The 72,089-nt window shown below is 42.9% G+C and overlaps 2 protein-coding genes across 3 annotated transcripts; both read right to left on the reverse strand.

Annotated features, from left to right (window-relative positions):
- Positions 1-10,962: 10,962 nt before the first annotated feature.
- On the reverse strand, positions 10,963-19,479 carry LOC117553738 (palmitoyltransferase ZDHHC18-like). 2 transcript variants are annotated; one of them, XM_034227804.1, is made up of 10 exons: positions 18,827-19,479; positions 18,466-18,626; positions 18,084-18,233; positions 16,929-17,066; positions 16,763-16,814; positions 15,768-15,870; positions 15,561-15,673; positions 14,979-15,084; positions 13,739-13,809; positions 12,826-13,109 (listed from the first exon to the last, which is right to left on the reverse strand). In XM_034227804.1, exons 1-9 carry the CDS (start codon positions 19,060-19,062, stop codon positions 13,768-13,770), a joined length of 1,101 nt encoding a protein of 366 aa, XP_034083695.1. In that variant the 5' UTR covers positions 19,063-19,479; the 3' UTR covers positions 12,826-13,109; positions 13,739-13,767. The 2 variants fall into 2 exon arrangements, with proteins under 2 accessions (XP_034083693.1, XP_034083695.1); XM_034227802.1 differs by lacking the exon at positions 13,739-13,809 and having other exon boundaries at positions 10,963-13,109.
- Positions 19,480-20,113: 634 nt separating this feature from the next.
- LOC117553734 (GPI mannosyltransferase 2-like) lies at positions 20,114-23,427 on the reverse strand. The gene is made up of 3 exons (XM_034227799.1): positions 22,459-23,427; positions 21,035-22,195; positions 20,114-20,937 (listed from the first exon to the last, which is right to left on the reverse strand). The coding sequence occupies exons 1-3, from the start codon at positions 22,525-22,527 to the stop codon at positions 20,650-20,652; spliced, it is 1,518 nt and encodes a 505-aa protein (XP_034083690.1). The 5' UTR covers positions 22,528-23,427; the 3' UTR covers positions 20,114-20,649.
- Positions 23,428-72,089: the final 48,662 nt, after the last annotated feature.

Consider the following 72,089-nt stretch of genomic DNA (forward strand, 5'->3'; position numbering starts at 1 on the left):
CTTGAGGCAGTCTTGAATTTTATTTAGATTATTGGTTTCATCAGGCTTGATGGATAGATATAGTTGAGTATCATCCGCATAACAATGAAAATGTACAGAGTGATTCCTTATAATATTGCCTAACGGAAGCATATATAATGTGAACAAAATAGGTCCGAGCACTGAGCCCTGTGGCACTCCATGGCTAACTTTGGTTTGCATGGAAGATTCATCTTTGACACACACAAACTGAGAGCGTTCAGATAGATATGACCTAAACCAGCATAAAGCAGTTCCCTTTATGCCAACTAAGTGCTCTAGTCTTTGCAATAAGATGTCATGGTCGATAGTATCAAATGCAGCACTGAGGTCGAGCAAGACAAGAATAGAGACAAGTCCTTTGTCTGAGGCTATTAGAAGGTCATTTGTGACTTTAACCAAAGCTGTCTCTGTGCTATGATGTGTTCCAAAGCCAGACTGCTTTCTCAAGAATTTTTGAGAGGAACGGAAGATTAGAAATAGGTCTACGTGTACTAACCAGAGTTAGGAAAAGGGACCACATTACTCCTGTTCTGGCTGCCTTACACTGGCTCCCTATAGAACACAGGATATAATTTAAAATTCTTCTTCTCACCTACAAAGCCCTTAATGGGCAGGCGCCATCTTACCTTAAAGAACTCATTATACCCTACTGTCCTATTAGGGCATTGCGTTCCAAGAATGCAGGGTTGTTGGTTGTTCCTAGAGTCTCTAAAAGTACAATGGGAGCCAGAGCCTTTTCTTATCAAGCTCCACATTTGTGGAATCAGCTTCCAGTAAGGCAAGGCAAGGCAAGGCAAGGCAAGGCAAGGCAAGGCAAATTTATTTATATAGCACTTTTCAACACAAGGCAATTCAAAGTGCTTAAGACCTTCCTTTTTGATAAAGCTTATAGTTAAGGCTGATTAGATTCAGCCCCTAGTTTTGCTGATATAGGCTTAGTTTCTTACTTCTTCCTTCTCTCTGTCTATACCTGTGTACTCTCATGTTCCGATTAACCCAGCTTACCCAAATGTCTTTCTTTTTGGTGTCTATATACGCCGGGATCCGGAGACATGGATGATCCTGCGGTCCTGTGTCCTGCATCGCGAGCCCTGGATCTTGAGTCGTGGCTGTGGTCCTGGATCATAGGTCCTGGATGGATATCCTCGTGGATTCATCTTCCTATTATACACACATGCATTTCCAAACATTTGGACTACCTATGTTGCAAATGTATTATCTTTTCAATTTACACACGGCATCTATTGCACGTCTGTCCGTCCTGGGAGAGGGATCCCTCCTCTGTTGCTCTCCCTGAGGTTTCTCCCATTTTTCCCTTTAAACTGTGGGTTTTCTCCGGAAATTTTTCCTTATACGATGTGAGGGTCTAAGGACAGAAGGTGTCGTATTGTCATACTGATATTCTGTACACACTGTGAAGACCACTGAGACAAATGTAACATTTGTGATATTGGGCTATATAAATAAACATTGATTGATTGATTGATTGATTGATTGATTGATTGATGGTCTATAGTTGGCTAAAACCTCTGGATCGAGGTTGTGCTTTTTAAGAAGCGGTTTTATTACGCTACTTTGAAAGATTGTGGAACATAGCCTGATAATAAAGACATATTCATAATATTTAATAAACAAGTGCTAATTAATGGAAAAACTTCCTTTAACAGCTTAGTTGGAATCGGGTCTAAGATACACGTTGATGGTTTAGAAGAAAGAATCATTGAATTCAATTGTTCAAGGTTTTTCTCTTATGATTGTGCAGGGGTTTATGAAAAGGCTATGATAACCTATGATGCCCTTAAAGCTTTCCATGTACGATTTCACTGCAATTTGTTTCCACTCTGCCTTCTTATCTGTGGTGCACACTGCTCTTTATTTGTTTAAGTGCAGATACAAAGAAATTCCTCTGGATGAATAGAACATGTACAACTTTGTATGCCTAAAACTGCAATGTGTCATCTGAGGCATAACAAAATAATATGTTCTGAGGAGGCCTGAGGTTTATAATACAACATGTTTTATTAAGCTGCTGTCAGATGTATCCAGTTTATTTAATCTCTGTATTTTCCTAATCTCTCTTTTCTCTGCATCAACAGGAAGGGACTGTGATCACATCGTCACTGTCTTCATAACTCATCCGGTCCTGCTTGCAAATTATTAAGTGCTTAACTGCACTAAATATCTTGTAATGAAGGACCTGGCACAATGGTAGACATTACTCACAATAGCAGACGTGACTCTCAGCGGTGAGAAGAGTCTGGCACCATGTCATCTGCCAGTTAAAAACAATACAGGTGTTGACTTGAGTAATTTCCTCTTTTAAAATGACCCAAATATAATTTATCAAATCCATAACAACTCATAAATGTCCACACAGCATGTTAGTGCACCTGTAAAACATTTACAAGAGAGTAAAGTTCATTTCATGATTGATCTGTGTGGGGTTTTTAGTGATGCATCAATAAAACACAGACAGGTGGAAACACACTCTTACGCACTCTGGCGCGCTACGCACATCATCTTCCCGTGTTGTCCTGTGTGTGTGTGTGTGTGTGTGTGTGTGTGTGTGTGTGTGTGTGTGTGTGTGTGTGTGTGTGTGTGTGTGTGTGTGTGTGCGTGCGTGCGTGCGTGTGTGTGTGTGCGTGTGTGTGTGTGTGTGTGTGTGTGTGTGGGTTGTGTGTGTGTGTGTGTGTGTGTGTGTGTGTGTGTGTGTGTGTGTGTGTGTGTGTGTGTGTGTGTGTGTGTGTGTGTGTGTGACTACTTCACATCTGGAAGTTGACAGTGGATCACAAGCCTCCGAGAGGTCGGGGTCCTGGGCGTACAGTGGAATTGGTCTCCATGGAAGATCACTTCAAATCCTATGATGTCAACATAATCCTGTTTCCTTGGCAACAGCATCCGCTTGTCGGCAGCTGGGCAGAAGCGTCTCCAGCTGAGGGTCCTGCCAGGTGCCGATGCGAGATGTCTGCGTCATACGACTATAAATAACCCTCCATTCGGCAGCTGTGCATCCTGGGAGCAGAACCAGCATTTACCTGAATGTGAAACACTTGGGAACGAGGGAACAATGACGGGAGATAAATGTCAGGCCACTTGACATTCTTGGGTTCCCTCACAGCCCCATATCAGAGTGAATGAGTCCAATGTGAAAGCAATTCATTCAGGCAATGGAACAAAAACAACGTACACAACATTAAAACACTCCTTCAATGTGTTCATTGCTTTTATACTTTATTTCCCTATGTGTTAATTCACGTCATGGTCCACTAAGTCCTCTGTTTATCCTGGGTTGACATCCTGCTGAAGCCATGACAACTGAAACTGTGAGTCTAGTAGGCGCGGTGAGATAGGCTGTATTTAAACACACCTTTAACAAATGTATGATGCATTAGACCGCCGGGTGTATCAGTCCTAACCATAGCTCAACTGGTAGTCTTGCGTACATAAAACTAAAGACAATTAATGAAGGTCTATTAAAGACATTACTTCCTCTGTGTTTGTGCTCAAAGGTAAATAAAAGAGATCAGACCATTTTTATTTTTTTGTCGAATATGTCTTTCTGTCTTTGCCTCATGGGATGTGACAGCAAGAGGAACAATATAGGAGAACGGGCTTTTCCCTCAAGTGCAGGGACATGATTGGACGTCACAGTGTGTTGTAAAAGGCTGTCTGGAAATCGATGACGCCAAACAACAAGCAGCAAAGTGTCAGGAAGATCAGTTTTCTTACCACTCTGTCAGGGCACACTACAATCTAAGTGAATGATTTCCTCAAGAAGATTTCTCTCGTCTGTCACTGAGGACATGTTATACTAGAAGACTAAGTATTTGCTATTATTAGAGCGTGCATCATGTGTAACTGTGCGCCGTGTTGTCAGCTAAAATAGTGATGCAGCTGCTGCATGGCTGACATTATACTGCATGTTTAATTAAAAAATTCTACTTTTGTGAATTAAAAAAAGGTTTGATTCTGTCAGAGTGACTCTTCTCAGTCTACCATGACATCCTGCAGGTTGAGTTGACCAGTCAGGCTGGACCCAAGGGGCCTATACCTCTGATAGAGAGTGTGTGATAAGAAAGGTTAGTTGACTTTTCCGGATTGCTCCAGAAGACAAATCTATGGGACAGTGGAGTGAGGTTACGCAAGCAGCAGCGCTTCTGACGTCAGACTGCCTACGTTGCCTGCTTGATTTATTACAGTAGTGCTTGGTAGAGCGCACCAGTGTGCTGCTGGTAACAACACACCAAAACACACTAATGAAGTGGCATTCAAGTGGCACTGGCTCTCTGCTCTTCCTGCACACTGAAATAGAAAAATAGTCTTTAAAATAAATTACAAACTACTTGATCTGTTGTAACCTTTGTTCCTATTGCTGAACAGAAATCAATCATTACTTGTGTTTCCTTGTTGGTATAAAGAGCCTGTGCTGAAATCAACCTATATTTACCCAAGTACTGTATCTAAATACATTTTTGAGTTATCAGTTCTTTACTCGAGTATTGATATTTTACAATACTTAATCTCAGACGTCAATAATGTAATTGTTTTAATATAATACATGTATTGTTTGCCTACTGCACTATTACATTTCAGATTACAATTTTGCAGAGAAAGCAATATGAAAAGTTTACAAAATATAATACTGTGTTATAGGTTTAACTAAATGGTGGGTCAAATGCTTAGACTGTGGTAAATTCCAATAATATGATAAAACAAATACTTTTATTCTAAAACATAAAGTACAGTTTGCTGTAAATAGTTGAATACAGTACTTTCAATAGACTATTCCTACAAAGCAGTATTGCTACTTTTGCTTAGGTACAAGATATGAGTACTTCTTCGACCACTAATCCTTTTTAGACAATCACTGACACTTGAGAGGCTGGTGCTTAGTTAAAAAGCTCTGAAGCTCAACGATCAAATATTGTTTTAGAACATGTAAGTTTATGTTATGTAAGGGTTGGTTTTATAAAAGAGTAAAAAGGAAAGAAGAAAAGTTTGAGTCTGAAGTTTTGAGAGATGTCAAATACAAAACAGAAAGAGAAAGAACGTAGGTCAATATTGGCTGGTCGTTAAGAATCATGAATCTATACAGAGGTGCAAATCAAGGAAAGATAAGAAATTCCTTCATAGGGTGCAATTCAAGCTTTATTTCCCTTATCAATTCTCAGCTTAGTAGAACTGAGAAATGTTGTCCTGCATCTATAGTGAATATATTTACTTTTCTTTTCCTCAAACTCTCAGATAAGCACATGGATCTATCACATGTGACTCATTTCTGCTTATAGAAGAGCACATGTAGAAGAGAGAGAGGTATGGCCCTGGTAATAAAATACGCTCACCTCCTTATGTATGTCTGGAACGTCCTAACTTGGATAGGCTTCCTTAACTGTAGCTTATAACATGTTGTGCAACATCCCCACACCCTCTGTAACAGGAAATGTAGGGTCCCTGTTGCATATTACAATGTTGATTCCACAAAAAGAAAATTAAACCTCCAGTTTACTTCACCGCTCAGCATTGGTGATATTAGACAAATGATTCCCAGTGGATTCTCACTCTGCTAGGATTCTGCTACCAACTACACTGCAGGGACGTAGGAACAAGTTGACAGCTGCCTACAATGTGCAGATACCGCTGAGTTAACAAAATGTGACCATAAAAGCTTATAAAATAAACATGTTCTGTAATTTTCTCAACACATGGTGTGGACATGGAGTATTAAAAGCTACCAGAGAAGAACCGGCTCTCTAAAGCATTTACCAGAAGTGAGAGGGAACCCCTATTTAGCAGTGAGCTCTGATTTCATTCCCAGAAATCCTGCTCCTCGCTCCCCCATCCAGTAGCTGAGAGAAATCAGGCCGAGGGGCGATAAAGAGTGTAACAGGTCTGGAAACTGTATACATTCACTGGAAGCCTTTGTTGTTAAGCACAGCAGAGATATGGAGAAGCTCCCTCAGAGACGTGTCAGTTAAGGTCAAGATGGTACCAGCACAGCTTGAGTCGCGTAATTGATACTGCTCCGAAAACAGTCAGGTTAAAACCTCTGAGCCACTAATAAAAACATGTCTGCAGCACGTTTCTCTGATCATCTTCCAGATTTTTTAAACCCTCCTACAAGGATTATGGGATCGGTCAAAAGTGTATCCCAACGTGTAGCCGCGAGTCAGAAAGAGCCAGCATGATGTTCCAAGAGCTACAAAAAAAGCTTTATAATATCAAAAAGAACAAAGTGCACTTATTAGATGAATAGATTCATAATCAGATTTACAGGCAAATTCATGACAGGTGTTTGTGGATGTTTATAACAAAACAAGCTGTCAAACTAAATCAAATGTGGTTTGTTTTCCATAGTTTCGAAAAATTCACGCAAGGCTTTTTGTTGAAGGGTCGAGATGTATGCAGTGCTGCTGTAACTGAAAGCAGGCACGAGGCAGGCATGTTGCACACATGGCCAAAAGCTTCTCTCAGTTACATACTGTGTAGAGTTATTGGTAACAACAAGGCCTCAGGCCAGTCCACAGTCTCAAACATTTGACTCTACAGTTACAAATCTAAACTAAAACTCACCCCTCTGTGTGTCTGTTCTACCTTTCTCCCCTTTACTTAACTTCCTTTTGAGTAACTTAGGTAAACACGATAAGCAATGTGGAGAAAATGAACCCGTTCTGTACTCGAAAAGACCTTTGCTATAAGTCTAACATGCTGGGAATATGTCTGGTCTTGCCCTTTCAGTGACTCAGCATCTATCTCTCTGTCACCACCTCTTTTCCCCCCTCACTTTATTGTCGTATCTTCATAAACCTGGGCTATAACCAAGCGCACGACGTTCAGAGCACAACTCTAGGTCATTGCACAACTCTCATCACCACTCATCTGAACATAACCACATTCCTACAATGTTTGCATTTTCACAGTATGGCTGCCTAATACACTTATATGTAAAGATATGTAAGAAAAGTAAAGACTGAAAAATAGCTGCAGTAGAGCTCATTTAGAAATATTTGTATACTTTTAGGTTTTATTTACCAAATAGCAATGCAATGTGCTTAGTGAAGATTTTTTAAATCATCTGCAAAGTAACAACTACACATTTATGCATTTTGATTAAAAAAGTTCTCACTTTCCTCTGATTCTTGTAATGATTGTTCCTTAACCCTACAGTTCTCAAATACAGCATGAATTCATCCAATATAATACAATCTGCTGACTGTGTTTCCTTCCAGAAACTGCCATGATTAGAGTGATAGATCTACCTGGTTAATATTCATCCATCCATCCATCTTCTCCCGCTTATCCGTGGTCGGGTCGCGGGGGTAGCAGTTCCAGCAGAGAGCCCCAAACTTTCTTTTCACTGGTTAATATTATATTTTAATAAAGATGTGCACATTCCCGTCTGCTGCAAAAACCAACACATGTTTCTCTTTTGTTCTGCCGTGGCGTTGATGTTTGTGGGCATGAAAAACAATCATCCAAATGTTATTCTGGCGTCGAACCACTGTTGCTCAAAAAACAGTGCTGGTTTATCTGTTGGCAGTCGAGACTATTATTATAACAAATAATCTGTCGGCAACCAAAGAATTTTCTCGCGGATTGATTAAGGCCTTATCAAACAATGTGCATGATAATGGCTGCAGTGATAAGGTCTGACCCTGTGGTACATGTACACTAATCCAGCTCCATGGCACATATTCAGGTTTCCATGGGGAGCTCTTTCCACCTCGCCGTGCACAATCATTGTTTTTCCACTGCAAACTTACGTCTATATCTCACGTCTTTTTATTTATTTACTTATCTAATCTGCATGCTTAAAAAAGTGAAAAACGAAATGTTGCACATAGGTATCTTGAAAAAGCGGAAATTGTTTTATGATTATTTAGGAGATATAAAGACCTACTGCATAGCAACAGTAACAGTTGCATAAAATGATCGTGTGCATAGTCAGCTTTACAGTCAGATCTGTAACCGTGCACTTCTAATCTTTCAACAAACTGGATGGGTCAACAAACCCTAATCCACAAACCAAACACTCAACTAATCTATCATTAGCTTTATGTGCTAAAAGGCTTTCAGGGCTTTTTACTGGAGGTGTTCACACAAACATGTTGCCACCCAGTGACGTCCCTGGAAAAGCAGTCCACAAATATATGGATAAGTACTGACCAAACTCAACAGCCAGGCGTGCTCGTGTTGCCATGGATATTCTTTGAGGAAAAATATGTATTGCATTTAAATTCAGCTACTATATATGAATGAGTTGCAAACTGTGAATGTGTGCAGGACTTTTGATGTTAAGTGGTGTAAGAAGCATTTTTTTGTTGTTGGGAAAAATGGCATTACTGCAGTCAAATACTGCATTAAAAAAAACAATTATTATGCACAATCGACCTATTTCACTTTTTTATACTACTGAATTACAATTATAGATGCATTCATGTGTTTAACCTCTTTAATGTGACCGATGTTTTTGTCATTTTACCATATATACTGCAGGGTATAGCTTTAGTATTTAACCATAGGAGCATTAAAGTAAATACAGTAAAATACACAATAAATAATTTTTTGATTATATTTTGTATTTCAAAACCGATTATAAAACTTCAAAGTAACCCGGTCTTCAAAAAGTTAAAAGCACAGTATGTATTTGTTGTATAGTGAAAGTAGAGTCCTAAATTGCAGAAAAAAAATACTCAAGTAAACAATTAACTCCAAATTGTAGGTACAGTAATTAAGTAAATGTACTAATCTACTGTCCACCACTGGTTGTGTCAAATTCAACATCCAGGACTGAGAGATCCTCACCGCCACATGCACGCTGCCCACAGGATTCACTTGTTTCATGTTTCACTGGTAACAAACTCTGGCAGCTGGCTCTCCTGCTCAGTAAAGGCGGGGCTAATTATATCCAGCTTCACTGCCCAGCACACAGCACACTTTTAGCTCTCCAAAATCACAGCAGCAAGTGATGTTGACAGCAGGCCTGACTGTGAGTCACCTGCTGTGCTCACAGAGGTGCTTCACTTCTGCTCTGGGCACACCAGCGAGCGATGAGGAGAAGACTTGTGAGAGTGTGACACACAGCTGTACGCATGACAGCAGGGCCAAACATGGCTCGCTTAAGAGGAACGAGCACAATGAGTCACATAGAGGATGATGGCCGTGGGGGAAATTGGTAGTAGATATTTCTTAGAAGAGCTGGAATCTATTAGTTTTAAGTGAAAGAAGTGGCTTTCCTGGATGTTCAGTTACTGTGCGTTTGAAAAAAGAAGTGTCACATTGGACAATGGAGCCTGGGCTGAATCTATATAATGACCACGTATCTACTGAGGAGACAAAGCTTAGCCGTCATACATGCAATCCATTATTAATAAGAATCTGTGTCATCAATATCCTTTTGTAAAGTAAAATAAAGTCATATTTTTGAATAAAATACACCCTCTTATTTTCAAAACCCAGCAGTAAAGCTGGCCACTCATTGGGTGGCCTCTCTGTCCCTGTGCCACACCAGTTGGGGTTAAAGAGCAGGTTACACTCAAGCGAGACTAAGTAAAATCCTCATGTAAACACTGCTGACAAATAAACTTGTTGCACACTGATGACTTACTATGCTGTAATTTTAACTCATCTTCAGATTGCTCTTCTGCAAACAATTGTAGTGGTTGTGGTCAAAATGCAACACAGCTGCCGAGAGGCCAATGCTTTGGCTTTTTCTTCCTGCGAGACGCCGAGCCTGAAGTCTGACCATCTGTTTTATGTCAACTTAAGATACACAGGTTGATATACTCTCATGCCTTAGCAGGGAGTCTTTTGAAGTCAAATTATGTAATAGATTCATAAATATCTTGAGAAATCCATTAAGGATATTATATTTCACTACAAATGTTGTTCTGTTTTGCAAGGTCTGTGCCTTGCAACAATGACATCCTGTGTCTGAATCCAGACACAGCTTAAGCACGAGTGTATGCCTTACTCATCTTTTTATCCCTGAATGTATTTACAACTTTTCTCTTTTGAACAGCCCTAAAAAGGTCCAATTCACCATTTTTTTACATTTTTTAAAGTATTTTAAAGAAAAACTGAAATTGCATTCAAACCAATTACATTTTTGTGTCAATGTAAGTTAATTTGGCATTAAGAAGCTACAACCTTCAATTGCCAATTAATAATCACACTTTTGGAAAAGTGAATAACTTCAAACAGGAGACACCAGCTGCCACATGCAGACCTCTTAGAAAAACCTTTCGGCCACATTCACGATTTTATGAGACCAGAAGAGCTGAGTGCAGACGGAGACCTCAGCTGCCAAGGTCCATCCGTTGCGATCACTGGCTTTTAGGCTATTTTCTCCAGTTTTCAATTTGAATAATTACAGAGAACGGCGTCCTAAAAAGTATAACCCTGGGCAGAGAATAAAGTCCACCGCACTGTGATGATGACATTCACATTTTATGCGGCTATTTCCAGTCATATCCCATCTTATACAGTGGGAGAGCATCTCTGGAGAGATACTATATCTGTAAAACGTCTTTGAGCACTTGTAAAAGCGCTAATAAAATCTATTATTGTTATTATATGTTTGAACACACTCTGTATTATTGCCTCCTTGATTCTGTGAACTTGCAGTTTTGTTACCTTGTTGCACCACATTTTTTATCCACAAAAATATATATTCCTATCCTCTCCTCCAGGTCTGTGTCCACTTGTGTCCACACTGCAGATGCTTTTCATTGCTGGATCTTTGTCCAGATGAACACATGGTCAACATGTATGTCTTTATGGTTTCCAGCTGTCAGAATGAAAAAGCCAAATATCAGTGATTGTTCCATGTTCATTGGCGTCGGTTTGAAGTGTAGTTCAAACAAGGTGAACACAAGGTGTTGCTATTACTAAGCTGTTGCATGCAAAGCTCTTTTAGTGTAGATTTTACAACAAAACACAGAATCAACAAATGTGATGTTTTTTATTGACAAAATGTTACATCCTACAAAATACAAACAAGTTGTCCATACAAGCACTGCTTGTAAATGTCTACACAACATAAGGGTCTTGATGCCGAAATGAACGACCCACTCACTATGGCGATGCGTTTCCAAACTATCTCCAGCTTCAACACTCCACTACAAAAAATAACATCAGAAGGCCTTGGTTGTCATGTCACTAAAGTGTCCTCTGAGTCTCTGACTGGGCTGCAATCACATGCTGCCCTCTAGTGGCACAAACTAACTCCTGCGGTTTAACGTCACACTCCATCTCAGACAGAGCGTCATACTGTAAAAAAGCAACACAGACATGTAAAGAGACCTCTTCAACATTCCTGTGACAATAATTTGCTTGTATACGCTCCATACGTTGAGCCTGTGCTGTAACCACCAAACAGCATGACAGGCAACATAAGTCTGTGGCCTGAGGCAAAGAAAAAACAGATGCACACTCGCACTGAATGAATCCCATTGAATCACTTTAACAGGAAACAGTGTGTGGAGACAAATACTGCAAACCGAGCCCTGGGGGTGTAGCAGCAACATTCATTTGGATTTAAATGAAATACTGGTTTTAACATCCACAAAATCTGATCAAACAAAGTGGCAATTAAAAAACGTAATTTTTCATGGAGTTTCCAGTCAGAACAAATTCACTCGGTTTAAAAATTCCTTTCAATAATAGTCTCCTAAAGGGATTCACCCCAACAAAACAAAAAATATATCAACCACTTATCTTCATAGCCTCTGATATACAACATATGCAGAACTGATGACCAAATACAGCAAAGACCCTGATGTGGAAATAATAAAATAAAGAACCAACTGCCCTTCTTCAAACTCTGAGTCCTCATTCATCTTAACTCTGTCAACATAGATCACGCTGGAACGATTTAGCTCTACATGACAGGAAATGATGTGACGTGAAATAAGGCCAACTTTAGAATTGATTATCCGGAAATGGCTCAATCCTCAGTGAAAGCCAGTTTAGAAAATCAAAGCTTCTGTTTCTGTACATCCTCACTCAAACTGGAAGTACTCATTGTGTCTGTATTCTCAGATGTAAAAACCTGTTTGCATAATATATTAGCAGGAACTCAAACACTGCAGTGCTGATGTATGGATTGAGGTTATGTGGAAGTTGTGGAAAGGTGTTGCAAAAATATTTCTACATTGTGCTTCCAAGTATAACTAAGATGTAACTTCGTCCGCAAGGACACGTATAGTGGAGTAGGACACAGATAAACCTCACAGAACATAAAGTGAGTAAAGGAACAGTTCACCCAAACATTTTTAAATAAATGTACATTTACCTATACACGTACCTGTTGTGCTTTGGACCAACCTCCAGTGTTTCGGTGTGAGTTGCATCTCAAGCAGTCACAGCCTCATGAGTTGTAGTCATGAGTAACTGGGTCATGCATTCCAGAAATAGATATTGCGGTTGTATTTTTCTGTAATTTTTTGGAGCTTTCAGCTACTTAAGCCGAGTGCCATACATTTTAGTTTTATTTTAGAGAAGGCCGATTTGTCTATATCTCCAACTCTGTGCAGCTCACACCAAAACGATCTAGATTGATGAATAGCACTACAGTTAAGAGAATAAATATGTATTTTAGATTTTGGGGTGAGCTGTCCCTTTAATCAACTCATCAGAATGTCATCTTCACTTAACGGCGACACATAGAATGACAACCACTATAAAAAGTTTCTTTGTAGCCATACACTCGGATCCCTTTTTTCATCTCTTTTGGTTTCTGGGAGTACTCAGGGCAGGGGGATAAAGCCATTGTCAGGGGCATCTCCCAGAATAAAGGTGGTGCGGCTCAGCGATGGAGAGGGTGAGGCCAGGCGGAAGGCTGGGTTGATGGAGTGCAGCGAGTCTCTCCTCTTGTTGCTTCTGCTGAACGGGGGGCAAGGGGGGGCCACAGGCTGGCGAGCGTCCTGCGGCAAGCACCCAGCGGAGAGAGAAGGCTCAGAGGAAGCTGCTGCCGGGCCAGAAACCTCCAGGTCCAGAGGGGTGGTCTTTGGGGTTGCTGGGGGGCACAGCCCATGAACATCGTACGAGTGGAACATCCTCTCCAGCACGTCCTTGGTGCTCTGAGTGCACTGTGTGGAGAGGGAAGAAATAAAGGAATAAGACACATCATCCGTTGGTGTTATAAAAGGCAGAGCTGTATCAACAGTAACAACATATATAGACAATTCTGCAACATGATTAAAAGGATTGGATTATCAAACACAGTGAAAGCGGTGATAGCACTGATGGCAGAGGGAGACTCAAATGGAGAGACATGGAAGAAGTGAGTTAGATGCAGACAATGAAACAGGTTAAGAGGGAAATGCGTGGAGAAGCTGCTTCCTCTTGTTTTTCTTCTGGCTCTGATAAAAGTAGAAACAGAGATACAGTTTATGCAGACTTGTATTTCTCCATGCATGCACAATAAAGCCTGTGATACATAAGAAAAACCTCTCATCTAATTACAGAGGACAAGCGTAAGATCAGCAGCTTCAAACATGAGTGATTTAGAGCGATTGTTAATGAGACGGGAGTGAATGATAGTGAAGCATGCACACTCACAGGTGAGGCTGTGAACCCATCCCAAGCATAGACAAATACAAAAATAAGTAAAAATGCAATAACTTAGAAAATAAAAGATGACAGCAGTTTCAAACCCAAACGGCAAATGATAAGTGAAGACATGTTGCGATGCTTTATTGTTGAACCCTACTCTTACCATCGACCGTCTACATGCAGCAGTGCCCTTCAGGCTGTGCAGGACAAAGCAAAATCCTGACAGTTCTCCTCCTAGCAGGGTGGATACAGTACAACACTGAGTGTCAGATCTAGCAATGACGTAACAGGCATAGGAAACAAATGTTTATAACAAATAAACCCGTATGTTCATTAATTATGCCTACAGAAATAAATATAATTACCTTAGAAAATACAACTGTTCCAAAACATCTTAAAATCCCAAGTCAGGCACATCAAGACTTGAAAAAATGAAGAGGCAAAGTAAATTCAAAACAGAGGCCAGATCTCAAAATACAAAAGTTATGTTTATTTAACACTTTTAAAGAACACTTTTTAGGTGAATAAAATAGGTACGTAAAAAAGAAAGCAAAAGTGTAGTTAAGAAAATAAAGCAATATAGCTTTTGATAATAGGTCTTAGACATGATATGCTGACCATATTGAATGACCAATGTATTGGACACATGTGGCAAATGATCTGTGATAAAGTGCTGTTAAGTCAAACACATAATATGATATTAAACATTTGCATGTTCTAGAAAAAAAGCAGTTATTAAGACCTTTGTGTGCATACACATTCACAAAAAACATCCAAGCAAACCCTGCAGTACAGTAACAAGGAGGTAGATACAGCAACATGTTGGATAGAAAGAGTGAGCAAACATAAACACAAGTCAAATATCAAAAGGTGCAACAACGAACGTGTTCAATGTCCCACAGCACAAATAATATATCTGCTGCATGGGGACTCAGCAACTCACCATCACATGAACAAATGGTTCACTTCTGACTGTAACAACACTTTCTCGCATTTGTACCTGCTCAATGGTGCCAAACATTGTTTCAGGAGGCTCCCAAGACATTTTGTTTTTAAAGTTTAAACAAGAGGCACAGCAGTATTGTTTTAGCATGATGACACCCTTCAGTAGATGTTATAAAGCCTTTCTACTGTGGATGTCTGGCGTTCTAAGCCATCGCAAACTCAGATGTCCAGTCTAGTTAGAGACTACCTGTCACGACATTCACAACGTTTTTACAAACAATATAGAATGGGCACATATTCAACTCTACTTTAGGGACTGAAACTGAAGTCTGGAGGATGGAGGAGTGGACACACAGAGTGGAGAAGGCACGGGGTGGGAGGGGCAGCCTAACAACAACAACAACGCAGGAGCTAAGGGAGTCGGGACTCAGGAGGGGCCACATGCTGCTTCATCCTACCATGTGTGCGTCGCTCTTGACCGTGAAGGGAGGCAGCTCTATCTCCGAGGCCGACACAGCAGGGATCGCCTCGTCGAGAGACAGGAAGCCTCTTCTGTCAATCAGACTACAGATCACAGGGTTATGAGAGGGTGCACTTACAACCATACAAATAAATAATACAAGCAGACTGACACAAATGTCCCACACTATGATTAATAACATACAGTTAATATGCAATACAAAAGAACTGCGGAATCTTGACTGAGAGAGAAACCAATATGTTTCACAAAGGGTGAACATATACCCCTCTGCTTTTAGACTTTTTGGGGGAGATTTAAATGTATATCATGCATAAATTCAGTTGTGCTGATTTTGAACTGATGGTTTGATTCCAGACTTTTGTCTAAACCTTAATAAACTTGAAATAGTACATAAAACAGGTACGTATTCATTTTAAATGACACATTTGACTAATTTCTACTCCAACGTTGATTGTACATGTCATGCCATCTTTAATAAAATGTTCATGAAGCATTCCATTCCTGATACTAAATATGTGTAAAAAGTCTCAGCTTATGGGACGGGGACATATTCACTCACCTGGGGGGCATGGGGCCACATAAGGTCGCACAGCAGTTTGTTATAATACTGTTGTAACTGTACGGGTTCCCAGACTCCTCTGCACACCTTTTACTTGACCAGGAGCCTTTAATCTGCAGAGTGAGTACGGTAAATCAAGTAAGCTGTCAGTTAATGGATAAAGTCTCAAATATCATGGTTGTATCATTAAGGTGCATGAATACTTACGTCTTCATTTGTTGTGAGGTTTGAGGCGATTAGGTATGTATGGAAGCCTGAGAGGCCCAATATAGACCAGATGGAGAAGAAACAAATCACCAACTCCACCACAGTGCACCAGGATCAGTCAAGGAATGGAAATATCAACATTAACAATAATTATTTAAGGCAGATGGCGATAAAAGAAACGCATAAAAGGCAAGTGAGCCAACTGCAAATTAAACAAAACCTTCTCAGATAATGGCGGACCATTTTTCAATATTAAAATACTAGATGTAAAAGAAATGGAATTACATAAGAAAAGAAAAGTTCCTCTAAATTATACCGGCGCAACACTGTTAGTTATTACAAAGAAACTACCAACTTGTGACCCAGATGTAAACAATGGGGTCTCCCTGCTAACATTTAGTTGCTTCTGAGAATCATTCATGCTAAGTTTAGACAGTATCTTGTTGGCTTACATTTGTTTTGAGATATATTTATCCGTAATCATGGACACGTTGTTCCAAATTACATGTGATATTTATACTGGCTAAAAGACGCATTACAGCGTTAAAGTCTCAAACGCTACAGAAATAAATCAGAGCTTTGGCTCTATGAGATAACAAGTACGGACAATGTAAGTATTCGTTCTGAATTCATGAAAATGACATTGAGCGCATATCATGCGTTCAATGTAGAAATGAACCCACACCCTGACTGTGAATAACAAATCTCTGTAGTTCTCTGTAGTTCTGCCGGCTATATTTGCCTCTAACTTAATCTCACGAGAACATGAGGCAGCAAACCCTCTTCTGCAAAGCCATCTGCCTAAAAGCATTGCTCTGCTGGATGCTAACTCTCTGATCCTATTAGGCGTGGGCTTAGACTGAGACGCAGCAGGAAATGCCTTGTCAACAGCGTGACTTGTGTTATTTCTCGACATAAACAAGAAGCAAATATATAAAAGATCTCATCTATTTCATTAACAGATTATGTGAGTGCTGGTATCTACAAAAGGATATCTGGCAGGGCTCTCTTGGATGGACTGGACGAGGCTTTTACCATCTTGAGAACCTGGAGAGAAAAAAGACAAATAGGAAATAAAGTTATCTTAAAGTGATTTTTGATAACATGACAGAAACATCATACAGAGTGCTTTATGCTTTAATACTTTGTGAGGATACTTACGCAGGGTAATGTGCGTTATGACACAGCCAAATATGAAAGATGTCAGAAAAGACAGAGAGATGATAAAGCTGTAGAAAAAGCGGTAGTTGCGTTTGCCCACGCAGTTTCCCACCCAGGGACAGTGGTGATCAAACCGTTCTGAGGGGGGGAAACAGGATATATAGAGATAAGAGGCAAGTTTATAGTAGTTGTAAAGTTTCTAAGCACGGCTTGATGCCAAATGTGTTGTACATTAAACAATAATAAAACACTACCCTGGTACTATAAGGGCCTTTTCATCAAATTATGATTTTCCTGGTTCAGTAAAAGGATAGATCCAAAACATTTTAAGACCGTAATCAGGTGTCTATGAGATTACTGAAACTGCTGTAATCCTTCCTCCTGTTCATTTGGGGCGCAAAAAGAGATCCCTTCCTAATTTGATGTAAATTATTCGAAAGACAATCCTTGATCTGTGCCCAAATGTATTGCAAAGTTTATCTTATAATGTGAGGCTGCAAGAGTTAGACTTATCCAAACGGCCTCTTTTAAAACAAGACATTCTTTAGTCTAAAATCCCCTCTTTATGCTTTTCTCATTCCAACACAGGCAAACGAGTAAACACTGTAAGGAGAACACACAGAGGGGATGTTTTGCTTAAACTACTGTAACGTTGTATGAAACCCACATGATTTGATTAACTCTGAATGCAGGAGCATCACACTCGCTTCAGTTAAACATTCTAGCACTGAACGAGGTTTGTAAGATGTGTCGCCCATTCGTTTCATGGGAAGCATGCGAAGGGGAGATCATTTAGCTGTCAGCATAAAGAGGAGGAATGACTAGAGCAAAAATGGATCCTCACATGTACATACATACATGTGAGGAATGTCTTAATACAGACATGGGAAAATGTGAGCAGGACAGACTTTCCAGCCAGGCTAATGCTTTTAAGGCCACCCACTTTATGTCTAAGGTAAGAGTATGTTGGTTTGTGGTTCTATGTAACTGTTTTGATTGGTACATTTCACTATAGTAGGAAGGTGCGCTCCACGTAGCAAACAAGTGGAAACCTAGCAGCTAAACAGTCTGCATGGTATGTTCCCCATGGCACTGATATTAAGTTGTTAAGTTTAATTAATGCAGTTAAGTGGTGACTTCCCACCACATCCTTACCCACACAGTTGTCACACAGGCTGCAGTGGGAGGTCCGAGGAGGGCGGAACATTTTACATGTGAAGCAGTATTTGAGCTTTACCACCTGCTGGTTGATGAGGATCTCCTTGGTTCGAGGAGGGGGGCGATACGTAGAGGATCCTGAGGTATCTTAAAATAGAGAAGGGGACAGAAGGGACGTGCACATTTGATTTTACCCATTAAGCACACAAATGATATGTCTGGCTGTTGCGGTCTTCATACATGGTAGAGAGTAAGCTGCTTAGGTCTTGGTAGGCAGTTCAACCACAAACACTCAGAGAACACAGAGATCCCCCATATGGCAAAGCTCCCTTACCCCATCTGCCCCACAGTGATTTTGCAACTCCATGTTGTGCCTTACCTATCTGCTTCTCTATGTCTGCTGCTTCATCTGGGGTAGCCCTAGGTAAGATGCCTGGGTCTGTAAAGCTGGTTCTCAGCAGGGAGAAGACCACAAACACAAAAAGGGCCCCACCAATCACAGGTATAAAGACGGTCAGATGTTTCACCAGGAATGGGCAACTGGAAAAGATATACGTTTGTTAGTGTCTGCCTGCACTAGTCAAAACCACATTTAATCCCTTAGTATGTTGCCACGAAACTCTGCGATGAAAGTATGAAGCAGGAAGATTGTTCAACTTCCACATGAGTAAAATACATGACATGTTGCATTCATGGTTCACTTGAAACAGTCATACAAAAGGAAATGTCTAGTTACTCACTCGAATGCAAAGAAAAGGCCACACGTGACAACAATAAGGCCTAGTGTCAGAGGAAGGACACCGCTCTGACTGGGCAGGATGATCCGTCCATCGCAGAAAAACCTGTTCTTCCCCGGGAATACTTCCCATTTCCTCCGCGACCGTTGCACCGTCTTCTCGGTGTTGTTCTGTGCGGACTGAGGCAACACCGACAGCGCCCTCGGGTCGATCTGCTGGTACTCGCAGTTTTTCATCATGTAAACAGTATCGACACGGCTCGAAGGTAACTATAAGGCACACACAAAACTCTCCCTTCTCGCCACGTTTTCGAGAGACTGTTGTCTCCAGATTAAGTCATTGTAGTTTGGTATTTTGCCTGTTCGGTTAGCGTTCAGTTGTCCATTCTGAAAGCTAACGAAAGCTAGCTAGCGAACCAGCAGAGGCATTCTTCTCCGTAGCAGACTTTAACAATATGAATCAGTTCCCGGGATGACTCAAGGCTAACTACCATGTTTAGTAGTTAAAATAAAGGCTGTCATAAAATAAAGTACTCATTTTGTTAAATTAAATTGTCTTTTTCATAAAATCCAACACCAACTGACGGTTTTTACTGGAGCTTCTTGCAGCAGTTCACATTTCCTTTTTCCTTTTTTTGTTGTCAGGATGTGGACGTTTGACGTAAGCACGTAAGTTGCTGACTTGTAATTACGCAATCACGTAATGTTTGCACGGTGGTTATTTGTAGATCATTGAACATCCTATGGTGAAAACACGGAATCTTTAGAGAACTAATTAAATTAAATCCCCCATGGAAAATATTAAAAAATAATTGCAAACAAGCAAAACTGATTATAATAATATAGGTGCATTATTATAATAATACCCATTTGAACCAAAGGGAGGTAGTTCCAAGAGGTTTGGACACCACAACGTTCTCACTGGGACAATAAAGTATCATGTTATATTATAGTAATATTGTAGACAGGTACATACATCCAAAATGGGACTATACAATTACAAATGTTTTTTTCATAAATGTTATTAAATTAAAATGTGCCGCAGCCGCACATCCTTCATGCAGCAAATGAGGGCATTATTCAGCCTTTGGCCCATTATTCAATACAAACATTATTTCATAGAAGCCACTGATTAGACTGATACAAATGTGTTTTTTAGATGTATGCAGATTCATTTCAAGGGGTAAACATGGTATTGCATGTCCTTTACAACTTAACACAATATAGCAATTTTACATTAATGCCTTGAGAAAAAGGATTATCTTCACAATCAAATAAAACTAGGTGAGGATTATTTACAGCAGCAAAATCTTTATTTTTTCATTCACATCCGATAATCCCAAAGTATAACTTGGGATAATTCTTCCAAACATGCAGTGCAATATTAAATTAAAGAGCAAGATATCAGCACGAAATACAAATATTTATTTTTAAAGTAAAACCATAGTTTTCCCAATATGTACAATTAAACAGTGTTGAATAAAGGAATATTTTTGCATTTGTTCGGTTACAAACAGTTGACTATTGCATGAATAAATTGGCTTCAAAAATGTGTTCATGTTCATAGGCTCTATGTAGGACTGGGTGACATAATTATAATAAGAATTTGAAAAAACTACATTTAAGTTAGTGATTTCAGTTTTGTTTTTTTATAAATGAGACATTGACATAATGTTGCATTCATGTATACAATACAATGATGTTCTTTGTGAAAAAGGAGTATTGATGATGTACTGTAAAACACTGGTGATCATATGATTTATAATATAGTTTAAGCCCAGTCCTACATAGAAATGTTGCATTTAAAGCTCAGAGTACCGTCTTTGGTCATGTCCATGGCAAGAAGTTACAATGCAGTGCCAGGCCCAGGACCCAGTAAGAGAGGAAGTATCCCAGGATGCCCTGTGTTGTAGAGGAACAGCTTTTGAAGTATGGCAGCAGTGCAATGATGGGGTTTTGAGGAGTGTGCTGGCATCCATTGCTGGAATGAGTGTGTAGCTGTACATTAGGATTTGATGTTTTCCTTCGATGAAGAAGTGGCTCATTGAGGAGGAGCAGGTGAGCACTTATCCAGAAGGGCACAGGAGTCGAGGAGGCCATGAATCTGGTTAGAACCTACAAATGCAGATTAAAAATAGGAATAGATGAAAATCAAAAAATGTCATACAACCAGACAGATAAAAACATGAAGATGATTATATCCTTTACTCACCTGCACGTGCATGCACAATGTTCCGAACACCAGAAGTACCGTTGAATGTACGATGTACACAAACACTCTGGGGTTAAACATTCCAGGTGTGGGCTTGTCAAAATGTGCACCTGTGTCCCAAAGACCGAGTCTAAGACACAGTTCTGGATTAGCTAGAAAATAAGCATAAGCTGCCATAATGCCGAGGGTGGCCATAGGTAGAGCCAGAATGAAGTTCGGTATCTGCCTCAGCTCAAAGTAGCGGAGGAAGCCCACATCCCAATACACATCCTGGATATGAGAATACAGCAGAGGCAGAGGTCTCATGCACCATAGAGGCGGTGGACCATTTTCATCTGGAACCCGGTAGCCCTTTAGTTCAGCCAGAGACACAAGAGCAGGGGGGATCTGTTCCAAGGAGACAGAAGGAGTGCAAAACGTCCTATACCCATAGTATTGGAAAGCACAGAAGGGAAGAGCAATAATTGCAGTTCCCAGGAGGGATGTAAGCAGGAGACGGATGATGGCCCAAATGTAGTGGAAGACTTTACTGTGGCCTTTTGTCGTTGTTCGATAAACACGAATCTGGGTAATAGCATGCAGTGATGGAAGATACAGTAGAAATCCTATGTTAACAAGTCCATTAGATCGTGCTGCAGTGGCTATACTTAGAGCCAGGCAGGCTCGGAAGGTGAATCCTTTCTCCAGCAGGAACAGACCGCCAAATGTGAGTGCAGCAAACAGGCTTTCTGAGTATCCAGCGGTCATAAAAACGTTGGCAGGTGTGATGCAGTAGAGCAGGCTGGAGAGCAGAGCAAGTCGTCTGTCCTGAAGAACCGTCCTACTGAGTGCATACAGGGCGACCACGCTCAACAGGAAGAGGGCAGTGTTCCCCAGAGCCACGGCCACCAGCAGACGCCCCCGCACACTCAGCCAGCTGCTCAGGGGCCACAGCAGCGTCTCTGCCAGGCCCCGGAGGATGATGGGGAAGAGGGGGAAGAAAGCAAAGTTGTGCTCATAAAGGTATCCTCTCTCAGCGATGAAGAGGAAATGCTCAGCATCCCAGTGAGACAGGCCTCCCAACAACCACTCCACTGAAGAGTCCAAGTACAGAGGCTCCTCGGTCCGTGGGGGCCTGAATGCATCAGCATCATGGTCAGGGATGACAGCATTGAAGACAGCCTGAGGAGAAATATTAAACACCATTAGAGTAAATACTGCCATCATAAGCAATTTTGCTGTACAGATAAACCCAGCTGCAGTCACTCTGTCTCTGACCTACTTATCACATACAGTATGTATTCCCCTGAGCACTATCCATTACACACAGACATATCATTGCCAATGTGACTTAAACGTCAGGGGAAATCATGGTTAATAACAAACATTGCAGGTGTAAACCGGATTAGCCTATTCCTAACCATCCAACTTGGGCTCAAATTTACCTGCAACAACAGGGACAATCCCCTGGTAGCTGTGGCAAACTCCAGCACTGCTCGGACGTCCATAGTCATTGATGTGACGAAGAAAATGTGAAAAAGCCGGTTCTGAAAGGCTGGAGCATTGTCGCTGCTACGAGACAGTCACCTCATACTGACTATAAAACATAACTAGCGAGGAAAAAACACTCAGCGAATGATATTATGGAAGTTTCGTGTTTTCATTGGTTAGACAAATTTAAGACAGGGTAAACACTGATGTTATTAGTTAGCCACCCGTCGTTATTAATCGTTTGTTTTCGCATAGGTGCAATCTTTGTCCTCACATCCTCATCATCCTGCAGCAGCAGCTTCGTTTCGAATAGCGCTTTTTACTTCCGGTGCAACTGAAGTCTTTTCAAAACAAAAGCTCATGAGGCGAGTTTAGGAGAAGCCTTTTGTAGTTTCTTGTAAGTAAAAATGCTTTCATTTTTATTTATTCGAGGAATGGGGGAAGCGAAATATAATCAGTATATTTTTTTATTCAATTGTGTAATCTTAAATCAGATAGGCTATGTCGTGTCTTAGATTTGTGACGGAATCAATGCTGTTTCTTTCCAGCAGACGGAGCTCCAAACTGTTTTATGTACTGGTGTTTCAAGTGGTGCAAGTATGTTCTTCATGAAAGGACATCGTGTTGCCTGTCTTTTCAGTCTTTTAAATGTTATTTGTTTGGATTAAAGATGAATATTGTAACACGTCTTCGATGTACCCACTCATGTTAAATATATATAATTTCTAAAGTCTGCACAGCTTTCATGTTAAAGGTCCCATGTCATGCTTTTCCCGTTATTACCCGTCCCCTTGTGTGTTATGAAGGTTTTTATGCATGTAAATGGTCTGCAAAGTCACAAACCCTCAAAGTACACCCTGTAGCGAGTAAAACTCTAACCTGTCTGCGTCTATCGTTATTCCAACCCAGTTTAGATTTTGCTTCCGCATTACGCAAGAACGTAGCTCTACGCGATAGCGTCATAGCCTTCTTCTTCGGCTGTTATAGCGGTCGCGGTAAAGCAGGATGAATAGTTGTTTTTTGTCTTTCCAAAGGATTTGTTGACTGAAAGTAAACGATCCTGTTTGTTTGTTGACTGAAAGTAAACGATCCTGTAATCAAAGCCATATCGAAGATTCCTGAGATTGTATTACTGGTGTTTTATCATCTATAAATAGCCTGTGTGTATTCTCAAATGTCGTTTTCAGGACAAACAAAAGACGTTTTAAATATCTTATCTTATTAGCAGAATATTGAATATAACCTTGACTATTACTGTGCACTTCATTTATTTGACAGCATTATTTAATGATACTATTATATATATATATATTTAATGATACTATTTTATATATACATTTATTCATATACACACACACACTTATATGTACTCACACATGTATTTATTCATAAATATACACAGATGTATTCATTCATTTATACACACACAGCATTATTTAATGATACTGTTTTATATATATATACACACATTTATTCATTTATAAACATATAAACACACACTTATATGTACTCACACATGTATACACACAGATGTATTCATTCATTTATACACACACTCACATACACTTTATATTAATTCAATTGTACACACGCATACATATATATATATATATATATATATATATATATATATATAAACAACACAATATAATAAAAGTATTGAGTATTTCTACACTCTGGTACTTGTACCTTTACTCAAGTACAGTACAAGATCTTATCACTTCTTACACCTCTGGAAAGCACTTTTATGTAAAGGAATACATTTTTATAAATGTCCCAACATTTCATTTTTATATTTTACAAACGTTTATATGTTATTAATGTCAAATGTTATATGTTGTATTATATAACAAAATAGACATTAAATAAAATATTAAATAGATACCTTTACATCCTAAACAGAAGGTCAAAACGTTAATATGTTACATGACAAACAAAAAAACGAAACATTATATAGGCTATATACAGATGTTTGCTAATGTAGCCTATCCCTCTTATATCCATCAGGAATTAATATTAAATGATTAATTAACATTACCTCAGCACTGCATAAGTGTGGTCGTCAGTCATATTGACAAAGAAGCACTATTTTATTATTATAATTATAATTATAATCATGGGCGTCGCCTGGGGTAGGCATCCGGGGCTTAAGCCCCGGATGTTTTTTCTTTAGCCCCGGACAAATTATCCCTCAATAATATAATACATTAACCGTACTTTACCTAGAGGATGGCAGAAATGTAATTTCCCGTGTTCAGTGAATGCAACAGAGGCAACCACCAGAACAATCCGAGAGTTGCATGGAAATAAACGTGTTTTATTGGCTGACCTCTCCTCTGTGACAGTGTTTAAACTTTAAACTTTCAGCCGCGGGCGCGGAGTTTCTGAAGATGGACATTAGACATTTTTTAAATAAAAAATACGGCAATTCTCAAGTGGTGGCTCACACAACAACCCCAGAGCCACCACCTGAGCCAGGTGAACAAGGTATGTAAATGTCAGTAAACTTACAAGTTATGTCAACATGTAAGCAAAGCATACATTATAGCTACGTCGACGTTACTTTGAATCGCGGGGGTAAGCTAAACCGTTAGCAAGTAGCTATAGCTAGCCAGATATATTAAATAAACACTTTGTCATAAAATCTAAATGTTGTGTTTTTTAGCGTTACCTGGTGATTTCAAAGAAAGCTCTCTGGGAAATGTTGACTTACTGTCAGTGTTCGACATGAAGCTAGAAGCTACCTTACATTACACAGTTGATCCGGAGTCCTGTCAGTTAAAGTGTTTCATAGTTAGCTTAGCTAAGCATCAACCTAGCACTGAAATATATGGATGTTATGTGACGGTATTTCTGAGGAAAAGTCAGCTGAAATGGTGGCATAGTTGCCACTGCTTTACGTGTCAACAGCATGTTTGAACGTATTTGCAGCAGTAAATGTGGCTGTTTGGCCACTGACGTTGCCATAACAACACCTGAATTTAAATGTGCAACCTCTTTTTGTGACAGATTTTTGCATGAAATTATAATTCTTCTGATTGATATTCCTATTGACAGCTAGTTTCTATGTGTACATTATGAGATGGACAGCCAGCTAACAAGCTTTCAGATCAAAGCTAATCCAGTGGGGCTCCTGAAAGGGGGCAAGGGACACTATGCTCCCAAATATTAAGCCTTGACCCCCATCTTAAAATTGATATGATCACAAAATGATCTGCATTGTCGGAGGCCTTTTTTCCTCATTATCATGTCAAATTGTACAGCTTTCCTTAGTGTTGAATGCAGAAAGATGACTATATTAGAGTATTAAGTGAAAATGACTATATTAAAGTATGAAGTGAATATATTAAGTGAATTACTCAAACTGCATTTGTATAGGAATGATTATGTCCTATTGGCAGATAACTACTCTAACAGTGATATCTACAAGAGATGTACATTTAACTATTTTCAATTGGTTAGTATTACATTTTGTGACAGTGTGGTGACACTCATTTTAATGAAGACAAATTTGTGTATCTTGAAATTCATTTATTTGACAGAGCTGGAAACTGATTGACTTACATACTTGTTTGTGTTTACCTACACAGTCATCACAGATGAGCCAAACAGAGTAGAGGATGAAGAAAGGAGAACAGGAGAAAGGGACACACAAGAAGGAGAAACAACAGACAAGAACGACAATGGAGACAACAATGAACAGGAACACCAGAACAGACAAGAGTCAATGGGTAACATGACTGATTTAGGGACAGCAGATAGAGGGCCAAGGCAAGTGAGACATCACTGCTTTCCATCCAGCATGTTTGGCCAGCAAAAGAGATCATTTCAACCGCAAACAGCAAGTGATGAGGGATTATTATTTCCTCCTTCCATCCCTTTTTTCTGTTTAATCTGATTACTAACAACTTCTAATAATTTGACATAGTTTATGATTTAATTGGAAAATAAAGTGTTTTTAAATAATAAACCTGTTTCTGATTCTGATTCTTTGATTTTTGTTGACATATGGGTGTTGAGAGATGTATCCATATCTCTTAATGTTGCTCTCAAAGTGCACAAGATTGATGCTTTTAACTTCAACATTTAAAAAAATTCTTCCTGGGGGACCCCAGAGGAGGTAAGTTCCCTCAAAATAGCACTTTATCTCTGCTTATGTAACTCCGGTGTAGTGTTCCCTCGGCAACAGATCACTCAGAGCTGGTGATTACTTTCCTGCATTTCAATGGACAGCATAAAAGGACACGTGAGCTGGGTTCTGGTGCTCAGATTAGCTATTGATGATCACGTTGATAAATCATATAAAACCAATCACACAAAAACATGTTGCTGTGACTGTGAGCATTAAACAATTAACATTAAACTAAACAAACACAACAGTACGTTATTGTCCTTATAAAATAAAAACATACATTTTGTCCACCGAGATAATACAGGCACCTTACGGCCCGTACACACAGCAGCTTTTGGCGATTTGTCCACCGCTTCCAGCACGTCTCCGCCCATTGACTTTGAATGGGGATGACGTCACTTTCCCTCGCTTGTCGCTGAACTGCATTGTGGGGGGGCGAGGCGAAGATTTCCAGGATTTTCAGGATGTTCAGGATTCCAAAGTTGAACAATGTTCAACTTTTGAGGCTGAGCTGGAAGCGACAGCCAATCAGATCCGTTTATGCAAATCTGACAGTTCAAGCGCTAGCCAATCAAACCGCGTGCAAGCTGGGAGAACCAGACCCGCAGTTCATTTCTATATTCCACAAAAATGGAGGAGAAGTTAGTTATTGCGGTAGCAAATCACCCGGTTCTTTATGACCAGTCCCTATTTACTTACCGGGATACAAACCGGAGGAACCAGGCATGGAGGGAGGTGGCAGAGACAGTGGGTGAAACTGGTAGGTTTTCGCTTGTTTGGGGATTTTATATCCAGTTTACTTCGTTGCTAGTTTACTTCGTTGCTAGCAAGCATAGACAGTATCATTAGCCAGCATGGAATGTAGCATAAAATAGCACCATAAACATTAATCTCATAAATGTTCAAAATGTTAAAAAAATAAATGTTCATCATAGCCCTTCCTATTTGACAATAGTGTAGAATAACCGGGTTTTTTTGCTTTGTATGTCGGGGGCGGGATATTCATGTGATATTCATGTGATTGGTTGTTGGTCGCGAAATCCCCAAGCTGTCAGACACGCCCAGCTCCAGGATTTTCAAGATTTGGTCAAAGCTGCTGTGTGGACACATCGTTACCCTCAAGAAATCCTCACGTGCTATGAGAATCTCCCACAATCCATTGCCGTAACAAAGCTAATGCAGACACACGTTTGTGACACCAGATGGCGCAATTGTGTATGTGCGTGTGGGGAGTCTTGCAGTAGAAAATTTGACTGTAGCGCCGCCACTGTGGGCTAAGCCCCGAATGTTTCCAGGTCCAGGCAACGCCCCTGATTATAATTATGGGCGTTTAAAAGGACGGTATTTCGCTTGTCAGATTCATATTTGCCGCCCATAGAGATGTAACGCCAGGTTGCTATAACAGCCGAAGAAGAAGGCTATGACGCTATCGCGTAGAGCTACGTTCTTGCGTAATGCGGAAGCAAAATCTAAACTGGGTTGGAATAACGATAGACGCAACCTGTCTATGCTGCCTCAGAACGCCTCGTTGGAGATTTCTCTTTTTCTTCCTGGGTACAGTGATGTGCCCATACCCCAAATGGACCAATCCGTGGAGCCGTTACGTTACGTCCGCGGAGCCGTCAGGTTAAGTTCCTCACACTCAATCTTTTCTCAGCTGCAGCTCAGCCGATTTCTCCTCCCTAGACCGCGGGACGCGGCGAGGCTGTGAGTCGGTGTGTGAGCACCATAGGTGAGCACACACACAAACTCCCAGCCAGGCTGCGGGTGTGTGTCGGATGTATAATAAGAACTGGATACAGCGTGGGAGGCGGGGCCTCAGGCGCATGAAGATAAAAATGGGCCAACTTTTGCATGGGAGCCTGCCTGCAGGCAGCAGTCTCTCAGGACACCTTCAGGCCCAATCCCAAACCACTCCCTCGACCCTACCACTCGCAGCTCAACGAGGCTCCCTCCTGTCAGATGGAGGGAGTAAATACAGCGGCAAGCTTTGGGACGGCCTCCCCTCTCTCCAGCAGAAACAGGAAATGCCGTAACTGTATGTAACAACGGTTTCAAATCAGCATCTCTTAGACAAAAAATGTAAATTAATAACTCAAATAAAACTCCAAACATCTTTCATTGTGTTACTTTTTTGTAAAGCTATTTTAGTTTTAAACCTGATGTTTATAAGCTTCTTAGTTTTTGCAACAGTCTGTAAATATACACAACTTTATAATAAAATGCACACATTTACCTTTTTCTAATCTAGACTAAACACAGGTATGATCCTAAGTTAAACACATGTGAGGTTATCATGAGGTTGTTAACATCGCAGTTTATCAGTGGATGTTTGCTGGAACTACTTGTTATTGAGACCGGTCAGGTAGAGACCGGTCTCAAGTCAGCACCGTTGCAGACCATGGATGTATAATAAGAACTGGATACAGCGTGGGAGGCGGGGCCTCATTAATTCCTATGAGAGTTGCTCATTAGCGCATGATGATAAAATGGCCCAACTTTTGAGAGAGTGAAACGTCACAGATTACCCGGCATGCCTGAGAAGTACCCGTATGTGCGCTCATAGCGCATGCGCAACTTTAACCAAAATGCTCGTTCACATCAAGCACGTCAATTTGCGTACACGTAACAGCACCGCACGTTCATGACAGCATGGTAATGGATTGTTCTATTTCGTATATGGCTTCACCCTCTAAGGCTATCGCTATTGGGTAATCCCCCTGCGCCCCCGCGCAGCACTGAAACACTTGTAGTCCACGCCCACCCGCAAGGTGGGCCCCACCCTCGGACTCCCTTCCGGTATAAATAGGAAGCACAGAAGCACTGAACGAAATTCATCATCATGAGCAACAACTGCGTCCGAGATTGTCCCTCATGTGGCTCAGGATATATCATGAGCTATGACCAGCACGCAATGTGCGAATCCTGCCTGGGGCCAGAACATGCGGACACGTCTCTCAGCCAGCAGGTCGCTTGCTCACATTGTGCCCGTCTCCCATCAGCCGACAGGAAGCGAAGAGCAGATGCTCTAGCTGCGGCCGAGGAGGACGATTGGCCCGTCCAGGAGCAGGTGGACGGCAGCATGTCCCTGGAGCCAAGTGCCGGGCAGGAGTCGGACGACTCCTACCCCGTGTCCCTCCATCATGGTTCACCGTGCGGTTCTCCCCTCCCTCCTCTCCCCCGGACGGGTGAGACTGAGGCGGAGCGGGGTACTGGTTTGGCGGCCGAGCATGCGGTCCCCTTCTCCGTTGCCACGGCGCTGCCGGCGTTAGGTGGCATCATGGTGGAGCTGCCGGAGATCATCTGCAGGGCGGCCGCCTGCAGATGATCTCCCCGTTCCCCTAGGTCGGGAGAGGGTGGCTCTGGACGACATGGCCGGAGTTTTTTCCCGGGTTCAGACAGGGAAGGAGTGATCCGGTCTGGCCGCGCTTCCCCGCCATTAGGAGGTACCAAGAGGGGGCGGCGGCGAACCCGAGGACCCTGAGGGCTCCGGTGTCCACCTTTGTTCCCTTCACTAAGGTGGAGGGATTCACGGAGGATGGTTTCCCAACCACCCCCTCTCTGGAGCCGAGCCTGACGGCGTTCTTTGGGGTTAGGCAGGCCAACTTGATCGACAGACGGCGCCCTACGTTGGCCTCCCCCAAGGACCAGTATGTCGCCCGCCAGGCTGACCGGGCGCATCAGTGTGCGTTTCAGGCCGCCGCGGCGGCAGACAACATCGCGTTGCTGTCCAACTCGGTGGTGACGCTGGTGGAGCGATCCGCCACCTTGGCATCAGAGGAGGCGGAGGAGATCGGTAAGGCGGCCAGCAAGGCGCTCACGCTGTGCGCGTCCGTTGCGGTCTCCCAGGCGAGTATCGCTGCGTGGATGACGCAGATCCAGCGCCACCTCTGGCTGCAGCAGGCGGCTGTCACAGAGCCAGCCAGAAAGGTTTTGCTGGACGCTCCGATCAGCCCGGACGGGCTGTTCGGACCCCAGTTCCTAGCCATGGTGGAATCCATGAAGGCGGCGGCGGAGCAGACGGACGACATCCGCCAGCACGTTGGCTGGCTCCAGCCTGCGGCGAGGTCACAGCGGCACCAGCGCCCGCAGCAGCAGCCAACCCGGGCCACAGCGGCAGGCGGAGAGACGCCCACAGCAGCCGAGGCGTCAGACCAACCCAGTCTCATAAAAAAACGTGTAATAACTACGTTGGTCCACAACGTAGGACGTAGTATTTCTACAAAAACGCCTCTGAAATTGTAAGATCCCTACGTTTTTTTTCACCATGCATTGGCTGGCGTCTATGTCACGTGATCTTCAAATTTCTCCCTGCAGAAAAAAAAAACATGGCCGAACTTCGTTTTATTCTCGGTGTAAAATGCCTATTTTAAAGTTATTTTGGCCATTAAAATGCGTTTTGATGTCATTTGATGCGAGAAATATGAGTTGTTATTTCAGATTATGTGTGCAGTGGATGTACATGATCTTTAGTTTGCTAGTTATTACGAAGATTACTTCAGGAAATGGTGTCTATACAACGTTTTCATTGTCACCAAGGTGGTTGCTAGGGATGCTGCTATCGATATTATTTCTGTTATGTTGTGTAACTGTTTAATGGTGTTATCTTTATTGCTACCCCCTTCCCCGTCAATGTATAGTGTTGGTCCACAGCGCGAACGTATTAGTTTAACAAAATCCGCAACACAAGTTGGAGTCCGTCAGGACCGAGGGTCGGAGCAGCTCATTTGCTTTACAGAATATTACACCCGGAAGTAAGTATTCTCTCCGCTTCGCTTGACAAACCCCGTGATAGTCCTCAAGCTCTGTGATTGGAGAGTGTGCCGAGTGTCGAACAGCACGTGAAATGGGATGGAACCACGGCAGACTGTCCAAAACTGGATTTGAACGGGTCCACCCCGTCCCCCCCTCCCCCACCCCGTCCCCAGAACTACACATGCTGTCTATTGTGTTTCGCAACATGTTCTATGGCACGTCTCTACTGGGAGTTGTAGTTTTAAAAGACGTTTTTGTATTTCCCATAATAAGAAGTTGCCGGTATTAAACTGTGTACATCCCTGGAGGTTTAGGGGATAGGAAACACTCAAATGTAAAACATATAATTAATAAATGGGTGAAAATTGCTTGTGCCCATAATGGGCAGCATTAATATATACCCACATGCCAGCTAAGGTCAGAAGAGCTTTATTTAACAGCGGGTCTTATGTTTGTGACCCCTCCTGTTGTTAATTGATAATGCCTGAAACATGCACTTGTCAAGGTTCAGAGGCACATTTTGCAAATATGGCAGTATTGCCATCGATCATCTTAAGATAAGATATACTTTATTGATCCCAAGTTGGAAACATTTGCGTTACATCAGCATGTGTAACAGTTGTAAATATGCAGTGGTATTTATTTGTAAATCATTTAAGTTGGAAACATTTGCGTTACATCATCATGTGTAACAGTTGTAAATATGCAGTGGTGTTTATTTGTAAATCATTTAGTATAATCACACAAATTCTGTGTTTTATATTTAATAATTCTGTGTTCTTTATTTATTGATTGTTCAATACCTGACAAGGCCGGAGATGAAACACTTTGGTCGCAGGTTCCTCAACAGTGCATTACAAGACATCTATCAATATGTGTGTATACCTCCACCATTAAACTGTCGTATTCTGCACATTTCTTATACTATCTACATACATCTTATATAAGAGTATAATACATATGTATAATATCCGTTAAAATAAGTGCTTCAACATAGTTAACATTGCTGGAGGTATACACAAAGTGTTTCATTCATTGCATAACTACACCGTTTGTGTATATGATATGTCAATAAACCTTAGAAAATCTTGAAAGGGATGTGCAAAATAGTCATTATATACAGTCTTTAATTAACTATTAGTAGAGAATAACGAGTAATGAATATACTTTATATGGATCCTATTAATATCTAATAATAAAAATAATGAAATTCAATAACATGCTTTAACCACTAGGTGTCCCTTTATATCAGCTGTGCACCTTTATGGTGTAAGTACAGCCTATCTACCAATTGGATCAAATGTAACAGTCAGCCGAATTAGTGTTGATACTGCAAGGAGACGTATTGTGTGAAAATAAATGTAAGATGTTGTTTAATGGCTGATATATTTATGATCCATGTCACGTTTTCAGTGTTGGCGGCAGTTCCTCATGTTTGTCGAGAAGTCTTCTCATCAGGGCTCTATAAATAGAGAACTACGGCATATATGTAATATTTAATGCAGCCGAATCGTGTATTACAATGCCGTTATGGGATGACTTTCAAAGAGAAAAGCAAGCACACCCGGAATAAAGTATTTTCGGTCTGTTTCCGGTATTTGTTTATAACGATGTGCTGTGAGATGTGAGACTGGAATTGCACAGGGGAAAATAACATATGCCACAATTTTAGATGCGGATTTTGTTAAACTAATACGTTTACACTATACATTGACGAGGAAGGGGGTAGCAATAAAGATTACACCATTAAACTGTTACACAACATAACAGAAATAATATCGATAGCAGCGTCACTAGCAACCACCTTGGTAACAATGAAAACGTTGTATCGACACAATTTCCTGAAGTAATCTTCGTGATAACTTGCAAACTAAAGATCATGTACATCCACTGCACACATAATCTGAAATAACAACTCATATTTCTCGCATCAAATGACATCAAAACGCATTTTAATGGCCAAACTAACTTTAAAATAGGCATTTTACACCGAGAATAAAACAAAGTTCGGCCATTTTTTTTTTCTGCAGGGAGAAATTTGAAGATCACGTGACATAGACGCCTGCCATTGGAATGAATGGTGAAAAAAAACGTAGGGATCTTACAATTTCAGAGGCGTTTTTGTAGAAATACTACGTCCTACGTTGTGGACCAACGTAGTTATTACACGTTTTTTTTATGAGACTTGGTTGGTCAGACTCGTCCGTCGGCAGCGGAAGGGGCGGCGGCAGGGGCGCCGTCCCGCCAGCGGTGGGTCAACGGGGTGTGAGGTATTCCCGCTCGTCGGCTGCCCCACGAGAGCCGCCGAGGAAGCAGAGCCGGTCTTGACGGGTGTTTACCTTCATCAGAACAGCGAGTGACTGCAGGCTGCTACGTGTTAACCACACACACCTCTACACACATCTCTACACACATCGAACTGCCCGATTACTCCCCCTATTATTAGTTTTATGAAGGAGATGTCCAGTCACCAAGGCGCAGAGTCCTGCACGGGTCTGATTTTCAAGACCCGCTCCCGCCCCGCATCCGCGACGTGCAATACCGAACCCGCCCCGCTACCCGCACATATTGCCAATTAGTTCTGCAACCCGACCCGACCCGTCGGCACAAGATCCGCAACCCGACCCGAACCCGCATATATATGAGCAGTGAAAACGTGCAATTATTAACACACGCAGTTGCATATTTGTCTCAAAAAGCGTGGGATGTTGGTTATTTTCTCCATCTAGGATGACACCAAAAGCCTCCCAGACGTTGGATTTCGCTCTTGAGGAAGTGTTATTGAAATGCTGTATTCTCCGCTAGAGCTTCACCTCTGCCATTTCGAATGTGGCGCGCACAGCAGCAGATTGATGCGCTGCAGAGGTTATGATTATGCGCAGTCCCGCGGGGGAGAGGTCTGAGGATTTTAAACATTAAACTAAATTATTATTATTTTAATATATTTATTATGCAATACCCGCGACCCGACCCGCATCATCTTTGTTTTACCCAGAACCGAACCCGGAAAAAAGCGTTTGAAAAAATACCACCAGCGAATCACCTTTTTTGCAGGTCACCCGTCGGGTACCCGACCCGATGCAGGACTCTGCCAAGGCGCATGATGTGTGTGTGTGTGTGTGTGTGTGTGTGTGTGTGTGTGTGTGTGTGTGTGTGTGTGTGTGTGTGTGTGTGTGTGTGTGTGTGTGTGTGTGTGTGTGTGTGTGTGTGTGTGTGTGTGTGTGTGTGTGTGTGTGTGTGTGTGTGTGTGTGTGTGTGTGTGTGTGTGTGTGTGTGTGTGTGTGGCCTAGCATTACTATACTTGTGGGGACCTAAATCTGTTTACAGTCACGTGTGGGGACTCGCCTCCCTGAGACAAATTGGAGGTCCTCATGAGGGGAATCATTCATTTTAGGGTGAAGACTTGGTTAGGTTTAGGATTAGGGTTAGGGTTAGGCATGTGTTGGTTATGGTTAAGGTTAGGATACATCTCCAGGAAATGCATGTAAGTCAATGTAATGTCCCCTGTAGTGATGTATACTACGCACATCATCTTCCCGTGTTGTCCTGTGTGTGTGTGTGTGTGTGTGTGTGTGTGTGTGTGTGTGTGTGTGTGTGTGTGTGTGTGTGTGTGTGTGTGTGTGTGTGTGTGTGTGTGTGTGTGTGTGTGTGTGTGTGTGTGTGTGTGTGTGTGTGTGTGTGTGTGTGTGTGTGTGTGCTCTGCTCAGCTCAGCTCTGTGTGTTCGGGGTCTGGCTAACTCCATAGGTAGCCTATATGCGGGTGTTCCCAAAATAAATTAGTTTAATCTTAATCTCGATGTAGTGCTAAATGCTGTCGGATGTGCACCGGAACGAACGTCACTATCATAATATCTTCTGAAAACAAATGCCAGTGTCACACAGACACACAGACACACACACACACACACACACACACACACACACACACACACACACACACACACACACACACACACACACCCTGGCGACCGGACATCTCCTTCATAATGCGCCTTCTCCTCGTTTTCCCAGCCTTCACTGGATTATCCGTAAATCATACAAAACCAAAACATTGATTTATCTGTTTTCCCGTTTTGGTTTAAAAACTGAATAACGTCGGTTTTTTGGTTTTCCGTTTTTCCGAAAAACCAAAAAACGACACCGGTTCTTTTTTAAACGTTGTTAATATGTTTTGGATGCATATTGTTCTAGTATTTGTTCAGGCTGTTACATACAATTAGCCTCTGTTGCTACCTGCTGGTGGTGAGTAAATATTAAAATCAGTTCAAATTGACAAAAAAAATGTGATGTATCTGCCGGTCCTTGGCACAATAAATAAAGGTTGGGAAACCCTGCTTTAGAGTAGACAATAAGAAATATAAAGTTGACTGTTGAGTTGCTCAGTTTTTTTAGATTGTCAATACTATTACTGTATAACTAATATCTCAGGTTAAGAGGCACATTCAAATAAAGATTGGTCTTTAAATTAAGGTGACCAGATTTTCAAAATTAAAACCAGGGACATTTTGAGTTTTGCGGTCAATATACCATTAACATATCCAATTTTCTTTACTGTTAAAGAAAAAGGGGGGACAATTCTGGTTCAATGTAATTAGAACATTTTAACTGCTGTAATAAACTGATGTGTAGTTCTACTAATTACTATAAATGGTAACTAATTAATTAATGAAACCTTTCAGAAAATCTGATTTCAATACCATGGTAAGTGAAGTTAGAGTAAAGTATTAACTCACTTATTGAGTGTTCCATAACAAAACATTTTCAAACTACATAGGTTATAGCCTCAAGTGTATTTGATAATTAACATATGTACAAGATATAGAGACAACAGACAAGTAACACTAGCAGAATTACATACTATCAAAGACACTTCAACAGAGAGACACAACTGTCAGACACACTGGGACAAAGAGATCAAACGTTTGTTGAATTTTTGGATAACCACCAGGACCTCAGCTGCAATTTCCTATGCTGTTTCTCCTTTGAGTTCAACAAAATCGAGTAGTTTTGTTTCCACTGATGTGCTATCATTTATCTTACAATGTCTTACTAATATTGGCAGCAGCTTTACATATCCATGATTGGATGCATCAATGGACAGAGATACAAATTCCACCTGGTCGGTCCTGTGTTACCACGGTAGTTGCCCATGGTGCTAACACGTTACTCACTATGGCATCACATTAAGTCCTAGCACATCTACATTTAGATTCATAAAGCTTGCTTGTCAGTTGTGCTGTGCAATCCATAGATCTGAAACTATGATTGTGTCGCAAAGTGTGGTATGACACCTTCCTGCACAGCTAGATCGTATTCTTCCTGGGAAGGGTCTACCTTCTTGAAGAATGTGGTGACAGAGGGCACACCAGCACGGGCAATGAGAGAGGCGTTATGCTTTTTTGTCTGTTGATGTTCTGTTACTGCTGTTCTTCATCCACTGGCAACTGAAAATGTTGAATTACAAATGGTAGAGTAAACCATTGTATCATCTTGACCACCTGGGCGTATGAAGGAACATTCTTTCATCATATTGTCATTTAAGTGACATTTTCGTTTCTTGGAAAGAGCCATTGCACATTTTCTTCTGATCTTTGTCACTATCCTTGTATACTCTTCGTACTTTTTCTTCCCCTCCAAACTTTCTCCCTTTTCTTAATTTGTCTTTTCTTTCTTCCTTTCCTTCTCTTTCTCACTATTGTACAATCTCTTTGCCTCTTCATCTTTATTCCGGTTTTTCCCCTTCTCATTCTGTTCTTCCTCTCTGATATTTAAAAATAGATAGTACATTATTAGATACACTTGGGTCAACAGTCACATTGTTTTCGTCAATGTATAAATTGACAGGCTCTGTAATTATATAATTACCATTACACTTCTATCCTTTCACATATCTTCCTAAAGTATTTCTTCTCTTCTTACTCTCCACGCTACCTGTAAGGATAAGCAAAACTAAATCTTCTGACCACATTTTATTTATTTTATGAACTGATCAAACCAAGGCCTGAAAACTGGCATTTTATATGGAAGTGACTAATATAAAAAACATTTTTAATATATTGGATACAGTACTATCAAGCCTACTACACGAAATGGACAGGCACATATATAGTTTATCAAAGATGTAAAATGATCATACAATGATATGTAAAAATCGGAGAGTAAAAGTTAGCTGCTAATGGTACTGTAGCCACCAGAGTTATCGCAGCTTCCGGTTTTGGCTATGCGTCAGTCTCACACACACACATTACCAAATAAGGAGTATGTGGGAGTTCCCCTCGATTCCATTGGCTCTGACGGTTAGAAAGAGATGTCAATCAGCAAAATCGAGCAAGGGGGGCCAGAGATTTGGAAAATCCACCCAAATTACCCCAGAAGTGTTTTTTTGTTGCTAAATCTCTCTAAAAAGGTCAAATGTAACTTGTTTTGCATCAATCTTGATACAGGGTACTTATTATATGTTGTAGTTTGGATTCCTAAAGTTTTAGTTTACCATTCCATCATTCAAGGGTGGTTTTCACTATAAGTATTTTTTTTTTTTTTGGACGGACACAATCATTTACATTTTTTTACTGTGTTCAATCTGAATTTACTTTAAAATAAAAACATCTATATTGATTCTGACACTTCTACATCCAACTCACAGGTGTAACCTTGCTTTGAGAAAAAAGATTATTAATTTAACCCTTTTTAAGAAGGAAGATATGGTCATTTGTTCTGGGAATGTCATTTTCGAGCCTAAGACCTGAAAAACAGGCTCGGGGCTTAACAGGGGGAAAAACAGGGACATTTCCGGGAACAGTTTCAACCGGGGACAGGCCATTAAAAACGGGGACTGTCCCCAGAAAACGGGGACGTCTGGTACTTTAAATACATTTTGTCTTTTGAATTGTTTGTCTAAAGTCAAGGATCTAGAACTGGTACTTAGTTTTAATGATAAAGTCTGGTTATTATGCTGTTTGGAGGAGGCCTCACAGGTAAGAGCACTAACTAGCTACCATCACATGTACCTTAGCTTGATTTAAATGTATTAAACGTATAATTAAGTGATATCAAAATATAAATAACTAATGTCATGCAAACATATTCATATTTGCTTGATTCCAGTGTTGAATTTAGCACAATTGCATACGTTAAGGGATTTTAAGATTCTGAAGTATTATGCTAAAAACTCAATAACTTAGATTATTATTTATAGTTTTGCTGAATAGTTTCATGTCCGCTTACCTTAGAAACGTAAAATGCGACGGTAGTGTGCAGATGGGGAGCATGTTAGCTTAGCTTGGTAGCTTCAGCTAGCTCTGGAACTTCCAGCTCGGTGGCAGGAGGTCCCGCCTCGGCTCCGCCTCTTTGCCCTTATTTGGAGCAGGCGGGAGTTGAACTTTGACGTCACTGTCGAGCCGTTAGTGGCCGACTCCGCCTACTAAGGGCTTCTCGGCAACTCTGCAGAATCCTATGGGTGACGTCACGGACCCTACGTCCATTTATATATAGGGGGTGTTTCTCAATCTCGAGGATGCTGGCTTGGTAGTCGCTTACTTCCAAGTCACTTCCTTAAAAAACGAAGCAAGTATGCTTCCAAGGCTTCGGAAAACAAAGAAGAATGGAACAGGCTAACAAGTGTGCCACTCTCTCTAACGGTTTCAACATAAACTGTACCGAAAATAAATACCTCACGATGTCTATCTAATTATGAACTTGCTTTACTTTCACGGAATACATTTTTGGTGATAACAAATGTAACAAAGTAACATATTTACCAACACATGTTCTACGCCACTACATACTTACATTTAAATGTGTGCTGCGTCGGTTCAGCCATTCTCCGCAAGGGTTTTTGAAATTGGTCCGTGTGCAAAGCATTGTGGGGATTTTAAGGACGCGAAGAATACCCATGTGCAACCTCGAAATTTCCCCCAACCAAGGACGCGGCCTCGGTGGAATTCCAAGTAGCTGGACATTGGAACAGTACTTCGGCGGCACTCGATGACGTAGCATCCTTGAAATATTGGCTTGGAAGCCAGTATCCTCGAGATTGAGAAACGGCCACAGTCTATGGTTTGGAACAGCACTTAATATGGCGGACCCTCCGCGTGAACGCGCAAACGGAGGGGTAGGGTGTAGGGGTGGGTGTAGGGGGCGGTTTGGGAATGGGCCTCACTCTGAGGACACCTCCACTCCCAGGACAGGAAGTGCACGCTAAAATCGCCACTATCAGTACAGCGCCACTTTCCAAACAGGAAATGCACGCAAATACAAAATAAAATCGTATCGTACTGACACTTATTATATACATATGTATATATATATTAGGGATGCACGATATTGTTTTTTTTAAACCGATACCGATACCGATAACTTCCTGCTTCTCAAGACCGATACCGATAATTTAAAAAAATGTACGCCACTAATTATTTTGACGCGATTAACGCATGTGTATTTTTTTTCCTTGGCCGCCCCGTAGTTTCAGAGCGCATCGAGTTTAAAATACCATCTACAAGCTGATGCTGACAGCCCCGCTCCTGCCGCCCGCTTGTGGCAGACCACACTTCCACGCTCACCGGCAGGCACCGACTGGCTGTTGGGAGGACCGGGAGGGTGTGTGTATGTGTGGCCCGAGCGAGCGAGAGAGAGACCTTACGTGCATTGTTGTTGTTAGCATCTGGTGCTAGCTAGCTGCGCTAACGGATATAAGGAGCTGTTTAAATGAAAACAGAGGAGCGACATTTCGCCACAACTGCGCCGAGCACTTGACTTTATGCAGGAAGCCAGACAGTGGGACATTGTACTAAAAGTCAGCACACTCAGCACGGATAGTGAATGATTGCAGCGTCCAGGCAGCTCCGGTTCGAGCATATGCCTTGAGTTGCACATAGCTCCAACGCCCATACCACCGACGACATGTTTATTTAATGTCCTGGCTTCACGGCCGCACACCATTTACGTCACAGCCAGGCATGAGTTAGGGAGCGCTGGATTTGTGAAGAACTCCCCTCTTCCTAAACCACTAATACCACAGTACTGGCAAAACGGGAGGAGCCGAGTGAAAAACAAGCGCCCCTCATTCCAATCCACCCACACCGCAGTATTTTTTTCTTTTAAAAAAAAAATATATATTGTATATTATCGGGGCTATTAATACTGGTATCGGGTTTATCGGGATGATGTCATAATTCCTAATATTATCGGCCCGATAATTATCGTGCATCCCTAATATATATATTATATATATATATATATACAGGGTTGGGTTGTAACGGCGTTACGTAATCAGAATACAAAAATCAAGTAGGCTAACTGTATTCAGCTCGCGTTACATTTGAAAAACGAGTAATCTGATTACAGTTACTTTCGTAAAACCTGAAGTGAATACATTTTGGATTACTTATTGGAATTATTGGTGGAAAGATTTCCTCACAACATTTAATATTCATTAATATTCATTACTAAAGGTACAGCCGAATCATCACAGCACACATTACCGCCGCAGATGGACCAAAAAAGGGAGCGTTTGAAAAAAAATCGCGGGTCCGGTCAGTGAAACAATAACAACTAAACATGGAGGAACAAAAGTCTGCGTTTAAATCGCGTGTGTGCGTGCGTGTGTGTGTGTGTGTGTAGATGTGTGTGTGGTTAAAACACATCAGTCTGCGGTCGCTCTTTAGCCTTATGATTCTGAAGGTAAACACAGTGAAGGCGATGCGTGAAAGGCGATGCGTGAAAGGCGGTGCGCGCTCCTCTTCTCAGACGCTGAGTTAACCCTCCCGCTGCCTCCTGGTGCTGCAGAGATTTCATGAAGTGAAGGAGGTTTTCCTTCTATAAAACAGCTGTGGGCAGCAGGTACTGTGAGTGTCACGGACATGAATTCATATAGGCAGACTGGTGCACACACTCTCCTGTTTTACCAATCCGGTGCTTAACACTAGAACCGCCAAAGATTTGTTATACCTAAAACCGCCACCGGGGTCAAATTGACTCGGTATTAGAATGCATTGATTTTCAAGGTAAAACTATTGCTTTAAAAAGAAAAATGGTCCTGTGGTATTGGTATTTTGACAAGCAATTTTGTTAAATTGTTTCGTTTATTAACGCTACAACATAGCGTTTCGTGAGCGGGAGACATGCTCCTTCACTACAGACTGTTGCTATCAATATATCTATCTATCTCTGTCACGATCTGTCTTTATGGTGTTTTGTCTTGTCTTGTTTCATGTTTTATTTTGTAAGGTCTTCACCTCGTGTCTTGCCTGTTTCTGTCTGCGTTGTGTCTTGTTTGGATTTGTCTGTGGTTCCCTGTCGTTAGTTCCCTGGTGTGTCTGATTACCCAATTGTGTTCACCTGTGTTTTCTCCTCCCTCCTCACCTGTGTCTTGTTTGTGTGATTAGTCTTGTGTGTATTTAAGTTCTGGTTTTTCTGTCTGTCTTTGTCGGTTCGTCTTTTGTCATGACTAGTTCGTCGGTGAGTGTTCTGTTCTGTCTGTTATCACCTAGCCTTGAAATAAAGGAACTTTCACTTTAATCTGCATTTGGGTCCTACCTGCTTCACACACCGTGACAGTACGAACCGACCAAACAAATGGACCCAGCAGATGATCCATGGGAGGTAGAATTACAGCATTTTACCTTCTATCTGGCTTGCTGCTTCGATTGGTGGAAGGAAGCGTCCAGTGTTCGGCAGAAGAGGGCCGCTCTGGTAGAGGCGCACCGGTTGGCAGCAGAGAAACTATGTTTTGTTGAGTTCTTACCCGACTGGATTTTGGACTTCCTTGAAACATGTGATTCCCGGCCTGCTAGCCGCAGGCATGCTAACTCCATTTCTCCCAATTCCCAACCTGGCACCATACGCCTTGGTGGGTTCCGCCTGAAGTCAACCCGTGCTTCTGCCCCAGTCCCTGCTCCTGTCCAGGAGTCGTATTCCGGAACTCGTCAGGCTTATGGAGGTCCACGGAGTATTCAGGAGGCTGCTAAGAGGAGTCGTCGCAGGGCCAGGCTGGCAGCCCGAGCCCCAGCGGCCGTTGTTCCGGCTCCAGTGCAGGCCCCAACAGCCATGGTTCCGGCTCCAGTGCCGGCCCCAGCAGCCATGTTTCCGGCTCCAAAACCAGCCCACACAGCCATGATCCAGGCTCCAGTACAGGCCCCAACAGCCATGGTCCCTGCACCAGAGCTGGCCCATACAGCCATGGTTCCGGCCCCAGTTCCAGCCATGGTTCCGGCTCAAGTACCGGCTCCAGCAGTCATGGTCCCGACTCCAGCACCTCGTCTCCTGCTGGCTCCCCAGCCGACGCCAGCTCCCCGAGTCTTGTCGGCGTACCGGCCGACTCCAGCACCTCGTCTCCTGTTGGCTCTCCAGCCAACACCAGCTCCCCGAGTCTTGTCGGCGTACCGGCCGACTCCAGCACCTTGTCTCCTGCTGGCTCCCCAGCCGACGCCAGCTCCCCGAGTCTTGTCGGTGTACCGGCCGACTCCAGCACCTCGTCTCCTGCTGGCTCCCCAGACGACGCCAGCTCCCCGTGTCCTGTCGGCGTACCGACCGACACAAGTTCCCTCTCAAGTCCCCTCTCAAGTTCCTACCCGAGTCCCCTCTCCAGTTCCTACCCGAGTTCCCTCTCGGGTCCCCTCTCGAGTCCCCTCTCGAGTCCCCTCTCGAGTCCCCTCTCGAGTCTCCTCTCGAGTCCCCTCTCGAGTCCCCTCTCCAGGCTCCTCTCGAGTCCCTTCTCGAGTTCCCTCTCGGGTCCCCTCTCGAGTCCCCTCTCCAGTCCCCTCTCCAGTTCCCTCTCCAGTTCCCTCTCCAGTCCCCTCTCCAGTTCCCTCTCCAGTTCCCTCTCCAGTTCCCTCTCCAGTTCCCTCTCCAGTCCCCTCTCGAGTCCCCTCTCGAGTCCCCTCTCCAGTCTCCTCTCGAGTCTCCTCTCCAGGCTCCTCTCGAGTCCCTTCTCGAGTTCCCTCGGGTCCCCTCTCGAGTCCCCTCTCGAGTCCCTTCTCGAGTCCCCTCTCGAGTCCCCTCTCGAGTCCCCTCTCGAGTCCCTTCTCGAGTCCCCTCTCGAGTCCCCTCTCGAGTCCCCTCTCCAGTTCCCTCTCGAGTCCCCTCTCGAGTCTCCTCTCGAGTCCCCTCTCGAGTCCCCTCTCCCGGCTCCTCTCGAGTCCCCTCTCGAGTCCCCTCTCCAGTCCCCTCTCGAGTCCCCTCTCCAGTTCCCTCTCGAGTCCCCTCTCCAGTCCCCTCTCCAGTTCCCTCTCCAGTTCCCTCTCCAGTTCCCTCTCCAGTCCCCTCTCGAGTCCCCTCTCGAGTCCCCTCTCCAGTCTCCTCTCGAGTCCCCTCTCCAGGCTCCTCTCGAGTCCCTTCTCGAGTTCCCTCGGGTCCCCTCCCGAGTCCCTTCTCGAGTCCCCTCTCGAGTCCCCTCTCGAGTCCCCTCTCGAGTCCCCTCTCGAGTCCCCTCTCCAGTTCCCTCTCGAGTTGCCTCCTTTAGTCCCTCCTCTAGTCCCTCCTCTAGTCCCCTCTCTAGTTCCCCCTTAGTTCTCCTCTCGGTTCCCCTCTCGAGTCTCCTCTCGAGTCCCCTCTCGAGTCACGTCTCAAGTCCCTACCCAATGTCCTGGTCCGTTGGAGGTTCTGCTGGGGGTCCTGCCAACTCCATGTCCTGTCCCGTTGGAGGCCCCGTCGACTACTCCTCTGCCGGGGGTCCTACCAATCGTATGTCTGTCCCGTTGGAGGTCCCGCCGTCTACTCTCCTGCCGGGGTTCCTGCCAGCTCCTTGTTCTGTCTCGTTGGAGGTCCCGCCGACTACTCTCCTGCCGGGGGTCCTGCCAACCCTTTGTCCTGTGCCGTTGGAGGCCCCGCCGACTACTCTCCTGCCGGGGGTCCTGCCAACCCTTTGTCCTGTCCCGTTGGAGGTCCCGCCGTCTACTCTCCTGCCGGGGGTCCTGCCAACCCTTTGTCCTGTGCCGTTGGAGGCCCCGCCGACTACTCTCCTGCCGGGGGTCCTGCCAACCCTTTGTCCTGTGCCGTTGGAGGCCCCGCCGTCTACTCTCCTGCCGGGGGTCCTGCCAACCCTTTGTCCTGTGCCGTTGGAGGCCCCGCCGACTACTCTCCTGCCGGGGGTCCTACCAACTCCTTGTCCTGTTCCGTTGGAGGCCCCGCCATCCTCTGTCTCGCCGGGGGTCCTGCCAATCCCGTGTCCTGGTCCTCTTCCGTGGGGGATCCTGCCGAGGCCTGTCCCCACCAGCTCCGGTTCCTGTCCGGCCGACACCGGGTCCTGCCCGGCCTCCGGCGCTGGCCCGTCAGCGCCTTCCTGCCCGGCCTCCGGAGCTCTCTGGTCTTCGCCCTCGAGCCCGGCCCCCTGAGAGCCGTGGTCTTCGCCCTCGATCCCGGCCCTCTGTGAGCCGTGGTCTTCGCCCGCGATCCCGGCCCTCTGTGAGCCGTGGTCTTCGCCCGCGATCCCGGCCCCCTGACTCTTCCTGCCGCTGCCTTCGTCCTCGAGCCCGGCCCCCTGACTCTTCCTGCCGCGGCCTTTGCCCTCGAGCCCGGCCCCCTGACTTTCCCGGCCGCGGTCCTCGCCCTCATGCTCGGCACCCTGAGTTCGCCCGCGATGGCCTTCGCCCCTCCATAACCCCCACCTTGAACTCTGCCTGGCCCCCGGGCCGTCCGCCCGAATACCCCTTTTTGAACTCTGCCTTGCCCCCGGGCCGTCCGCCCGAGAATTCCTCCTTGAACTCTGCCTTGCCCACGGGCCGTCCGCCCGAGATCCCTTCCTGGTCCTCTGCTGTGCTCCTGGGCGGTCAGCTCAGTCCCGTCCTCCTGACCCCCTCCACCCACCCTGGTGGCCTAGTGATACCTCCTGTCTTGCCTGTTTCTGTCTGCGTTGTGTCTTGTTTGGATTTGTCTGTGGTTCCCTGTCGTTAGTTCCCTGGTGTGTCTGATTACCCAATTGTGTTCACCTGTGTTTTCTCCTCCCTCCTCACCTGTGTCTTGTTTGTGTGATTAGTCTTGTGTGTATTTAAGTTCTGGTTTTTCTGTCTGTCTTTGTCGGTTCGTCTTTTGTCATGACTAGTTCGTCGGTGAGTGTTCTGTTCTGTCTGTTATCACCTAGCCTTGAAATAAAGGAACTTTCACTTTAATCTGCATTTGGGTCCTTCCTGCTTCACACACCGTGACAATCTCTCTCTCCTTCAATCTATCTCTCAATCTATAAGGAACCGCAGTAGACAAAAGGCGTTGCTATAGCAACACGTCATGTTTGTTTACACGCAAAATCAATAGCGCGAAAAGGGGTGGGGTCAATATGACCCGCTGGGCGGAAATAGGTATAAATGGCAATTTTTTGGGCGATTTCTTCAATCAGACTTCATATTGACAATTTTTAACAACATAGGGTGCTACATAACACACTTTCAGGAAAAATCACGGACTGGGAGACTTTAATATTTTATTGAAAAAAAGTTACATCCAATAAAAAAACAGCTCTGGGTCAAATTGACCCGATTGGCGGTTCTAGTGTTAAACAAATATAACTCTACACCCCTGGCCGAAATGTCCTTAAAATGAAGTCCGAGTTCGACATTTTAATTCATGTCCTGCCAACACTGGCAGGACAGAAGGCGACACGCCCGTTCTAAGCCGTTGTTGTGCCGTAGGTTGAAGCCTTGCCGTAGATTGAAGCCCTGTTCGCGGGGATGCGCAAAGGTGACGTCATCGCCTGTATTGAGCGTTCGTCTAGTTTAATAAGCTTTTTTCTCTCTTTTGAATGATATATTTCCCATCAGATTAAACAGCAAACGGCTGAATAAATAATGTGCATACAATTGCGAGGAGGCTCGTTTTAAGGACACTTTTCAGATCTGTCACAATCTTCGTATTGGAACAAACTTCCGTTTTTAAGTGTAGTCCCACTCTGTTATGTTCCTCCTTCCTACAGAACAGACAATGACAGGATAATATGTCATTTGTCAGTATAGTCATATTTCTTAAAACCTTCGCTGTTGTTTAAAGGGAGGCAATCCTCATGACACGCATTTTTTAAATAATTATCATCCGATAAAACAGACCATGCTCTGCCAGTCTTTTTTTCTTTTTTTTATCCGATGACGTTATCAGTGATTTTAAGCTGATTAATTACCGAAATAACATCAACCCTGTGGGTGGCGTCATTTTGACGAGTCACATGACTTATTTTACCGTAAGTGACGTGAACTATGCGTGGGAGGCGGGGCCTCATTAATTCCTATGAGAGTTGCTCATTGGCGCATGATGACGTTCATGACAGCATGGTAATGGATTGTTATTATGATGGATTTGATATTAACGAGGCGGCAGTTAGCAGCTAGCGGCTAGCTAGTAATTATGCTAATGTGACATCAATCGTTATGTACTTATATTACGCTGTAACAGGATCTAGTGATATCCAAGCAACAGAGCTTCATTTAGCATGAAAGAATGATTGCACTGTGTATATCTATATATATATATATATATATACTTATAAGTAATATTAACTTTATTTAATACAACATTTACGGTACAAGATTTAATCATACAGCCCATGTAGTATGATAATGAATTACAGCAAACATGTGCAATATATCCATTATTACAGCTCCGTGGGATGGCAGTAAGACGATATGGGTCCGTTCTTATTGTGCATCCATGGGTAAAGATAAACGCAACTCACATTGGTTTCTCAAACAGCATCTCTGTAAACTACGTGTATTCACTGAATTTCACTCTCTGCCTTTAACGGCTCGTTGTAGCTCCAATAGCTCCAGCCCCCACCCTCCCTGTGAGCACAGTGTGCTCTGATTGGTCGGGACACGTAACATGAACGTGCCGGGCGGCGCGGTCCCGTGGGTTAGATGGTCGTTCATAATGCAGAGGGAAATAACTCTCAGAATAACGTTATTAGCACATTATTACAACTTGAGGAATGAATGTTTTTAATAAGGGCTATACAAGTGTTGATACTGGGTAGTTTATTTAGTTTAGAAAAAATTATCCAACGATTTACAGACCACTCTTTCCCCATGTAAGTCAATGGGAAAAAGTGTTTCCGGGCCTGGCAACCAAACGGAAGTGTAGTACCGCCGTTTGGCCAGCACGAATATTTTCATCTGAGTCCGGCGCACTTCCTGGGGGCTTGGGGATGACCTGATTAAAATAGCGTCCCCCCAGTAAAAAAAATCCCCACTACACCACTGGTTAGTGCCAGAGGGACCACCAGAGGCACATTGTAAATGTTGCAAGCATGCAAATCCAGTGTCAACAAATGGTAAATCTGGAGATTTTCTCCAAAAATGACATCAATAATGTAGCGTTCCGTGAAGGACACTGGAGCTGTGGTTTGTCAGACTGGCCTTTAAAAAAAATGTGTTTGCTCTAACACTACCTACCAAAAAATGTGTGGCAAATAAAATATTTTGAGTATGCAAATAATTTTATTTTACACCAAAATGTCAATATTTTTCTGTTTTTCATGCAGACTTACCATTTTCTGAATCAATTAAATAATTTACCTATCTACTACCATGTAATTTTGTCAGTTTAGGGTTACAGCAAACAAAGAATATTTTATGGCCAGCCTCAGTATGTCAACCACCTGAAGAAAACGAATCGGGGGGGGGGGGGGGTGGTTAATCTGTTAATGGTTCCCCACATTCCTCGAGTGAATGTTAGTGATCATTTTTAACAGATCACATTGACATGGTATTTGATTGGAGTGGACCAACTTGACAACTGAATATAGAGGCCTAAATAGATGATTCAGGAATTTGTCTCCATTGTGACATGCAAAGAAGTTGTTCTGTTCCCTTTCCATTGGTCAAGTAAGTGTTATGTTTTAAAGGAGTGTAGACTGTAATGCGTACATTTTTAATGATGTGGTCCACCTGTGGAGGGTGAATTGAGGTGGGGGTGTTTTTTTAGGGGGGGGGGGGGCAGATGATATCGCATGACAGCACCTTGTTACATATATTGCATTGATCTTCTCTGTATCTAGATTGTGCCATTACATTTATTATTTTATTTGCACTTACAGATATGTCAGTGCAGGACCGACATGGATCAAATGATACGTGCCATTGCAGTGGACCACACCCAGGGGCGGACTGGGGAGAAAAAAGTGGCCCGGGGATTAATTGACAGACAGGCCCACTTAATGCATGTATCAGCCGGCCGGCGACGAAAATATGTTACTTAAAGGGATAGTGGAAATGGAACCTCAAATAGTTTCGTTTTAACTTATATACAAGCATAATTACGTACCAAAACAATCACACACCTGATTAAAAAAATATAATAATTGCCTTACGCATGTTAGAAGCACTTTATTGCAGCTTCCCCGAAGTTTTTTAGAAACGAAATGTTCGACTCAGCCAAAACCGGAAAGTGACGAAAACTTAGGAAGACGATACGATAACAACCATGGCATCTATGCAGAATGAACGTGGAAGGGCAAATATACCAGACAAAGAAGAAGGATTGTATGAGGTATCCAGTGATGATAGCGAGTCAGAAACATCCTCTCGGCTTTCCTACGAAAATGTCGTTTTAGGAACTGAATCTGAATCCGGTTCAGTAAGCGACGATGGTGACAATATTGAGCCAGACGATGGACCATTACGTCCTTATTTGTTCGAGCCCCGAGCCCGAGGTGATGGTTCACGGCATGGGCAATGGCGAGGATGACCAGGACCAGGCGCCAGATGATGCACCCCTACGCACAAATAATCTTGACTGGTAGGTCCCTAAGCATAGCTCACGCATCTTAAGATCACCTGTAGCCTTTACAAATATTAATCATTGTTAAGCAGTTAAGCCCGAAGGTCCCCCCAGTGGACCCCTCCCACAGTTTTTTTTTCTCTCACATGTCTCAGGGCTTCTTAACATTTATGAAACTATTAATGTTTCATACCCTTTTAAAGGTAAGAAACTCCGCTAACTGACAATAAGAACAATTGTTAGCTAGAAAAAACACAAGAGTAATACCAAGCCTTTGAATTAGCATTGAGCGAAACAATGCTAACTAATGCTAACGCTTTTTTACAACACAACACACGGTAGAAAATGCCCTTATTACTCTTAACTGCACAAACAAGATATACGATTTAAAGCTGAGACTCCACAGATTCCACACATGTAATGTCATCACTGTAAGACCTCGAATTCCTGGAGCTATCAGCCAGAAAAGAGAAAGTAAACAACATCCGGTTCCAAAAATATTACAATAATTACGTCTTACCTTTTTGATTTGTGATCAAAAGTTGTGTTCAACGGAATAAAAACGCATCTCAAGGTTAATCCAATGTCGTTGTGTCACGTAGAATGTTTTACTGATAATCAATCATCATATTTATGGAAATATACTCGGCTATTCACATGCAAATGCTATTGAATGTCCGCCATTGTTTGTGCCCGTCTTCCTATGCTCTCGTCATCACCCGAAGATTCCCGACGATTCCCGAAGTATTTTCGTTTCATTGAGAGGGCGCAGTAAAATTGAAAATAAAATGAAACTAGGCGCATGAAATTAAAAAAAATTGTTTATTATGCTTATTTTTTATAAAAATACATAAGTTAAACCCAAAATTCGCGGATTTCCACTATCCCTTTAACAAAAAACCCTATGCATTTTAATGTTATTTGGACAATTATTCATATAGTAATCACATTACCTGAGCCCTTGAGTTGCCTAGAGCAAAATAGTTACGGCATATATTTAGTGATTTTAATGTTAACAGATCATTGATGCAATAACATTTTGACCCAATTTGCCTGACTTGACACATGGAATAAAACATGGGCGTAGGAAGCATCCTCAATGTGGGTGAGACAATTTAACAGGGGGTGTGGGCAGGTGGTGGACCTCACCTCCTCTAGGGGGGTCCGGGGGCAAGCTCCCCCGGGAAGATTTTGTTTTAATGTTGAAGTTAAATGCATCAATCTGGTCCATTTTGAGAGCAAAATTAGGGACTAAATCTATGGCAGTCAGTAGGGGCTTGGACTGTGAGCCGTAGGGTCGCCGGTTCAAGTCCCCGACCAGACCTATTTGGAGTGTGGACTTCTACTTGGAGAGGTCCCAGTTCACCTCCTGCCCTGCCGTGGTACCCTTGAGCAAGGCACCGGACACCCCCTCCCTCACTTCCATTGCTCCGTGGGCGCTGTACAATAGCTGCCCACTGCTCCTAGTACTAGACTCCTGGCACTAGGATGGGTTAAAAGCAGAGAACACATTTCACGTGTGGTGGTGTGTGCTCTGCATGTGTGACCATAAGAGGAGGAGGAGGAGGAGAGAGTAGGAGGAGGAAGGAGGAGGAGGAGTTCTTCTTCTTCTTCTTTTTTTCTTCTTCTTCTTCTCTTCTTCTTCTTCTTCTTCTTCTTCTTCTCTTTCTTCTTCTTCTTCTCTTCTTCTTCTTCTTCTTCTTTTCTTTTCTTCTTCAACACCCATATAAAACAGAACTGTAAACAGATTAACTTTTCTTTCAACCATTTATTTGAACAGCAAGTGGAGGCAAAAGTGACTTGCACCCACAACAACAATAAACCTGTTGGCAGGACATGAATTAAAATGTCGAACTCAGACTTCATTTTAAGGACATTTCGGCCAGGGTTGTAGTAGAGAGCTATATTTGTTTAAGCACCGGATTGGCACACAAAACAGGAGAGTGTGTGCACCAGTCTGCCTTGATCTATGTATTCATGTCTGTGACTCTCACAGTATCTGCTGCCCACAGCTGTTTTATAGAAGGAAAACCTCCTTCACTTCATGAAATCTCTGCAGCACCAGGATGGCAGCGGGGAGGTTAACTCAGCCTCTGAGAAGAGAGCGTGCAGTGCCTTTCACGCCACCGCCTTCACTGTGTTTACCTTCAGAATCATTAGAAAGGCTAAAGAGCGGTGTGGCTGATCTGTTTTAACCACACACACCTCTACACACACACGATTTAAACGCAGACTTTTGTTCCTCCATGTTACGTTGTTATTGTTTCACTGAGCGGACCCGCACATTTTTTTCAAACGCTCCCCTTTTTGGTCCATCTGCGCGTTTTTGTGCGCTGTGATGATTCGGCTGTACCTTTAGTAATGAATATTAAATGTTGTGAGGAAATCTTTCCACCAATAATTCCAATAAGTAATCCAAAAATGTATTCACTTCAGGTTTACGAAAGTAACTGTAATCAGATTACTCGTTTTTCAAATGTAACGCGAGCTGAATACAGTTACTTGATTTTTGTATTCTGATTACGTAACGCCGTTACATGTATTCCGTTACAACCCAACCCTGGCCACACCCCACTGGGCTGGGCTGGGCCAGAACACTTACAAATGTGGGCCGGTAGGATTTAGGCAAAAAAAAAAGTTTTTTTTTTTTTTTTTATAAACTTTTTTTTTTTTTTTTTTTGGCCCTCCGGCCCCCACACAGCACCGGCACACCGGGGAAACTCCCGGTATTTCCCAATGGCCAGTCCCGCCCCTGACCCACACCTATTCATCAAACTCGAAGAAGGATGCAAGTGCATCAACGCAACCACAACCATCTCCTGTGTCAAGTGCAGCTCAATCTTTCAACAGTCCTGCAGAGGTAAGTGCTTAATGGACTTCTCAGAATGACAACCTGATAGGAGTGTTCAACATTTTCGTCAATACTTTTGAACTCCTTCAGTGTATCAAGATAGGTATTGATGCTATGTTTGATAATTGACCATGGCTTGGGCTTTACAGTACTGTTCAAAATTATTAGAACACTTGGAAAATTCATAAAGTATTCATAATTTGGGGCTGCAGCTTGAGTATATTACATTGTATTACCTACAACTTCTAAATATCCAAATGAAAATGTAAGCGACAAAATTAAAATATCACAATTTCAAAATATCATTAAAATGTGATTTTTAAAATCTTTTAGGTTTTTCACGAAAAATTACTTTAACAATAATCTATGAATGAATTTTCCAAGTGTTCTAATAATTTTGAACAGTACTGTATGTACTGCCATGTGAATTTCTGGTACATAACATGCATGGAGTGACAAAAATGACGCTGATAGTGGACATGAGAGTGGGAACATTTGGATTAACCCCTTGTGATCTACATGCTTTGTGTATCAAGCTGCACAATGCACAACCAGTTGATGTCAGTTACAATTGAAATAATCAACAAAAGTCAATCAAGAGTTTCTTGAATTCAATTGGATTTGATTAGGTATCACAAAAAAAAGATTGTCCTCCAATTTTGGCTAATTTCACACTCTTATCTTACAGATCTCCACCCCGCGGCAACATAAGTCCTCTAGTCGTTACACCAGAGGCTGAACGTTCAAATAGATGAGAAGATATTTAACCCTGGATGACAGTTTTTGAGATGGAGGATGACGCAAAGGATTTGGACTTTGTTCCACAAACAGAAACTGAAAGTGAATCGGACAGCGAGTGTGACCCATCTGATGAAATCCTACTAATACCGATTCGAACCCATTCAAGCTTTCACTGTACCTGAAAACACTGCAGATGAAAGACAATTCATTGTTTTCGAATCTTGTATGTTAACTTGTTCAGAAAATGCCAGAGAAACAGGATGTGCTGCAGTTTATTATAAGCACAAAATGTGCATTGCTGGGTGCAATTACACTTGGTCATCACAACCTATTTTGAATAGAATGGGTGTTGGTAACCTGCTGTTGTCTGCAGCCATCTTGTTTTCAGGTAATACATTATGCTAGGATGCAAGACATCTCAGATTATTTGAAACTCCCCATCCTCTGTTAAAAGCCAGTTTCTACGCCTTGCAGAGACGCTTACCTCTTTCCTGTTATTATATGAGACGTGGATATCATGTCAGATGGTGTCTTGATGGCTTGAGCAGGGAGCCCAAAATTGTTTTATCTGGTGATGGTTGTTGTTGACAGTGCTGGTCACTCTGCAAAGTATGGGACATATTCCCTTATGGATGTAGATACTGGTCTTATTGTTGATTTTGTTGTGCTTAATAAGGCAGATGTGAAGAACTCCAATGCCATGGAACCCATGGGTCTCAAACAGTGTCTTTCTAACATGAAAGAAATGGAAACATCTCCATCAACATTCTTACCACAGACAGGCCACAAAACGGTTTAGAAAGATACTGAGGGTGGAATTTCCTGAAATTACTCACCAGTTTGATCTTTGGCATTTCTGCAAGAGTATCATTAAGAAAATTATCAAAGCTTGTGGGAAGAAGAAAGCTTTTGCCCCTCTCCTTGGCTGGTTACAGTCAATAAGTAACCACTTCTGGTGGTGTGCAGAATCCTGCCAAGGCAATGTGGAGATTTCTCAAAGAGGAAATGGGACTCCATTCTTTACCAGACAGCCAACATCCATGTGTGGAATGACAAGAAATTATTTCATGCCTGCGAGCATCCCCCACTTGGTGAAGAAAGACAGGTCAAAATCATGGCTTTCAGTTGGGTCTCCTGCTCATGATGCTCTCACCAAAGTGGTGCTGAAAAACAAACAAATCATAGCTGATTTGAAAGTTACTGTGCTTTATATTGCCATACTGGTTATCTGGAAGTCTATCATTCTGTGATCAACAAGTATGTTCCGAAGAGGCAGCATTTTTCTCATGAGGGCATGGCATGTAGAACACAGCTAGCTGCTATTGACCACAACTATGGTGTTGGTCGACAGCAGGGCTACAACCAAATCTGGTCAGCCTAGGTATGATGTTTTAGTGCCGAAGTCCTTTACAAACAGGAAAAGTGGGTTGCAAAAGCAGTGAAAGTTCCAGAAAGAACACTGCTATCGTGAAGATATGATGAGGGATGTGGTCCTCATGCGTAACCCATGGCTTGGAGAAGTCTCATGTTCAGCTTCCAGAAGTTAATCCAAAACATGTTTGATATTGAGAAAACCTGAGAAGAGTGAAGTCATAAATGCAACACTCCAGAATACCCGTTTTTTAGAAAAAAAAACTCTACCTAAATGCCCATGCTCTGAATATTTTGTGACATTTTTAGGTGAAAAATCAATTGTACAGTGCCACCTTTGATGTTGAAATCAGACTAGGTTTTAAGGGAGCCTTCACTCATTGGTATAAATTACAGAAATCTTTCTGCAGATATATTAGGCCTAACAATAGATATTCTGAAAGTTTCGCAAAAACATTGTTAGATAAAACAATTTTATAAGTGATTTTTAGTTTAATTTGACCAATTCTATGGGGGCTGCCATTAACTGAAGATTGTGATGACACTACTAACAGTACAAGGTATGTCATTGTGTAGAAGCATAAAGGAATCAAAACTGGTTGGTTCTTTTATGGTAGAAGGCATGTATGAAAAGATTGACTAGTTCTGAGCATTAATGTTTGGATAACATCTTTCAGCAGTTCACCACTCTCACACATAGCTTAGGGCAGTCTTAAAAATGTAAGGGTTGACTAGATTTTGATTGAACTTTTCTGTATCACAAAGTGATTGCACATTATTGTAACTTTATCATGCATGTCATGGAAAGCTTACATCATGAATTTGTGGGCTCTGGTTCATGAATGGAACCACAGAAAACTTTGGCTGGCCTTAAAATATTCTTTGTTTGCTGTAACCCTAAAGTGACAAAATTAAATGGTAGGTTAAGGTACATGTAGGTAGGCAAATTATTTATTTATTTTTAGAAAATTATAAAATCTGCATGAAAAATGGAAAAATATTGAATTTTTTGTGGGAATTTATTTTATTTGTCTACTCAAAATATTTTATTTGCCTAACATTTTTGAGTAGGTAGGGTTACAGCAAACGAACAATTTTTTAAAGCCAGCCTTATTCAGCAGTATTTCCCTGAGAGTGAGGCAAATAATGGATTTCATATTTTGTTTTTCATATTAATATTTAATTAAATGTCCAGTGAGTCGGAGGTGTAACCAAGATTTCCAGGAGGGAAAAAATCTTTGAAATGGATGCCTATGTGAATTATCTGGTAGAAAGTTAGTCTGGATACACATTGTCAGTTTCATCAGCCTCTCTGAATCCAGTGTAGTTTTCTTGTGGATCTGGGTATTTCTCTCGTATTACTTTGACAACACAGCTGGGGATAACTTTCCGCACACCTTTGCCAAGCCTCTTGTGACACCACCAAGTGAACTGCCTGTATGCCGCCAATCTGAACGTTCTGAAATAAAAACACATTTTGTGAGTTTCTGTGGCACCTGATTCCTAGAAACTTGTGGGAAGACTGATTTATTTATTTGATTGATTAACTACTATGGAATTTATTCAACTACATTGTACCATTATTATGTTAGGACTCCTAGCCTACATTGTTCTATAAAGAGTGCATTCTGTAGATATGCTTTTTGATTTCTTTTATCATGGCTATTAGGGATGCTATTAATACTGGTATCGGGTTTATCGGGATGACGTCATAATTCCTAATATCGGACCGATAATTATCGGGCCGATAATTATCGGTCCGATATTAGGAATTATGACGTCATCCCGATAAACCCGATACCAGTATTAATAGCCCCGATAATATACAATGCGGTGTGGGTGGATTGGGATGAGGGGCGCTTGTTTTCACTCGGCTCCTCCCGTTTTGCCAGTACTGTGGTATTAGTGGTTTAGGAAGAGGGGAGTTCTTCACAAATCCAGCGCTCCCTAACTCATGCCTGGCTGGTGACGTAAATGGTGTGCGGCCGTGAAGCCAGGACAGTAAACAAACATGTCGTCGGTGGTATGGGCGTTGGAGCTATGTGCAACTCAAGGCATATGCTCGAACCGGAGCTGCCTGGACGCTGCAATCATGTGCGCACTATCCGTGCTGAGTGTGCTGACTTTTCGTACAATGTCCCACTGTCTGGCTTCCTGCATAAAGTCAAGTGCTCGGCGCAGTTGTGGCGAAATGTCGCTCCTCTGTTTTCATTTAAACAGCTCCTTATATCCGTTAGCGCAGCTAGCTAGCACCAGATGCTAACAACAACAATGCACGTAAGGTCTCTCTCTCGCTCGCTCGGGCCACACATACACACATCCTCCCGGTCCTCCAGATGGCCAGTCGGTGCCTGCCGGTGAGCGTGGAAGTGTGGTCTGCCACAAGCGGGCGGCAGGAGCGGGGCTGTCAGCATCAGCTTGTAGATGGTATTTAAACTCGATTGCGCTCTGAAACTACGGGGCGGCAAGGAAAAAAAATACACATGCGTTAATCGCGTTAAAATACATTAGTGGCGTTAAAACATTTTTTGTTATCGGTATCGGTCTTGAGAAGCAGGAAGTTATCGGTATCGGTTTCAAAAAACCAATATCATGCATCCCTAATGGCTATACTAGTAAAGTTTTGGTTTTTGAAAATTATCTGTCATTGTCCTTCATGTCCTTGCCATGCAATTGTAGACAGAATCCATTGACACGCTTTAGAATTAACAACCATTTCCTCCTAGAATGTAAACGTCATTATAAAACTTTTGATAAAGTCAATTCAATCTTTAATCCAGAACTTCCTAACCAAATAAAATGTCTTTAGTTGATATGTCCATTAATAATAATTCAGTCAGGACAACTCACGTGTTCCTTTAACATGTTATTAGAAGCAGCATATAGTTGAGTTTGACTAGGCTCGGGCATCATCACTCCATAGATATACATAGCACGATGAGTGATGATTAAATAACTAACCCCCGAGCCTACAGGTGGAAACTGGGGTGGTGGTGGGGCAGCAAGCAGCAGCGACGTAGAGGTAGCTGCAGCAATAGCAGCAGCAAGCAATGCATGGAGAGAGATCTGGCAGGTTAAATAGAGCGGCATATTAAGGAGACTCTGTTTGGTTGGTTGTAGAGTGGCAAGGGGGCGTTATGTATGAATGCAGCATAAGTGCTCAAGTTGACTGTCTGAACTAGCTCGCAGGCTTCGCCCCATTTCAGTCAGACAACTCACGTGTTCCTTTAACATGTTTATTAGAAGCAGCATATAGTTGAGTTTGGCGACTAGGCTCGGGCATCATCACTCCATAGATATACATAGCACGATGAGTGATGATTAAATAACTAACCCCCAAAACTGCGTGGAGATTAGATACTATCCCCCAAAACTGCGTAGCCCGAGCCTGACGCTGGTGATGTAAGACTGATAAGTAGAGGGCCTGGCGAGCTGCCATGTGGCCATTCCCCCTAAGCACAGCGGCTTTAAGGGGAATATACTACTAAGTGAGACAGCTATGTGAAGGCCCGGGAACAGCCCGAAAAGCCGTCCCCCTTAAGCACCACGGCTTTGAGGGGAATATACTACCTAGTGACTGCTATGTGAAGGCCCAGGAACAGCCCGAAAAGCCATCCCCCTTAAGCCCCGCGGCTTTAAGGGGAATATACTACCTAGTGACTGCTATGTGAAGGCCCGGGAACAGCCCGAAAAGCCGTCCCCCTTAAGCACCACGGCTTTGAGGGGAATATACTACCTAGTGACTGTTATGTGAAGGCCCAGGAACAGCCCAAAAAGCCATCCCCCTTAAGCACCGCGGCTTTAAGGGGAATATACTACCTAGTGTGACTGCTATGTGAAGGCCCCGGGAACAGCCCGAAAAGCCATCCCCCTTAAGCACCAGCGGCTTTGAGGGGAATTATACTACCCTAGTGACTGCTATGTGAAGGCCCGGGAACCAGCCCAGAAAAGCCATTCCCCTTAAGCACCACGGCTTTGAGGGGAATATACTACCTAGAGAGACTGCTATGTGTAGGCCTGGAAGTGACCAGTGCCGACCCCCCCCCAGCACCGCGGCTTTGAGGGGAATATACTACCTAGAGAGACTGCTATGTGTAGGCCTGGAAGTGACCAGTGCCGACCCCCCCCCCAGCACCGCGGCTTTGAGGGGAATATACTACCTATCAAGACTGCTGTGTCTAGGTCTTTAAGGCAGCGACAATGAGCTTTCCCCCCCAAGCTATGAGGGGAATATACTATAATGAAATAAATATAATCTAACCCAGCAACCACCTGGTATGCAATTACAGAATTCTACAGATATACATCTTTGAACGTTACTCATCATCGAGTAGTGCAAGAGCTCATGGTTTGTTTGTGCTGCAAGGATCTCATTCATGTGAGGCATGATATAGCGCTTGTGGGCAGAAGATGACCGACGGCCCAGGATACTCAGGGTTGAGGTAGGCGGATATAGAGCTGCGGTTGTGGCTGTGCAGATTCTTAAACAGTGGGAATAGCGATCTGGGGGCAGGTCGCAGTTTTAGGCAGAGAATCACGCAGCTTGGAGGAGAACCCTCGTCGTTGAGTTGCAGCCATCGAATAAACATGGGTGCCGACCCATGTGTCAGAGGGCAATGATGCGAGAAGTTCAGCATGGAAGATAAAGGACAAAGAAAACAGTGTTAGTTTTAGCAATGATTATTCGGGGTTCCTTGACTCCCCAAACAGAAATGTCAGACATTGAATGTTTAAAAAAAGTGTGTATATTTGATCTCCAAAGTTAATTCAGTAAGGAGAGATTATGCTGAGGATTAAAAGTGAGAGGTCTGTGTATATTCGCCACCTGAGAAACCAATAGAAAGCTGTAACAACTGCATCTTGACGTTTATCAATGTATAGTGAAACCCCTTTGCCTGAACTTATACATTAACCTTTGCACGGGTGCAAAGTTAAGAGGCAATCTTTATCATTGCGTGGAGGACGTGCCTTCTTAAGGCCCTTGAGGAGCAAATTAATGAACTCTAGCGTGGCTTAATACTTAGCACTTGAAGATTGCAGGATTCGAATGAAAATACAATTAATGCATGAACAACTATTATATCTATTGCATAAGTACACAGAGGAGGTTGGGACAGAAGAAGATAAAGTACCAAGCTGAATTGTATGCTTTGAATCATGCTCTTGGTTGGAGGCAGAATATGGGAAATCCTTGAGGGCTTGACGTGTAGATCCAGAGTCATTTGGTTGAACGAAGGGCATGGCAAGCTGGTGGGGCAACCACTCATTGTGAAATCCCCCGAACCAGCAGAAGGCGCAGCATCTGTAAGTAACTAGAGAGGATCTGAGGGACACCGCAGGTCATTATAAAAGAATGAACATAACCTTCCACTCGTCGCAGAGGGGCTAAGGACCAAAGATCTGAGCAATAGCCATCTCTAAGATTGCATTCATGCCGAATATGTCCGCGTCTTTACACCAGACGCAAGTGTATTACATCGTTTCATTTGCAGAAGGTTGGGTTTGCGTTCATCCAGCAACCTCAAACAGACTATGAACTGTAAACTAAAGTCATTGTACGGAGATGCTTTTTCAACAATTGGCGGGACATTAAGCGGATAAAATGCAGATCCCAGCAATTTCTACAGTAGCCTGCATCATGGAGCATTGGCAGGTTATTTTCATACTGCTGTTAATCTGGAGAGTACATCAACAGACTCTGCGGCCGGTGCATAGGATTATAAATCGGACAACGTGCATTAAAAACATTATAACACATAATGAGACGTTATGCAGTGAGGAGGTTTCACCGATGACAGGTGACTCTGATGAGATTGTACCACTGCCTTTTCTCTGTACACAGGGGACCAGTGAGGTAAGCAGTCACCAGAATGAATGCATGACCCTATAGGTTACTGGATGTTGCACACAGCATAGATAGCAAAACAAGCGATGACGCGCAAATAGTTGTTTCCCATGTTTTGATGCGGACTACGTCACACCAGCAATGAACCTCTCCAGAGTTTACTAGCGAGCGACCCGAGACCACCTCTTTTAGGCGGAGCAGAGGTATCAGACTGCTTCCACACCAATCCAACGAACCGCATCAAGGGGTTAACGCTACAGGGACCGATTCAATAGTACTAACCAAGTAGGTGTTAACGTGACCTAAGACTATGGTGCCTTAAGGTTTGAACAGAAAGGCTAGCGCTTGTTCCTTATAAATATAAAACATCTCTTTTAGAGAGACTACCAGTGGGAGACCATAATTGAAGGCAGTAATCAGTATTGAATGTATTACAAGTCTAATATGTAGTATGACGTAGAGCACTTTGAACATTTGGAAAGGCGCTAAATAAATACCAGGAATTGTAATTATGGCTGTTCTGATGCGGGACAGCTTGTCTGGTGGCAGTGAAGCTTGCATCAGCACACTATCGAGAATGATACCGATAATTCTAGACGTGTGGAAGAGCTTCCAGTTCCTGTTCTGAAAGAGGTAGGCCTAGCTGTTGAAAATTTTTATCTGGGAAAGTTAACAACTAGGAAGTGGTTAAAAGATGGACACCAAGGGGTGCTTACAGGTGTTGCAGAGAATCCAGCATAATGCGTCTGATGAGGTGTCAAAGAAACGTGGGCTACTATGGAAACCAAATGCACATTTGATTGTAAAACCTTAAAATATATATGCCACAAAAGGCATATGGGATGTCTGCTTTCCCTGCCATGTCATCTACAGAGCAAAGAAACGGTAAAAATCTTTAGTAGTTAATAATACTCTTAACAGAATAATCGTGAGGAACTAACGGCTCAATAAAGAAACGTTGCTAGAATAATTCCTCCTAGCACTAGGCTAGGGGCCTGTCGTGTTTTTAAACGTTTAAAATAGCAGCACGTGTAATACTCCTTGCTCCTTCAGTGCAAACTTCAGTCTTGAGTGCAGGTTTCAACAGACATGGGTCCCTGGGAGCCAGCATAACCTGCTAAGAAACCTTGATTTAAGCCTGTGATAAGGTCATTTGACGAACATCTGTGATTAGAAAGAGCTTGGAAACGATTTGCAGCATGAAGCCTCCTAAGGCACACCCAGCGAGGGGCAGATATTGCAGGTAGAGCTTAATTCCTGTAAGGAATAACTCTTCTTTGGTAGGTGATTAAATGTACATGGCCGCTTGGCAGAGAATAATTCATGGTATTCATAGAAAAGACACTGGAGGAGATTGAAGTCTAAAATGATGGTCAAAAATGTATCGAGCTTCCCTTCATATTCACGTGATGGAAATTATTAATTTATTTCCGTTTTTAATTTCATTGATTTATAGTAGGCCTAGTATAAATACTTATACACATACAACTTTTGTATAATTGCCTAAAATATGACTTACTGCAGGCCAAATATTTCCATAATAAAACATTGTTATGCCAAGATGCGATTCCTAAAGAACTGCTGCTGCAGGGGGCAGGAAGCTAGAACTCGTGGCTGGATCTGGGACTCCAATTCCCAGAATCCTCGGGAGTGTGACGTCAGCGGCACAACGTGGTTGAACGCGGAAGTAGAAACATTTGTTTCCATTGCAGGTAGAGGAAATCGAGTTTGTTCACGGGAATATATCGTGCAATTAAAGGCTTCAAGCGCTGATTTTACTTCGGTACGGTAGGACAGGATGGCAGGTACTTTGAGAATGCCGGAGTCAGCTTGCTCCTGCCTTTTTTGGTGTTTAAATACCCACTGACCAAGAGACAGTGTGACTCTTAGCTGACACACAAGAGAGGGGGTGTTACCGGAGCTGGCGTAGAACTCGGGACTTCCTCTGGCCCAACAACGCTGAAGTTGGCTTCCGATCCAGAGCATCCGATTCGGCAGTTAAAGGAATGCTCCACTCATTAGATAATTAATCAAAACTTCAGTATTTAGTGAAACATTATGTTTAAACCATACCCTGAAGAAATCAGCGATATTCCCCAGTAAATAATGATTTTATAGCTCTTTTTGATCAAAACCTGTATATTCCGTCAGGCCGCTGCCATTTTGCCCATTTTCAGTAGTCACGTGATGGTCGTGACGTCATCCATGCGTTCACTTTGTAAACACACGAAAACATGGCATAGTATTTGAGTTCGGACTCGTCAGCCGAGGAAGAAGTTTTGAGCAATATGAAGAGATTGGATGGGGGAATTCAGCCATACAGGTTCGAACCTACTTAGTACTACTTAGTAGATACAATGATTTTGATTACTAGATATGTATGCATGTAGTACCACCCTTGCTAGCGATTCCCTCTCTAGTTTAGCATACTCAGCCTCGTTGTCCCTGGCCCTAGAACCACGATTTTATGGGGCCGGAAAAAACTGGGGGAAAATACCCACTAGCCGGTACTACGCTATATGGAAAGGCCACCAAAAACTGGCCTGGCCTGGACGATAAAGGACGTTTAAACGGAAATGCGCTATAACATACCTTATTCTTACTCCGAGCACTACTTCTGGTGCTCCGTCGCTTCACACTTGCAGAGGGCGATTTCTCAACTGGCCGAACTGGTGTCCTGGTCGGTGATGACACCAGAAAGACCGATGGTACTGCATCTCCATTAAGTAATGGTTGTACAATAAATCCCATGTTATGTTTTATCATACTCTCAGAGTAGTCGTCCGGAAACTTGAAATGTTCGCTCTGAGAAGGGCCTTTCACGCACCGCCTTCACTGTGTTTACCTTCAGAATCATTAGAAAAGCTAAAGAACGACCGCAGGCTGATGTGTTTTAACCACACACACACACACACACACACACACCACCACAACACACACACACACACGCGCGCGATTTAAACGCAGACTTTTGTTCCTCCAAGTTTCGTTGTTATTGTTGTTTCACTGAGCGGACCCGCACATTTTTTTCAAACCCTCCCTTTTTTGGTCCATCTGCGGCGGTAATAGGTTTTGTGCGCTGTGATGATTCGTCTGTACCTTTAGTAATGCATATTAAATGTAGTGAGGAAATCTTTCCGCTAATAACTCCAATAAGTAATCCAAAATGTATTCACTTCAGGTTTACGAAAGTAACTGTAATCAGATTACTCGTTTTTTTCAAATGTAACGCGAGCTGAATACAGTTAGGCCTACTTGATTTTTGTATTCTGATTACGTAACGCCGTTACATGTATTCCGTTACACCCAACCCTATATATATAGGCCTATAGCCTAGATCAGGGGTGCTCATACCAGTCGATCGCGAGATGTGTCTAAAAATAGAACAACAATATTCTGTTTTGTCGTTAACGTCCTATAATCTTCCTGTGCCAGAATAATGCACTTGAACGCATCAAAGCTTTGTGATTGGCCGGCGTGACCCCATGTGTCGGGGCGTGGCTGGTGGGCAGTGGGCATAGTTTGCTGACATTGTCCGTGTTCTCAAAACAGCAGCCGTCTCTAATCCAGTGGCGTTTTCTCCTGGAGGCCAAGGGAAGCCAGTCTTCCCCTGTTTTTTCGGAGTGTAGTTATAATTTTAATAAATAAATAAAAACACTTCGTTTAGTTTCGGAAATTCTTTGTTGTGTGTTGCTGCCGGCCCGTCTCTCCCCCATTCTCATTGAGTATTTTATAAAGAGTGAAACAGCGCCCCTCTAGATGTTATGGTGAAACAGTAGATTGCACTCACTGTTGCGAGAGGAGGCTAGCCGAAATTGGCTTCCCTTGGTGAAAAAAAATTGAGAGATTGACCAATCAGATGAGGCTCACGTGATGCCCCTGCCAACCTGTTATTAGTCAGGGCCATGCCAAGGGAAGCAAGAGGCGGCCGGCTTCCCTTGCCTCACAATCCAATCAAATCGCATCAATTTAGTGGTGCAGTGACGCATCCTAAAACCCGGAAGTAAGCTGCGCTCGGGTTCCTTCGACATGGGATTTTGGAAAATAGCTCGAAATAAGGTCAGTGGAAAACGAACCTGTTAAATAAATGCACGTTGTGTTCAGTCGGATAATATCCACATGTCTACCCTACTTTTATAATTTTCGAATCATAAATCGAATCGATAGAAGATAGATAGCGTCACTGCACCACTCTCACCGCCGTTAGAAAGTAGCAAGCAACTGAAGCAAGTGCAATTATGGAGGGTGGAGATTTGGAGTATTTACTCAAAAATAATTGTACTAAACTTCCGCTACAGCAGCAACAACAAATACAATCTGATGACAGGCCGATGCCCAAACTGGAGCTGTGTACAGCGAGGAAAAAAGGAGCGAATCGGACGTAAACGTTAAAGGTCTCCTGATTTAGTTTGTGAATGAATGCTTATTAGAGTTTGGGCTGGAGAGTGCGTGCGGACATGTCGGTTAGATAACAGGCGTGTGTAAGTCCTGCATCTGTATGATACAAATGTGTGTAAAATGATACCGGGTGCTGTAATCACTCATCTGGTTACGTTATTATATTGACCACCACACCCCCCCCCCCCCCGACCCAAAAGAAAGGACGTATTATTGGCTTCCCCTAATTTTTTCCCCACGCCACTGCTCCATCCATCCATCCATCTTCTCCCGCTTATCCGTGGTCGGGTCGCGGGGGTAGCAGTTCCAGCAGAGAGCCCCAAACTTTCTTTTCCCTGGCGACATCAACCAGCTCTGACTGGGGGATCCCAAGGCGCTCCCAGGCCAGCGAAGAGATATAATCCCTCCACCTGGTCCTAGGTCTACCCCTTGGTCTCTTCCAGCTGGACGTGCCTGGAACACCTCCCTAGGGAGGCGCCCAGGTGGCATCCTAACTAGGTGCCCGAACCACCTCAACTGGCTCCTTTCGACGCGAAGGAGGAGCGGCTCAACTCCGAGTCCCTCCCTGATGACCGAACTTCTCACCTTATCCCTAAGGGAGGACACCAGCCACCCTGCGGAGAAAACCCATCTCGGCCGCTTGTATCCGCGATCTCGTTCTTTCGGTCATGACCCATCCTTCATGACCATAGGTGAGGGTAGGAATGAAAATGGCCCGGTAGACAGAGAGCTTTGCCTTCTGGCTCAGCTCCCTTTTCGTCACAACGGTGCGGTAAAGCGACTGCTAGTACCGCTCTCGCTGCTCCGATTCTCCGGCCCATCTCACGCTCCATTGTTCCCTCACTCGAGAACAAGACCCCGAGATACTTGAACTCCTTCACTTGGGGTAAGGACTCATTCCCTACTTGAAGTGGACAGTCCATCGGTTTCCTGCTGAGAACCATGGCCTCAGATTTGGAGGTGCTGATCCTCATCCCAGCCGCTTCACACTCGGTTGCGAACCGATCCAGTGAGTGTTGAAGGTCGCAGACCGATGAAGCCATTAGAACCACATCATCTGCAAAAAGCAGTGGTGCAATCCTTAGTCCACCGAACTGCAGACCCCCTCCCCCATGACTACGCCTCGAAATCCGATCCATGTATATTACAAACAGGATTGGTGACAAAGCGCAGCCCTGGCGGAGGCCAACCCTCACCGGAAATGGGTCCGACTTACTGCCGAGTACCCGGACACAGCTCTCGCTTTGGGAGTACAGAGATTGGATGGCCCTGAGTAGAGACCCCCTCACCCCATACTCCCGCAGCACCTCCCACAGTAACTCCCTGGGAACTCGGTCATACGCCTTCTCCAAGTCTACAAAACACATGTAGACCGGATAAGCGTACTCCCAGGCCCCCTCCAGGATCCTTGCGAGAGTAAAAAGCTGATCCGTCGTTCCACGACCAGGACGGAATCCACATTGTTCCTCCTCAATCTGAGGTTCGACAATCGGCCTGACCCTCCTTTCGAGTACCTTAGAGTAAACTTTCCCGGGGAGGCTGAGTAGTGTGATGCCTCTGTAATTGGCACACACCCTCTGATCCCCCTTTTTAAAAAGGGGAACCACCACCCCGGTCTGCCACTCCTTCGGTACTGTTTCCGACTTCCACGCAACGTTGATGAGACGTGTCAACCATGACAGTCCCTCAACACCCAGAGCCTTCAGCATTTCCGGGCGGATCTCATCCACCCCCGGGGTATTGCCACTGTGCTTTGCTACTGCTCTAATCATAAAAAAACATAATACAAATAAATATATTGCAATGCTCAAAACAGCAGCATCCAACAGTCTTTAATCCTTGGATTATTACATGTCACTGCATGCATGCACAGAGCAGCTGTAGCGCGGAGATCATCATCATCATCATTATGTCCTGTATTACTTAACAAAAAACGGCTCGTTCGCGGGTGCGAGCCGGCTCCTGTCGTTCACTTAAAAGAGCCGGCTCGTTTGCGACTGACACATCACTAGTCAACAGGAGTGACAGTCCGCACACACACAAGACCGCACTTATGGCAGAAGCAAAAAAAACCAAAATATATAATTTTCACTCCGAGTGGGAGGATGATTATTTTTGTATCTATTCCAATTCAAAGTCCATCTGTCTCATCTGCAATGCGAGCGTGGCTTTATCGAAGAAGGGTAATTTAGGAGCGGCATTTCAAAACAGTGCACGCTACGAGCAGGGCCGCCTTAATGCACGGGCTGACCTGGGCTGAAGCCCAGGGGCCTACGGAGTTCGGGGGCCTATCATGAGCCAATAAAAAAAAAAAAATGTAAATCTTTATTTTTTTATTTCAGGTGTTTTATTTTTATTTTAAATAAACAAAGTCTTGGCTTTCAGAATATGAAACTTTTAATTCCAAAATCACACGATAAATACATTTTTGAAGCTAAAGGGTAGAAGACAGCTCTCCCTCGCCACTCTGCTGTTCCACAGCGCCGCTCCCCCTCCCTCCGCTGAAATTATGAATGTAAGGCGTATACTAATCATAGATAACACGGCAGGGTCCGTTACAGTTTGTTTTCATCTTATTTCAAATAAACAAAGTCTTGGCTTTCAGAATATTAAACTTGTTTCGGCAAATTCAGATGATAAATACAACTTTGAAGCTTCGGCATAATTACAAGCGGAGAACGGAGTAACTTGACGTCACAGCATAACAACACCGGTGTTTCTCGTGAGTGTTTTCCCCGGAAAACAAACACAATACACACACACACACTCGTGAGCTTCCCCTAGACCAGTAATCCAAACGAAAATATCTTCCCTCCGTAGTATTTTGATCATTTGCTCCGCTAATCAATCAGATCGATGGATTCCAGAGATTTCTCTCAAAAATGATGACTCTGAAACAGTCAGTGGGCAATAACAGCCCAATCAGAATGAGAATATGTTTCACATGTGACTTATTCAAATTGCGAGTGATTAAGTGACAGATGAAGGTTGTTTAGGAGACAATTTCGGAGAAGAAAAAGTTCGGAAAAGGAAATACTGCTAAAGAGGTAAGGCAATGCTGCACTATTCATTGATTCCCAGTAGCCTGCAGGTTTAAATGTGTTGTGCATAGTTTTACATAACTAGGTTTGTGTTAATCCACCGGAGATAATGATCATTCTCATCTACTGATACCTGGCATTGAGGCCATATGTTGCTGTTCATGGTGCTCAATTAGTTGTGTGTGTGTGTGTGTGTGTGTTCATAGAGCCTGCGTGTGTGTGTGTGTGTTCACAGAGCCTGCCGAGGCTATAAATGACTTTGATTTGTTGTTTAAATAGGGGGCCTACAAAACCAATCAGCCCCAGGGCCTGATGGCAGTTTAAGGCGGGCTTGGCTACGAGACGGAATTCCCTCCTAATTCCAATAGAGTCTGGATGCAGACCGCAGCAAGGAGGCGGATCCTAAAGGGGGCGGAGCATATAGGGGGCGTTTCCTATAGGGGGCGTTTCCTAAAGGGTTATGAACCCCGCCCCCCACGTATTTCGAAAAGTTAGAGATATCTTGAACATTATAGTTGTAATTGTGAATTAATAAATGATGGCGCTCCATATATACAGATTTTTGTAGACAAAGGATACTGGCCTATGCTGAAATATCAAAGTCTCTGCAGATCACGACACATGGCCAAAAAGAATGAGACCAACTGACCGACAGTGTAACTTGAGAAGGCACTGTCAATGACTGACTCTGGGGTGTACCTGACCAAACTTGACTTTACAACCTGACAGTGTGAGTGTGAATGTGAGTGTATGTCTGCATGTGATCAGTGCAACTGCATGATTTAAAACAATGGCTAATCAAGCATGCTTTTGGACTAACACATTATTCTGGGGCTCTGTGGGCAATGAGAGGTTTCCTACAATTCCACAAAAATTGGAAAACCGTACAGGTGACCCGTTTCTAATCTACTTGATATTTCACTCCCACAGGAGGTGGCAGGTTGCAGAATGTGAAACTAAAACTAAAACATGAAGATTCTGTTTCTTTTAGGACTGAAAGATGGAGAGAAACACTTCATTTCACTGAAGTGTTTACTGTGGAAAATAATGGATGTACATTTGTGGATAATGTTTGGTATTTTCTTATAATCCATTATTACCTGAAGGTTTTCTTCCCATACAGGATTTTATTACACATGAGTTCATGTGTAAAAAGGGGGAGTGTAAAATTCACAATTAAAAATTTTCTTTTAAGCATTGACAGAAACCTTCCGCCCCAACCTAGATGTTCAATCTGACCATTGATTGACAGTTTTAGAATTAACCTGCTCCATATCTGGGGATAAGATACTGTTTGATGAATGTTGACATGTTTCTAATATTGATTGAGTTATAACAGGTAACATAGATGCAGAATCAGTGGCCAAGGGGCTACCGTGAGAGATGTAATTCCAGAATGGACTACTGAAGAAGTTGACCTGTGAGTAATGTTTCAACAGGTATAAAAGTAACTGAGGTTTGAAATGTAGAAAGAACATATTACAGTTAAAGCTAAAACATAGTGTAATGAGACAGAATTTAATTTAGACAACATCATGTAACTAGCCTGGTAAAGAAGTAAAAGCCATAGACTTTATTGTTTAGGTCATTATGGGGATATACATTTAATCTAAATTCATAATAGTTGGAACTGACAGTTTGTTGGAATTCTGTATTAATTTTTTCAGCGTGATAATATCTAAGCACTGACAGGTAAAAGCAGTATCACCAATTATTCACTTTGTTAGTATCGTGATTTTGGTTGTTTTTGAATCCATAACATTAGTGTGTTTCTTTACCAGAAACATTAGCAGTTCATATTATATTTATATTTTAAATGGGATCTCAAGGATTTCATTTAAAAATAAACACAGATGCTTGTCAGAAATTCAGAGCTATTGAAATATGTTATTTAGTTTACCTAAAGATGTTGGGGTTCTTATTTAGTTGGCACAGTCCAAGTATTAAGATTCTGAAGCTGCACTGGCAGATAAGAGGTTTACAATTAATTTAGAAAACCTGTTCACAGACGGCTGTTGTTTCAAGACACCCCACCAACAGGCTCCAAGCGGGTCAAAACAGCTGAGCGTAGGCTTGAGGGATTTGTATCAGATTTCTCCACACAGGTTGGTGATGCAAAAAGGGGGACGCAGGAGGCTGACACAGCGGAGTTCGTCTGGCTGAAGGTCATCAGGACAAAGTGGCTCAACCCCAGGCTCTCCCCAAGTTAAACATCAAGATGAACATACTATTATTAATTTAAAAAGTACATGGGAGACTTAAATATCCTGCAATATACCATTAGCAGAATTGGAACAAATGTGCCAAAACATTTCTAAAATAAACATAAACATAAACTGAGGGCTTTCTTCCTGAGCCGTTGGGAGTAAAGGTCCTCCATGGATGGCAGCTCCGCCCTGGTGATGTTCTGTGCAGTTTTCACCACCCTTTGGAAAGCCTTACGAATGAGGGCGGTGCAGCTGCCGTACCAGGCCGTGATGCAGCTGTGTCCGTGATGGACACTGAGGAACCTGAAGCTACCGTAGTCCCATTGATGGCGATGGGGGGCGTGTCCCTCTCTTTGCTGCTTCCTGCAATCCACAATCAGCTCCTTGGTTTTGCTGACGTTGAGATGGAGGTTGTTATCCTGGCACCAAGATGTCAGGTTTTCGACCTCCTCTCTGTACGCCGTCTCGTCGTCTGGGTGAGGCTGGGGAAGATGAGTGAGGTAAAGAGAGAAACAAAACAGGGGGACTAAGATGAGTGAGGGAAAGAGAGAAAAAGACAAGGGGACTAAAGTTTAAGAGAGAGGAAGAACACAGAATGTGAGTGAACAATTTAATTAAATTACACATTTAAAAAAAATAGTGTGAGTAAGTGAAGACATCCTTACAAGGAGGACTGCCCTGTCAAATTTAAAAGTTATTCTTGTTAAATATACATATCCTGTTGAGGCTAGAATCCAAAATGCTGAACCACTTTAGATTGTAGCCTCAAGGGACTGTTTAAGGTTACTTAAAAACATATAATTTCCCAAATTGGTGAAATGAACTCCATCTCTTAGAAATATGCCAGGGCAGTCAAACTTAATGCAAGGATGCCTTACACTCTCTCCACCCAAACCACTAACACATTTACCCATCTCTCTGTTCACCCACATTCTGGCCTTGTTCAGCTTTCCCGGATTGGCTTTCCTCCAGTGACATCTCTCATTGATAGAAGATAGAATTTTCTTCATCTCTGAGAAGTTGTCACTGAGGGAAAGCAGGTCCTGCTTCATCGCTGTGACAAGCTCCACACCTTTGATGTTGCCAAGGTCGTTGCCGCCACAGTGGATGAGCAAGACATCCGGGACTGTTCTTCCTCTCAAGGACTGATAGAAAAAGGGAAGAAGGTTCCTCCACCTCAGACCACCCTTGCCAAACCACCACACACGGCAATTGAGACCCAGGTTGCTTCCCATGGTGTGTCTGGCTCTTTCTTCCCCACGTCTAACGTAGCTGCTCCCTATTATCCACACATTGGGACCTAGATAGAATAAAATATATTGAAAAAGGAAAAAGTGGTTACTGGTGATCATCTTTTAGAAAAAGGTGGTACATGTAGCCTGAGTTGTCATATCATTTTCATCATATTTTTAAGACTACACAAGTTTAATTTGTATATTATATTACATATAACTCTATACTTGTATATAGAATCATGATGAAACTTTATAAGGATTAAGATTATATATTAATATTACATTAAATAATGCATGACGATTTCATGCATTATTACGAAGCAGGATGTATCAAGTCACTGACTTGTTGTGATAAGGTCACAATCAACTGATTTCACTTATCAGATGTAAAAATAAGGTACAATATATTTGTTTTTGCCATATGAAAGTAAAGGGTATGCAATCAAACAATTACTGAAACAAAATGAATACAAATTCTTATAAAAACTATACAGCACCTTGTCCAAGTATGGCGGGAGGCCCATTTTCCTTCAGGATTTCCTCTCTGGATGTCGATCCGGCTATTTCTGCCATCTATAAATAAAGTACAAATGATTAGCTCTTCACGCCTCTTTAAAATAATATGTGTTCTTGAAGATTCTGTATGCATCGTCGTTTACAATGGTAGGGACATTGCATTGGAAATTAGTTGTGAAAAAGATATGTCATTTTTAGTTTTTTCATCTCACATTTATAGATTTTAAATAGAAATATATATAAAACGAATTATAAATGCAAAGTCTGGTTTCTAGAAAGTTAGCTAATGCATACAGAGTTAACATTGCAGAACTGCTGGCATGCATACATTTCTAGCATTTTGGTTAACTATGAAAAGTATGGAAAATTACTGTGCAAACACCCAACATTAGCTTAGCCACAGTAGCGGTTGCTGATGAGTGGTTTGGCTTATTTTACTCTTTTATATGAGAACATGTTACATTACATACAGACATTAAGGAGGCAGGTTAGAAAATAAATATGTTTTCGTATCTTACCTTTTGGAGCAAACTGTTGTCGGTTGTTAGCATAGACTGTATATATAAAGCGTTGTCTCTTTAGCCTCAGTGACGTGACAGTGAACACTGAACGTGACCGCGTGTGAAGGGGGAGGTGCTGAACACGTCACATCACATGAACGTGCCGGGCAGCGCGGTCCCGTGGGTTAGATGCGCGTTCATAATGCCGAGGGAAATAACTCTCAGAATAACGTTATTAGCACATTTTTACAACTTGAGGAACGAATATTTTTAATAAGGGCTATACAAGTGTTCATACT

The sequence above is a fragment of the Gymnodraco acuticeps genome, unplaced genomic scaffold (genome assembly GCF_902827175.1).
Source record: "Gymnodraco acuticeps unplaced genomic scaffold, fGymAcu1.1, whole genome shotgun sequence".
NCBI lineage: Eukaryota > Metazoa > Chordata > Actinopteri > Perciformes > Bathydraconidae > Gymnodraco > Gymnodraco acuticeps.

What these genes read in the sequence shown, in the direction of transcription:
- LOC117553734 (XM_034227799.1), bottom strand. Translation starts at nt 22,527, where the DNA reads ATGACTATGGACGTCCGAGCAGTGCTGGAGTTTGCCACAGCTACCAGG. An exon ending in GATTGTCCCTGTTGTTGCAG is followed by an intron (nt 22,196 to 22,458) that starts GTAAATTTGAGC and finishes ATTTCTCCTCAG; the next exon opens with GCTGTCTTCAATGCTGTCAT. An exon ending in CATTGTGCATGCACGTGCAG is followed by an intron (nt 20,938 to 21,034) that starts GTGAGTAAAGGA and finishes CTGCATTTGTAG; the next exon opens with GTTCTAACCAGATTCATGGC.
- LOC117553738 (XM_034227802.1), bottom strand. Translation starts at nt 19,062, where the DNA reads ATGATGAAAAACTGCGAGTACCAGCAGATCGACCCGAGGGCGCTGTCG. An exon ending in AGACATAGAGAAGCAGATAG is followed by an intron (nt 18,234 to 18,465) that starts GTAAGGCACAAC and finishes CTCTATTTTAAG; the next exon opens with ATACCTCAGGATCCTCTACG. An exon ending in TGTGGCCCCATGCCCCCCAG is followed by an intron (nt 15,085 to 15,560) that starts GTGAGTGAATAT and finishes TGTGATCTGTAG; the next exon opens with TCTGATTGACAGAAGAGGCT.